This window comes from Elaeis guineensis, chromosome 4 (assembly GCF_000442705.2).
Source record: "Elaeis guineensis isolate ETL-2024a chromosome 4, EG11, whole genome shotgun sequence".
Taxonomy (NCBI): Eukaryota; Viridiplantae; Streptophyta; class Magnoliopsida; order Arecales; family Arecaceae; genus Elaeis; species Elaeis guineensis.
In genome coordinates, this window is record NC_025996.2 from 20,704,133 (window position 1) to 20,765,080 (window position 60,948).

A 60,948-nucleotide genomic window follows, 5' to 3' on the forward strand; every position below is an offset into this window, starting at 1 on the left:
TCGGGCCAAAGGAAGTTCATCGTTGTCGCCATCGACTACTTCACGAAGTGGGTCGAGGCCGAACCCTTGGCGCAGATCACTGAGCGGAAGATGGAGGACTTCATCCAAAAGTCCATCATCTTCAGGTTCAGATTGCCGCACACCATCATCACCGACAACGGACGGCAATTCGACAACCAAGACTTCAGAGACTTCTGCGCCAGGTTCCACATCCGGCATCGATTAACTTCAGTCGGGCACCCACAGTCCAATGGTGAGGTCGAGGTGACCAACCGAACCTTGCTCCATGGACTCAAGACCCGACTCAATGAAGCCAAAGGTCTCTGGGTCGATGAGCTGGGCTCCGTTCTGTGGGCTTACCGAACGACCCCCCGCGTCCCGACCGGGGAGTCGCCGTTCAGTTTGGCCTACGGGACAGAGGCTATGATCCCGCTCGAGATTGGCCTGCCATCTTCAAGGGTCGAGCAGTACCAAGAGCCAGACAACTCCGAGAGTCGGAGGGCCGACCTAGACCTCCTCCCCGAGCTACGAGATGAGGCTCAAATCCGAATGGCTTCATACCGACAGAGGGTCGTCCGGTACTACAACGCCAAGGTCAGACCGAAGCTTTTCAGGCCTGGCGACCTGGTCTTGAGGAAGGCAGAAGTGTCGAAGCCCTTGGACCAAGGGAAGCTGGCTCCCAACTGGGAATGACCTTACAAGGTTGCAGACACCTTCGGGCCGAGGGCCTATCGGCTGGAGACCCTTGAGGGGAAGCCCATTCCCCGGACTTGGAACGCCGACAACTTGAAGCTGTATTACCAGTGAATTTTGTAATTCAAAAGTCGGAATACAAGTTCAGCTTGAAAGTTCAGAGTTTTAACTCTTCAACTAATGATCGGTGCTCAGCCCCGACGTATCGACGTGGACCTAGCATCCGCCTAAAACCGACGACCTCATCGTCGGTAACGCATTGGACCCTTACAAGGACTGATGCATCTACAATGACGGGAGTTAACACTCCTTCGACGATGCGTCGGACCCTCACAAGGGCCGACGGACTCTTATGAACGGGAGTTCCACTCCTTCGACTTTCGGCAACACATCTGCCCCTGACAAAGGCCGATGCATCTGTTGCGACGGGGGTTCATACTCCTTCTACGGTCGAATTTTTGGGCCGAACCATCGGCCGACAAGCCGATCGGGCCCCGACCGAAGAAAGGCTGAAAGCCCACGCGACTGTCGTCGCGACTTCCGACCAGGCTACGGCCGGTCGAGGGATATTCGGCTTACCACCGTCTATCACACGACGCGACCTTAGTCGCATCTACGACTTGCCGACCAACCTGCGGCCGGCTGAACGACATTCGGCTTGCTACCGTATGTCGGAAGACACAGAACCCGACGCAAGAGTATGGGGACCCGACTTGCTATCGTTCCCCCGACACTGCGCCGGATGACGACCGACTAAGCACATCTACGGAAGCCCGACTACCGAACCATTACCAGGTTCGGTCGGCTCCCGACTCAACAGATGCACCCGACTGACGACTTCGACTATCGGAAGCCGACCTAAAGTCGGGACACATTCTACTTTCAGGGCTGCGCAAGTTATCGAAGTCTTACCGACTTACGTGAGTCAGCAACTTACTTAAGTTAGCGACTAAAGTTCGACATCGCAGCAATGATCGGCATTACAAACAAGAAGAAAAAGAAAAAGTTTCATTCATTGATGAAAAGAAATTACAAAGTCGGGTCGAAGCCCGGTTACATGTATTTTCAGAAAACAAAAAAGGCGAAGATAGTCGGCAGGGCCGATCATCCGTCCTAGTCGATCTCTTCGATCGACGGAGGATCGGGGATGATCGGCGTCTCGGCCATGAGCGGCGCTGGGTTGGCGGCCGGAGGATGGGCTTCAGTCGGCAAGGGAACTTCGGTCGGCACCTGCTCCGGGATGGCTTCCTCCACCACGACGACGCCTCCCGACGGCTGGTCGGCCACCTCCTCGGCCCCTTCTCCTTCGGCCCCTTCCTCCTCGGCTAGCGGCGGGACGACGCGGCTGACGTCCAACTCCGGGTACAAGGCATGGACGGCGTCCCGACCATCCTCGAACCCGACCCGGTATGAGGCGAAGCCCGATTCGAGCATCTCCTCCCGGTATTGGTCGGAGGACCGGAAGTCCTCCACCGCCCGATCGGCCGACTCCCTCGTCGACCTTGCCTCGTCCTCAGCACGGGCGAGCTCCTGCCTCGCCGACTCCGCCTCGACCCTCGCCATTTCGGCGTCGATCTGGGCGATGGACAGCTCCTCTTCGGCTTCCGCGAGCTTCTCCAGGCTGGCCCGAAGTTGCTCGCGTTCCCCTTGGAGTTCGGCGGTGGCACCATCTCGTTCACGTCGAAGGCGACGCACGGCCCGACCTTTGTGCTTGGCCTCCTTCTTGGCCGACCGGAGTTCGGACCCAAGCCGGGAGACCTCGTCGACTAACTTGGCCTCCCGGTCGGCCGACTGCTGGAGTTGGTCGGCCAACATTGCCCTCTCAGCCTCGGCCGCTGCCGACTTCTCCTTGAAGGCTGCCCGAACGTTGCCGAACCTCCGGTACCCGGCCTCCAGTTCGGACATTGTGAAGATCAGCTGCCGATGGAAAAAAGCTTCGTCAGAATCGCATAACACGAAAAATTTCTAAGTTAAAGAAAAAAGTGATGCGAAGCTTACCTCAACCATCGTCGGGTAGAACCGCGACAGCATCTCGGTCACCTGCCGAGACCGCAGCGACTCTACGTCGGCTGGGAGGAGGATCCCTTGGCACAACCTCCTCGCAAGGTTGTGGTCGGCCAACGCCGACGCACCCTCGGGGTAGTATGCGCTGGGAGGCATCGAGCGGCTCCCCGACCTATCCTCCTCCGTGGGTTCCATCGGGGCTTTCCCCCGATCAGCTGCCCCGACCGACGGGACTGGCAGCGACGGGACGCTGGAGTTCGACCCGACGCCCCCCGTTGCTCCAACGGACGCCGCCGGATGATGTTCGGTTTCCCGAACACCATCCGGCTCCACTCGCACCGGCAAAGCCGCCGATATTCCTTCGGCCGCCTCCTCAGTCGGCCTCTCCTCAGCTTGGACCGTCGGAGCCGCGAGGGCAATTACCGGCTCCGACTGGTCGGTTGCCGACGCCTCGACGGTCGGTGGGGCTGGGGCTGGTTTCTTTGCAGGGCGCGAAGGGCCGGCCCCCGACGCTGGCCTCTTCCTCGTGGCAAACCGTCGAATCTCGGCGTCCGTCGGCCTCATCCTCGGTGGTGTCCCTGCAATACCGACAAGAACGTTAAAGGCTGGACCAAAAGCTGACCAAAAGATGAACAAAAAGAAAGGCCGGGGGATCGGGCGATACCTATTCGGGGGACCAGACTCAAGCCGGCGTCATAGAGAGCTTGTTCGGTAACAAGCTCCCTCTGCTTCGGTACCGACATATCCTTCAGTCGGTGGAAGTCCTCCCGGTCGTCCGCTTCCACCCGACTGTTGTCGTTGGCCTCGGTTCGGGGTACACCCCAATGAGAAGGAAAGCCCCAAGGAGAAGAGGAGGAAACAAAGAAAAATTGGTTCTTCCACCCATGAATGGACGATGGAAGACCGGTGATGAAAGCAAGACCCTTCCGGGGGTTGAAGAGCCACCACCCTCGGGCTTTAGGGTGGGGTCGGAGCATAAAAAATGCCCGGAAGAGTGAGACGCGGGGGTTGGTCGGCAAAAGCTGACACAACAGCGCGAAAGAAATGATTAAACGAACAGAGTTCGGCGCCAGTTGCGCCGGACAAAGTCCGTAGTAATCAAGTAGATTCCGGACGAACTCCAGAATCGGAAGTCGAAGACCCGCGCGAAGGTCTTCAACGTACAGCGCCAGATCGCCAGGCGGAGGGTTATTGACCCGACCGCCGGCCCCTGGAGCAGAGAGCCGAAACTGCTCCGGGATGCGATAGTGCTCCCGAAGCCGATCGACGTTCGGCCCCGAAAGCGAGGAGGCCTCATCTTCCGGAGTCGATCGGGAGTCGTCGGTCGGGTTTCCCGATCGAGCTCCCTGGGTCGGATTCCTGGTCATTATGCCGGAACCGAAAGAAAAGAAAGAGAAGAAAGGGAAGAAGAAGGAGAAGAGGGGACCACGAACCAGATGGACCCTCCGCAAGCGAAGAAGAGCTCTGCCCGTGACGACTGAGAAATCGCCCGGACAGAGTTTCCCCAGCGAAATGTTGCAAGTGTGGGTCAGGGGTCCGGGAGGTCCTATATATATAGGGCCGACCGACGGCCGAGATGCTTCCGCGCCGATCGAAGACCTGCAGATGCGCGACGCGTGGCGCCCGCCGGTTGGCGGACGAGTCGGCGCGCCCCATCCCGGGACGGCCGCACCGCCCACATTAAATGCCGGAGGGGGCGCCGGCCAACCACCTTGACACGCGGCACGCGGGGAGCGGCTCCGCATTCATGCGCCCGCGTCGATTCGCGTTCCCGATGGGACGCCCGACAGCGGCCCACTCTCCCATGATCGGCACCGAATATCCGGTCGTCTGACGCCGTATCGTCCGGCGCCCGATCTTCTGACACCGACGTAACGTCTGACGACGACAAGACGTGGCGTCTGACACCTGACGCCGACGTGACTTCTGACATCGACTAGACGTCCGGATCGCTTGGCATTCATGAGGCGTCTGACATCAGATCATCCGGCGGTACGGTCGGATCTACACATGCGACAAATCCGCTCCCAGTCGTCCGGGATTGCTGCCCGAATGAAAGCATCGGCCAGCTCACCACCCGACTTAGGAGCGGAGGGGGGCAACTGTTGGGGGATACCCACCGACCGACCGATCGACGGCCCGACCGATCGACCGACGGCCCGACCGACCGACTGGCGGACCGACCGACGCACAGCCCGACCGACCGACTGGCCGACCGACTCCGACTGGGCGAGAACCCGACCGATCGTCGGTCGGGGCGACCAACTGACGGATGCCATCACCGGCCATTCAACAATCCATCGCCGACTGGGGATATGTCGGGCGTATCCATCCCGACCGACTGAACCCAGTGGACTGATGGCCGACTCACATGATGCTCGCCGACCAATGGAGGGGCCCGACACCACTCAGCTGGCTACCGACTTTGGGTCGGTCGGCTCCTCCAACCACCGTACAGCCGCCAGACGTTGTCAGCTCTGACACGGACATGCGGCACGGCTATCTAGGGGCATTGTCCCGCACAGGGCATAGTCAACCCTGGTGATTGGACAGCCACACGGCAACATGACGTTTTCACGGCGACTCTGACAGTCCACAGTGAGTTGACAGTTCCTCACTTGTCCGCGCCATTAATGACGGCGCCATAATGTGCTCCACTATATATACCGGGGGAGGCAACAGTGCAAGGGATCGATCCGTCCGTCTCTCCCACATACGCAGGCTCGCTCCTCTTTCCCTCTCCCTCTCTCAGAGCTTTCTGTCTACATTTCACTGTTGCCCAGTCACCTCTCTGACTTGACCGTCGGAGGGTTCCCGCCGGAGCAGCCTCCGGTCAGTACGGACTTCCTTTTGCAGGTGCACGCTCTCCGGCGATCGGACGACGAAGTAATTGGCCGCAACACAGCCTCTCTTTGGAGCTAAATTCTTTAGAGGGCAATTTTGCACTCCTTGTTGAGTAGTGCAGATGGCCGAACAATTCTATGAACCAAAGTTCCGGCCGTTTTGTTTTATCTTCTTACCCAAAGAACACATACCCTTTTGAAGTCACGCCGGGGCAGATCGACTCTATGAACATCAGTATGCCAGACCCTTTTTTTTTTTTTTGGTCCTCAAGGCATATGCAAGCCCCATTTATAAGCCCATGTAACAGATACTGATGAGAAGGAATCAACTTGACTTTTTTTGAAAATGAACGTTTAACTTTGAGTAAATATTAAAATCCTGCAGTTCTTTCGGATTGCTTTTCCTCTGTCCTTCCGCCTATGCTCAAAGGGTTAAAATAGTGTTGTCCGTCAGGCTACTTAACGAGGGACTTCGCAGCCCTCAAGTTTGTTTGTTGCAACAAAAAATGTAGGTCTGTCTGGTGCCAATTGAGGTCTATTTGATATCTTTGGCGAGAGAGGCTGCTACTTCTTTTGCCAAGATCCTATGTGCCAATTTAAATAAGGTTTCTATCTTCATCTAGCCATTGGATTTGGATCGGTGAGCAAGTTAATTTTTTCCACGTGTCAAGAGTATATTCATAAACCTCCTGACTGCATCCTTCATATCTTTCTTTTTTTTTTTTTTTTCTCTCATCGAAAGTAATTTACCTAGATGCTCTATCCTCGAAGGGCGGTACGTACATGTGCTTGGCTGTTTATAGGGTTCCAAAAGTATAACAAACAAATCTGCATTAGGAAACCATGAAATTTCCAGATTATCTGAAGTTAGTTGTGTTAAAGGCATACGGGGAAATGTTGGTCCGGGCGCTAAAAGAGTGGTGCTTTGTTCATGTAATATTCATAGAGCAACTTCATGTTTTGTCCATGTGAAGTGCTTCCCTTTCATGCTTTCCAGAGATCAGTCATTTGACCATCAGATATCACCACTAAAAAAGTTCAGTAGCCACAGGATGAATGGCCATAGGGGAGTTCAAATCATCTACTAGATGTGCTCCAATTAGACGTTTGTTACCCAAATTACATGGTATGAAAATTTAAGGTTTGGATTTGTACCGTTTCCCGAGTCAATGGTCATAGTTTCACCTCTTCTTTTCCTTTTTTCGAATAGACGGTTTCACTTTTCATGCCGCCTTCCACATGCTTGTAGCAATGTTTACAGAATAAGTGCTCTGTGGAGCATTTTGATGCCACAAGCTCATAACTGATCTTTCTTCAATATAGATTGATGGAGACATCTATCTAGGCTTCTATAAGCCATGAATATATTTCCCCACCTATTGGATGGAATTTGCTATTTGTTTCTGAATTAGAACATGCTCTGGCATAGGTGAACTGAGAAATATAGTCAGAAAATATCCACAGAAGCGTCAAATATGAATGCATAGATTGGATTATTAACTGATGGAACCAATCATGCATGTATACAAACAATAGCCACACAATGATGACATACAGTACTCTTATGTTTCACTATTGGCAACTTCACATTCTAACATGCTTGGCATCAGCACAAGCAGCTTCCAGATCCCCGATAAAGAACAGCATCTTATCAGAGATCTCCAGGCGCTGCTGTTCTAGCTTGCCTTGGAGCAGCCCTCCGTTGTCCCAGCTAGCTTGACGCTTACAAGAGCCTAGGTATCGTTGGATCTCACCTTGATGAATGAGATAGTAGTCGACTCCTTCTCTAATAATCTTCAAACCCCTGAAACAAAGTGGTACAGTAAAGTTATTTTACTTCATTTAAAGACGAGTCAGGGGCATAAATAATATAAAGAATATAGTGCTCAAACAGTTAAAAGGAAAATTCTGAGTCAACTGATTATATTGAGCAGGCATCCATGCATTTTCATATCCAGTTGCTTCATTGAAAGGTCTATGCACTCTTTGTTCACACATTCCGTCCTCCCTTTCTCCTTGCCTTTGAATATATTTTAGAAGCGAATTTTCTCCCTTTTTTTTCCCTCTAAACTGAAAAATTGTTAGGTTTATCTTGAGCTCAAGCTTGGCTCAGCACAGTGGATATTTTCCTTTTATTAAAATTTGGCAAATAGCTTGGCATCTTCAATCAGCATATGTAGATTAAACCTAGACTTACAATTTCAAAGATAAGGCCTGTATATTATGAATAACACCAATTCTTTGTGATTGAAGAAAAATGAGATAGACACAAAATACGGCAACTTTTTTTTTTTTTTTGGAAAGCATTAGCTTAAAATCTTTGATGATATATGGACAACATGTCAGAAAAGCTTCTAGCTATACAGCATTTGATATTTACTCTTGATATTCTGTTAAGATGGATGCTTCTACAAAATCAACACATATACCAACACTAGAACTTCATGAATAATCCTATGTGCAATCCTTCTTTATCAATTTCACTCCTTCAAGGACGAAATCTACTATTAGTCAACATGCAAAATGGCGTGCATATGTTTTATTTCCAGAGAAATATTTAATCTCTACGTCAATTCAATTTCCTAGATCATATCAGTATTTACTCCAGGGAGCAAGCATCTATTAGTATGGTCATATTTGTTTCAGTATGTAGGCATCAGAGAAAATATCAGATATGCATTTGGTTATAATGCAAACCAAGTCAAACATGAAACAGTCAACTCATCCTTGCCCAATTAAGACAAGTTTAGCTTACAAAGCTGTATTTACATTGAAGTTCCAATGAAGTTCATCAAAACATTGGATAGAAGAGCCCCCAAGGAAATTTTATATGGATATGCACTTGATGGCAGTTGCTAGAACCAAGTATGATTATAATCACTACAAGTATCAAAACATAGAAAGTTACTAATAAACAACAATCAGTTGCAACCTAAGCATGCCTTCCTCCTATTTTTCTCACTTGCCTCATTGAATTACAAAACAATTTAGTATCATAGTAGTACACCTAATCTCAGTTAGTATAGAATAAGTTAATAGAAATATAAATAAAGGTTCCTCCTATTTTTCTCACTTTCCTAATGGAATTGCAAAATAATTTAGATTCAGTTTAGTACACTTGATCTTAATGAGCAAAGGTTATGAGAAATGGAAATCCAGTAAGGGTGTGCTGATGACTTACAATCCATATCTGTTGCATCGATCTTGCACTATGTAGACATCTTTCCAAGTTCTGGAATCTTGTGGTGCATAGAATGCAGCACTGTCTTCTCCCCATCGTTTCTTGAATAGGCTGCTCCACAGGGCATTGTCAGAGCCTAATTTCCTCCACTTTCTGCAAACTAGTTAGTACACCAACACAGATGTTAGCATTAACTCAGCTTTGGATATAAACTAAAGGATTAACCAGTATGCTTGACAGTTTAATTTATGAAAGCAAATTGAAGACTCAGTTTCTGTTTTGATTGAACAAAACCTGCAAACATCACTCTGAAAGGGGATGAAAGGTATGTTATTAAGTTGTCTGAGGAGACATGATGTTTGCACAGTAAGCATGTTATCAATCACTTTTCGTGCCACCACTCCATCTATTCCAGCAAGGTCAAGGAATGGACCATAAAGTTTTCTAGAGGAACCAGAAAAGCTCATTCATTTGTCCCTAATGATCCAGTCATGGGCCTTTCCAAGCATCAGTCCATTTGCCATGCACGAAAGCATCAATTTTCCTGATTTCACACATTCTACAGTTCTGCAAAAATTGTGCATTCTGCCCAGTAAAAAAATCCATGCTTACCTTTGTCAATCCAAAAGTTGTTCTTATCTTGAAGAATACTAGATATATAGGTTCTAGGTCAAGTTATAAATGATGCATAGATATAATGATGGGTATCTCCATCCAAGATTCACCTCCAAATATGATTTTTTTCACCAAAACAGAACACTTAAAAATGGACGGTATAGATCCATGATCAGATGAACAAGTGTCATGACCTAGCTGCTTCACCGAAATATTTCACCATGAATACAGGCCTTATACCCAAATTCTTTGATAGACCAGGCAAGAAGTAATGTTTCTCCGCAAGAATGGCAATTTAATCAGCACTAACCCAATGAATGGAAAGGAATATAGTCGATACTGAGATATAATGATTAGGATTTGCGTCAAATTTACTGGATTCATCTCAAGAAATGAGTCACCAAACAAGTGTACCGCCAGCAGAACAGCACGGCACAATTCGGGTTAGATAATTCACCAAGAATTCAGGCGCTACACCCAAATCCTCTGTTTGGATCATGCAAGAAATCGTATTTGTTTACAAGAATGGCAGCTAAATCAGTATCAACCTAATGGCTGGAATTCTATTTCTCAAGTGGGTGAAAAATTGCATATGAGGAAGAGAAGTGATCGAGCAATCCATGTTGCCATGCTCAAGCAAGGCAAAACATGAAGAAAGAGATTGCACCAAAACAGACATTAATGAACAGCTTTGTATACCAGTTCTCTCCTGTTCCTTTCCCATCTCTCAGTCAACAATATGGAAAGATGCTTCCAGATTCACAAGAAGATCCTAAAAGAACTAATTCCAGTACCCAGATCTAAAGGACTGAAAAGAAACAAAGAAATTATAAAAAGCTCAAAACCACATAATTTGCAGTACCATCAAAAAAAAAAAAACCATAATTTGCAGAAAATTGTGGTCGTGATAAGGGAATTCAAAGACAGGAGGCAGTTTTCCTACAGCTGATGCCATAATTACCAGAATTGTGAAGTCAATTAGAAGAAGAAGAAGTCGGAGTGAGGAGGATTGGAGACAGAGCTACCTTGGAGAGTTGTTGCTAGAGTTCGGTGATCCAAGAGGTGGAAGATCCTGAGGCACAGCTCCTCCGGCAATCTCTCCATTCCCTCCTGATTCCACGAAAATTGCTCTCTCGGTTCGAAAGAGGGAAGAATTCTGTTGTCCGAGTCCGATGCAGATCCGGTTCGCGCTCTCTTTCTACCTCCCCATTCTTCTCGTCTTCTGCCACGTGCGCCAAGCCAGATTACTTATATATATATATATATATAATTAAAACTAAATCAGTTTTTGCCCCTAATCTTTTTCGATTTACATCTAGATTTTTTTTTTCTTTTTGGGTAAAGCGAACCTAGAGCTTTTCAAATGCAGACCTCTTTCTGTATTCTTTCCACCCGCGTTCGTTCTTGCCGCCGTGCACCGTGACCCAAATCATTTCCGCTGTCAATTATGTAGCCATCGCTCATGAGCCTTCTTTATCACAAAAAAAAAAAGAAAAAAGAAAGAAAGAAAAATTCAGTTCTGAAGTGTCTTGCTTTGCAACCACGAGATCCCAAGCTAGAGATTCTAAAATTATGGATGATCAAATCGTGTCCTCCTCCTCCTCCAGATTGATTCAAACAAGCTACCCTTTCTCAGGTTCATAAGACTTAGGGCATCCTTTGAAAAATTTTTCACAGCTAAATCCTCGGTCACCACTTTTATTTTCTTTTCTCAAATAATATCTCTCATGTGAGACGGGAATGTGTTATGTGGTTGCAAACAAAGGAAGCATATACGTTAATATAAAATCAAATGATTTAGAACTTAGTTATATCTCTAGTTTGATGGAAATAGCAGGGGTATATTACCTAAGTGAAATTATTTACTTTAGCTTAAGCAACTTCTAATCATTCTTACATAAATCATAATCTGCATTTGTAATTATTTAACTCCGAGAATCATGGAAATGATGCCACAGAGATTTAATGATATTTTCCTTTTTCTCGTTTTACTTCTTTTTTTTTCATTTAAAAAATAATTTGTAATTGTGCAAGGTGGGGTCATATTTGGCTCCAAAAACTGTGGTGTCTCATGAGACATAAAATTACTGATATGAAAAACTGGAAGACAGATTAGGATGCTAAAATAATATTATAATTTATTTACTGGGTGTATATGTAAATAATTTTGTTATATGTCATGTTCCTCTCTCTCTCTCTTTTTGATTTGTACAGTTTTATGGAGGGGAAGTAGATGCCCCACATGCCCCTTAAATTTCTGTTTTTGGGGCCCGGGCCACCCTCAAATAGCAAATGTTCTTACGGCCTGGCCAAGGCACAGAAGACAGCCGTTAACCGCGCGGCGCAACCGCGTGCAGGCGGTGATGCGGGGTTGTCCGCATTCGTATACGAGACCTCCAGTGTCTCCCGGCATCATCGTCGGCTCCATGCTTAGATCTTTAGAAAAACCTAATTTTTAACAAATGGGCACTTAGATGATAAGCTAAACCGGTTCTGTAGAAAAACTTAATTTTTAATAAATGGGTACCTAATGAAAATTTTTATAGATGGCCACACCAACCTGGATTCCAAGCGTAAAAGCTCTATAATCTTATATAATAATTTATAATAAAAAATGTAGATGGCGGTGAGGAGAGATTTTTTCATAGTAAACTTGATATGTTCAATTTTTTATAAATGTCTCTGGAAGTTGCGTGTTAAGAGGCAAAAAGTGTGCGTAAGAAGGTTTCCACCATTTTATGGAAGGTCAATTTCGTCCATTTGAGCCACAACAAGCCATCGGACCATTTGAGCGACGCCAAGTCATTGAGCTAACAGTCTATGATGAAATAAACCTTCATAAAACTATTGCAGTGCATAACATGTTATGCAAGACCACAAGCTACCCAACAAGAAAAATCTTTACGCGATGTTATGGTACATAATTTATTTATTTATTTTTGTCATCAAATTTTATTGGTCCGACATAGTTTTTGGCAAAGAAGTTTAATTTATTTATTTATTTTTGTCATCAAATTTTATTGGTCCGACATAGTTTTTGGCAAAGAAGTTTAATTAAGGTAGAGCGAGAAAAAGCAGGAGATGGTGACCGAACGAACCAACTTTTAGGTCAGACCGATAATTTAGATTATCCCTAAAAATCAGGATAATTTTTCCCAGACTCTCATACTTTCCCCTCAGACGCTTCTCGCTTAACAGATGACCCCTATCGAGGACCACATCAGCCGCTAAATTTAACAACGGAAATAACAGATTCGATTACCATTTGTCCCCCCTTGGAAGTCCAAGTTGGAAGGTAATAACCTGGGGTTGGAAACTGCTCGATCGGTGTGATCCATGTTGAATTAGTTTATAACATGCCTTTGAGTTGAGTACTTTAAGATCATCTATATCTTTGCCATTGATTCAAGGGACGCCAACAAAATCATCTAGAAGCTGAATAAACGACTCAGAGTTCCACCTCATAACATAGGCTCTTCTACATAACATGGAGAAATCTGGGAATTTGTTGATTGCACCGTTTGCAGGCAAGCCCTAAATGATTAGGGTCACAAATCACAACTGTAACACCAGCATCAGCATTAAGAAACAACGAGGAGCCCCACACTCCAGATATGGTTACGACAACCCTTCACATACCCATACTTCCAAACAAATTACCTGAGAAATCATCTTCCAACTCAAGTTTAGGTAACAACCGTCCATCCAGATTCGTTTCTTTGGCTGATATTATCGATCTCCTCATACCACACAAGAATGAGACGCAAAGGAAAAAATTGAACACCACAAGAATATGATAGAACTAAAAGGTAGAGATAATACCTTCCTTAACATTTATTTAAAAAAAAAAAGGGTACATCATCCTTTTCCATAAAAGAGGCACATTACCATTCCCAAGCCAAAAACTGGCACCAAGTAGGTGAGTTTGGCGATCTTGATGAAGTGCGATTTATGTTAGCAGGAGTTCTCATATTCCTAAGCCAAGTGGCACCCACCTAGCCTCAATATCTGCTTACTCGGAACGGTTAAAAGCATAAAGCTAACAAAAGCAGTCAAGTTACTTGTATAATAGAACGTATTTTTCTTTCAAGGGAGAAAAGGGAACGAAAAGATAGGTGCCAAGAAACTTTGGAAGCTAAAAAGGACAGGCAGAATCTTAGAAAGGCTATGCACTTGGTAACTGAATTCCAACATCACAACAATGCAAGCCAGAGCACAATGTTGTTCTATCATTCTATGGTTGCTAGGATTCCTAAAGTGCAGAATACGGATCTAACTTATCTTTTGTATTTAAAGTGCAGATATTCACTTAGATAGCGTAAAGAATATGAAAGTCATAGCAGAGGTTGTCCTTGGATTACATAAAGACACAAATTTCCAAAAGGTTAACTAATGCCTCAAAACACTCGTCTAAAACCAGAAAAGCTTGTACAGAGACCAATAAGCTAGATACAAGGAATGAAACAATAGAAGCAAGAAGCATACTTCATATCAATAATTAATCAGAGTTTCCAACAGAACCAAGAGACAATATTTGAACCACTGTAACGGAATAACAGCAACAATGAGGTAGTCACCAATTACATATCCTCATTAGACACAAAATTATTAAATTAAACCTTCAGTCACACATAACAAGAGTAACCGATGTTCGATCCTGGTCAATATACAGATTATCGAGCAGTGGGACAAAGTACAAACCTTCAAAATATGCAATGTAAATTCAGATGAAAAGAAAGCAAACAAACGAAAATGCAGGTCACTGAAACAAATAATAGAATCTGACTGACTGGAACATAGGAGTAACATAAATGCAATTAAGATAGCCAAAAACTAAGCCACTACATAAATGCAATTGTAGATGGCAAAAACTAAGCCACTTTTTGCATTCCTTTCCATCATACCAAATTACTTTTTCTACAATCAATTTATTACTTTTTTTACAACACTCTGAAAAGATTTGTAAAAAATTTTGATAAAAATATTTACTTAGAAATATGATAGCATTATTTTCTATTTAATGAAACTGAAAGTCACTTTCATGATCACAATCATCACATAAATGAAAAGCACCACTAGGATGCTAAAGATATTTAAAAAGCACAAGATTTCATCACTAGGCTACAAATATGATTCATGCTACAGCTTTGACCCCCTGAAAAGGAAGCAACTGACAGATACTTATGGATGATATGCGTGAACCCAACAAGGTCTTAAAGGTCAAAAATCTGCATGTAAATCCAAATTAAAAATATCGTATAGCAGACTACCTAAAATGTTAAAGGAGATTTCTACAATTATTTTTAAATTAGTTATTTTTTATTGCAACAATTACTTGAGATACAGTACAAACTACTCTTTTGACATAATAAAAAAATGCGAGACTAATGCCCTGTTTGGCTTCACTTTTATTTGTTATCCAAAACCAAGACCAAAAAAAATACATGTCTGGTGCTATTATTTTTATTTTAAAAATTTAATTATGTTACTTCTAGAAAAAAAAAATAAAAAATAAAAAAACAACATGGTATACCAACCTAGCCAAACTTCTTACCTCTTTAACACTATTGGACCTCCCTTTCTTCCTAAGAACCATAGTTTCTCATTTAAAGCAACAGCAACTTTAACATTATCTTTAATGTATGATTTGCATTTCTGATTGTTGGTCATCAGTATAACTGGAAAAGTCAAATAGAAAACCAACTACAGCAACACGCACTTCAACATCAAACCCCATGCCCCTGTCCAATTTCTGTATCACATCCATGCTTCCACTGCTATAGCCTTGCCATGAGTTTCTTTTAGTGTCAAACAATGTTTGACTGCCACCATTTCCTAAGAAACTACTGCCACCATTAGATTAATACAAATTGACGGGATCAACCATCTGCTATCTCATGATCAGCCTACAAAGTCAAGGTTGTGGCAGCTCTTTCGTAGTCAACCTTTGGGTCCAATTAACCATTGGCAGAAAACAAAATGATATATCCATCAAATTAGTAATTAAAGCTAGAAAGCAAACATGGTCATCCATCTTATAGCTTCTTCAGAACTCAAATCTTCTAACCTATAAATAATATTTCAATCTAACTTCAAGAATCCTGATTATTACTTCAATGTCCTTAAGATTCTTAATGACCATATTGCACTTCTGAATTTTCACTACCAAATTCATCGGATTTCTGATGAACATAGTATAAATCATTCTGCTTTATCACATCAAATGTTAGAACAAGCAACTGTAGGGTCCAACAATGTTATCAGAGCTTTACAACATATTAGATGCCCATACTATGCCATAAGAGATCTTGCCATTATAGTACCAAATGGCAAAATCTGATCATATAAATAAAGTCTTTGAAGGATTAAATAGGAAAAAATTTAAATATGTGATTAAATAATCAGACCCAATCCACAACTAAATGGACCAGACTAATACATCAATGAAACACAAACAACTCCATCAAATCAGGGTTTCAGAAATTGCTGAAGCAGGATTGTACAACCATACTGTACCATTCCCAGACAAAAGTAGCACTGGTACCAGCAGTACCATACGTTAAAACAGTTGTACCAATGCATGCCAGTCATACCGGTCTATACCGATCCATACTGGCAAGTACCAGCAGTACCATACTGATTGGCAACGATAGTTTTTTTTTTTTTTTTTGGAATATGTCAACTTAGATATATAGGTGGTACCAGTACCATACCGATACCGTGCCATTTTGATAGGAAATAGTTCAGAGTTTGACACTGATATTTAAAATCTCACATAATCAATATGAGGGTTTTTCATATCAGTAAGCAATGCCAGAACAAGGATTTCTTGAAAAGGCAACGTGCTTAGAAAAACCTAGGCAACCATCTTTCAATCTTATATCTGAGAAATCACCGTGAATTTGTATACATACTGAAATTTCCATAACATATGCATCCATAGACGCATACTTAAATTCAGCTATCAATAGTGCAAAGCAATTAGATAAAAACAATTACATAAATGCACCACGGATCAATTAAACTTCTTGTCATATCCATAAATTACAATAATCTCCTTGATATTCAAACTACTTTTTAAAGATCGGTTAATGGAACTTAAGACCATGAACTTATTCTCTGTCCCCTCGAAATGGCAATTTTCCCATTCAACAATGATCCTTTGTATTTTATCAAATATTACATTAGGAAAAAAAGTTCCTAACAGACAAAGCAGCAACAAGAAAGAGCCAACTAAGGAACCAGAAAAAAGAGACAGACTTGAAACACATATCAAGAACAGAGTCACGTAAGTTAATCCTCAAACCCAAAATACAAACAGTTATACTATCATATAACAAAATTTAAATTAATGAAATTGTTTTTATCGGCTTGTTCCAATAAATTATTTGACCTTTCCGGTCACCACATGGTTGCATGTAAGTGCAAAAATGGACACACATATTTTGGTCCCCTCTAGAATCAAGAAAGGAAAAGAAAACAAACAGATAAAAAGGTTCGGGGCGAGAGGATTCCAAACAAACCCTAGATCGGCACATATCTCTTCAACACCTGCTTCCCAGCGACAGCAGCTCCAACCATCAATCCCCCGATGGCGCCAGCGACAGCCGCCGAACGCGGCCCATTCGCGGCCTTGAACAGGGCCCCGGTGCCGAGCCCAGCAGTCACGCTGTTGATCCAGTCATCCGTGTCCCTGGCAGCGACCATCCCGCTTTCCATCCCTGCATACAGGAGGCCGAGAACGCCGAGGCGGTTCCCGATCCGGCGGCCGTCCTGGCCGGACGAATTGAGGATGCGGTTGACGCGGATCTTGAGAGTATCGCCAGGCTCGGTGGCGCGAAGAGCGCGGTGGACGCCGAGGGAGGCGCCGGCAACGGCGCCGGTGAGGTAGCCGATGCCGGTGTAGTAGGTGAGGTTCTCGCCCCAGGAGCGGCGCTGGGCGACGGATTCCTCCTGGAAAAGGAACTCCGGCGAGGTGGGAACGTCGTAGAGGGTCCGATAGGGGATCTGGAGGTTCTGGTAGGGGTTGTAGAGCCGCCGGCTGGGATCCTGCCGGCGATCGAGGTCGTCGCCACCGTAGATTCTTGGATCAGCCATGAAATCTCCTCTCCTCTGATATCTAGGGTTTGGTGGATTTCGGGGAGGAAGACAGGTGAGGAAGGGGGGATTGGGCGCGGGGTGCGGAAGCTTCCTTTTATACCGTCTCCGACGAAGCTCGCGCGTAGGAGAACGTGAGAACGCGATGGCGGCGAGACCAGAGGGGTTTTCTATTTAGAGGGTTTCTTTTTTCTTTTGGTTTTATACAAAGAAACCCATTCGGTGGTATTCGAGAAGTGCTTGCCAATTTGTAGAATTGTACCTTGGGACGGGTTGATATTATTTCGTACTCCAGGTTCTAGAATTTGACTTGATTATTACTACCGCTTTGCAAGTGTTTTTTTTTTTTTTTTTTCTCTTAGGTATGGTGGCTTTGCAAGGTAACGATAGCTTGATGCGGTCTCTGGAATCCAGAAGACATTCCGTGAGCACAGGTGGGAGCCAGTAGGGCTGCCGCCGCGTGGAACACTGCTGCTGGATCTGACCGTTCATTCGTGGATACGATTTGTGACTCGAGAATCTTCTGTTGAGTTTGGTCTTCTACTGGCCTCTGGTTTAAACGGTTGGACCCCGTAACTTTGGCGCACAAAGTCAGGTAAACAATGGAGGGGGAAAAAAAGAAATGATAGATATGAGAGACTGCGTATATATTCATGCAACCGAACAATTGAAATGTTGAGTCGAATGTGTTTATCAACCTCTATGTTCCTCTTATCTTTTCAGCCACGGTGTCACGTAGAAGTTAAATTGGTATTTTTATTTCTGTTAGAAACTAAACCAATACGTGGCCGATTCCATTGCTACAACTCTACCAGAGGTGTACAGGTTGAACCGCGAACCCAATGAGTACTAGTTTTCTTTCCGTCCAATTTATATCATTTTTTTAAATTCAATTTGATTTTGATTTCAAAAAATTTTAAATCAAAAAAATTCGTTTTGGATTTGATTTGAGTTTTTAGAAAAATGATTCAAACGAGATTGATTCTCTCTCTCTCTCTCTCTCTATATATATATATATATAAAAGGTCGATAGATTTGAAATCAAATTCGGTTAAATCAAAATTTTATAACGAAATCCTTCATTAATATTTTAAGCTATTAGATGTATTTACTATCTCAAAATTATTTACACATAAAAAATTATATTATTTAAAAATTTTTAATCTATATATTAAATAATTAAAAATAAGACAATCTAAATAAAATTAAATTAAATATTTTTTTTGATCAGTTGATACATAGATTAAGAGTTTCTAAATTACATAATTTTTTATGTACAAATAATTTTAAGGTGATAGATTACATCCAATAGATGGGATTATCAATGTAGTAGGACCCCATTGTCCAATTTTGATTTAATCAAATTTAAACCCAAATTCAATCAACCTTATCCAAATCTACCTCAAAATATGTGTATGTACACACACTATGTGTATGTACACACACGACCACTAGATCGATGAAGAATCTCTCAAAAATCCATTTTTTGATCAGTGATTCACCAACCACTACATTCAGGGATCCCACCTTATTCTCAAACCTAGTGGTCTATCAGATTACACTTTCAAATAGCCAAGATTTTAAAAATAATAAGTCATATTTTGATCATGTTCATCATCTTAATCCGATGGTACATTACTCTCCATGCTTAACAATATATATATATATATATATATATATATATATATATATATATATATATATGTGTGTGTGTGTGTGTGTGTGTGTGTGTGTATGTGTGTGTGAGAGAGAGAGAGACTGTAATAAAATTTTTACATTTAGATTTAGTTTAATATATTAGTTTAACATATTTAGTCTTGGCCATCAAATATCAACTCTATATAAAATATAATTTTTTATATTTAAATTTAGCTCAACTGATTACCTACCAACTCAAAAAATTTCATTAATCTGACTAAATATAAGTCTAAATCTAATCGACCTTATCCAACTCTGTCCTATAATATATATATATATATATAAATAAAAATAATATATATATATATATATATATATATATATATAAAAGTGTGTGCACATACATATATGTATGTATGCATGAATTTTTTATTTTTATATAAAATAATTTTTTTATGTTTAGATTTATTCTAACACATTTAGTCTAGGCCATCAAATATCAACTCTATATAAAATGAAAATTTTCATGTTTAAAATTAGCTCAACTGATTGAATATCAACTCGATAAACCAAATTGAATCTATATGTTTGGATCAAATTCAAGTGTTTTTGTACATGGTCATTCTATTATAACTTCTGAATCCGATTTAAATCAGCTTTATTTCGAATTTAACTCTAAACGCATCCGACCCAATCCGTGCACACCTCTGACTGCCACGGGCCAAGTCACTAGTTTAAAGCACTAATTTCAGGATATGAGGCTCGGAACACACCATCCATCGAATCCTTGAACAGATATTTATAGCTAGATGATAAGTTTTTTTAAAGCTCCTACTTGTACAGCTCACGAATAAACACGCCGAACCCGTATCAGACATAAAAGTACCCTTCAATCTTTGAGGTAACAATACCGCCACAAACAAAGCCATTCAGTCAACTGCATTGTTATCCTCTTTATGCAAGAAGTACAGAAAAATAGGAAATCTTAGATGAGTAACACATCACATAAGAGAGCAAATGAGATGCATTTGGATGACAAGCGCACAGAGAGCAAATGATTTGAGCAACAATGCAATCCGCAAACCACACGGGGGACGCATATGGCATTTGAATGCCCAGCTCCCTAGCATCAGCAGTTCAACTAAGATTAACAAGCCGGGAGAGAGAAGCTCGAGTTCAACTTGATTAAAAAATAGAACTAGGCTAAATCAAATAATAAACAAACTTAGTTTCATCTCAATTTTCAAGTTTCATAATTAATTTCGAGCCAACCATGAATACTTTATCATACCCAGACTTGATCAAGCTCAGCAAAATCACAACCTTTCAATCGAACTGATTAAGCTATTATCTTAACCTAAAATATCTTTTGAATTAATCCTGGACACATAAATTAGTGAAGCTAGACATTGACAACATGAGACTGCTTATACAAACCCAAATTTTTCTTATAGCTAAGTGCAGTGAAAACTTAATATATTTAAACCTGTTCATTGCGGTGAAAAGGGAGACATGCCATACTCATGCAGGCAGGTTCTCCCGATGGCAACCATATAATTCCATCTGCGATAGAAAAGGATTACCAAGCCAGAAAAATACTAGACCACTTATTAAACTGGTCATCAGCATCCAGTCACACGTCGCTGGTTCTATGGCAGTTCAGCCAGTAACCCTACTGAGACTTCCGGTTTTCTGGTTTTGGAAACACTGCACCAGACAGCCGATGATAGTAACAGAACTGAGAGTCCCATACTCCCATGAGGGTATCATCATAGGAGATGAACTAGTTTTTTCCTGCCAATAGTTATGTAGTCAGAATCATCAAAACAAAATAATCAGTTTTCAAAAAGCACTGTAAAAACACCTTGAAGAAATGCAAAATAGTCACTATTTGAGCAGATTAACCAAATGATTGATACACTTACCTACATTTGAAGAGATCAGCTTTAAACTTTTCACTAATTGCTTCAAAGGAAAATAATGAACCATAAAAATGTGAAGCTCTACTGCTAAAACTCTTTGCAATGTGACCATGTAGGATACACAAGTGAGCTTCACCCAGAGAAACTGATAAGCTTTCTCCCTGCAGAAAATTCCCCATACACCCAGCTAAAAAAGTGCTGATTACAAGCTAAAAACCCCTTTAGCACTACCAAATGAAAGAAATGTATCTACACTTGTCGCGCCTCAATAACATGAGCAGACTTTAATCCTGAAGCAGGTGCTGCCACCCAATTTGCTAATAAAGTTTGAAGCCCCTCAAAGAGCAGGTAAAGGATTGCAGATATCAATCTGATCTGGCTTGATGGCTGCAGTCATCCAGGTAAAAGCTGAAAACACTTCTTGTAATTTGTTTCCCTGTTAATTGAGAAACTGATGTCAGCACAAAATCCAACATGAAACTATCCAAAGATAATATAGAGTCCTTACATGCTTATCCGAGAGAGAGAGAGAGAGAGAGAGAGAGAGAGAGAGAGAGCACAAAAAATTCAAGTCAATCCAAAGAAGGCACGTGCATAAAAATATAACCGAGGATACAAGTTACATGGTATCACCATTTGACACAAACATAGAATAAGGTCAGGAACATCAACAGGTATTTATTCGAAATATTGAATCTGGGACAAGGTTTACAGTTGACAAGGATTTTTATATGTTTGACTTCAATAAATTGAAACCAGATTACCAGTACGAATAATGTATATTAGATATCAAATGAATCTGGTTTCATGATAGCTCACATAACTCATGCCAAAATACACATCCAACAAATTATTAAATGAAACAGCAATGCAACAGACAAAAGCAAAGTATATTGCATTTCAGTAAATAAGAATTGAAACTTTTATAGTTTACCAGGCCATTGATGAAGTTCTATTGAAAACAGTAATTGCATGTAACCTGGATTAAGTACGTTTATGCTATTATAAACATTTATCGTTGGTTCACAATTTTATATGGGGAATCAATAATTTTTACCCAAAATGAAGAACATCGGTCTAACACCTCTATATCAACTTCAGTGGGATGCGAACACTATTCTCAACAAGTAATGCAGTATTTTGCCTAGAGTACTTCAAGATAGACAGCTTAACTCTAATCTTTTTTGAGGGAAAGAATCAATTATCATTTAGCCCAGTAAGCTAATTAACTATTTCCAAAGCACAAAACCTATAAATATTTCTGTTCGACTTTCTAAACAGCCAATGCCTCTGAACACTCTTTTCAGTTTTTTAACCCCCCTTGTCTCCTACCATTAGATCTCTATTGTTATGTTCTTTCACATGACAGATAATCATCTATATTATGTTAGAAAATGATGGTTTCGAAATTTCAGCATATTGCCCTTTAGATTTTTGCCTATCTTCGAGATTCATAGTACCAGTTTTGATAGCTGACAAAAATGCCCTTAGGCTTTTTTTCCAAAACTACTCTTCGAGATTCATAGTACCAGTTTCGATACCTACACCAAGGAATGCTAGTATAGTGTCTGTATGGGTCACTTTGTGGTATTGAGCTCGGTATGTCCCCCCTGCCCCAAATCAGTTTAGCATCGATACACCTAGTATGGGGCAGTGCAGCACGTCTAGTACAAGATGGTATGGTCCAGTACAGAGAAGCCGGTCTCTTTTCAACAAGGTTTATCAAAAATTGATATCCAGTCAGTCAACAAATGCCTTCCATTCTTTAGAAGGTAAATAGGGTAAATATTAGAGCTCTTACCTTTTCCTATTTTGATTGCTCGAGTCACTCACTCTCCAACCATAAACTATTCTACATGCATCAACATTTAAATTTTAAAATATTGAATTAATAGTTATTAAATTTAGTTCTTTCATCTCTGTATGATAATATTTTCCCTTAAGTCTCTCTCATAGACATCCATTTTAAATATTACCATTTTTAACAAAAATATGTTTTTGTCATATATAATGTCATTCAAAAATCTTATTTTCAGATGTCCATGGAAAATGCATAGTTGTTATAATCGTAAAGAGATAAAGTCTGATCTATAGAGAGAGGCTTTGCAGATCTTGCCTCATCCTGCACTTCTCTTCTTAGGGCCATCAACAGATTCCCAATTCCTCTTTTTTTGCACATACATCGTACTAATTGACTGGATCCATAAACAATTAATGCAACTCTAAATCTTTCTTTCAAACCATGCTACTACCTAGTCCTATTACACATGCACCTAAACATACCCAATTTTCACAAGTCTATTTTGCTAGAAACAACATAACAATACATGAGCATTGCTGGACACAATAAACTTTTGTTGGGTCCTATCTTTCATTTGTGATCATATTACCATAAACACCCAAGTATAAAATTCTATCCAAAAGTTACCATGTTTAAAATACATTAGCATTGCTGAACACAATAATCTTTGGTTGCATCTTATCTTTCATTTGTGATCATATTACAATATAAACCCTCGTATAAAAAATTTATCCAAAAGTTACCATGTCAATGTTAATGATGTGTAGTTGTCTACCCTAAGCACTACCATCCTATAGAAGAATTGAAAAGATAAAGAGATCCATAAGGATTCAAGAAACTTACATCATAGTACTAAAGATGTAGCACAAAGCATTTTCTGGGCTATCCATCAGCAGATGGATATTGACTTCAGATGCATCCTGATTCCATGTGCACAGGCATGCATACGAAGTACCATAAAAAGTCGTACAATCCATTTAGATATACGGTACGTTATAGCAAACTAATATAAATCCAAAATGAATCTTGAAATCTACAGTCAAAAAAACAAATATTGAATCAAAAAACAACATATTCATATTCTTCTAGTTCAGAAAAATCCATTTGAGTGATGGCAGCCAAAATAAGTTAGAATATAATGGAACACAGAAAGGATAAAGAAGGATGGACAAAATGATAGAAAATTATTTACAGCTAGGAACCAAGTTAGAATTAACTAGAACCAAAGACACCTAAGTTAAATGATAGAAATGAATGGAATGGAATGGAATGGAATGAAAGGGTAAAGTAATGCACAACAGATGCCGCAGAAGCTCCTGCAAGACTTGTATCTACACAGAAGGTTGGAAACATGGGAACAAAAAGGCCTATGAACTCTCAGAACAAAACTATAAAGAAAGAACATGCTTAATCCAGCTTAAGCTAAAGATTTAAACCTTAGCATGATAAGATGAATGATGCATCAAGCCAATCATCATAGATGTGACATAGTTTATTTCTGGTTCAGCTAATAGTTAGTCAATCATCATGAGTCCATACAAAAATATGGTAATAATGGAACTAGCACATACTTACACTTAAAAGTAAACCCTCATTTAGTCGGTTGGCTATCTCGATGAAGCATAGTCATTTGGATACCAAGTTTCACAACCTATATTAGTAAAAATTCTCAATAGCTACATTACCTCATATCATACAAATAATACGCCTTTATCTGTGCAAAAATATATCATTCAACATGGGCAAGCACATGGCTCCGGTACCATATAGATGCCCACCCAAACATTCTATCTCATACCTAAAGAATTCAGCACTAATTATCCCTTTAATGAACCCAGCCACAAAAAAGGAAAAAAAATGATATAATCATCAGTTTAAGCACCAAACACCAAATCTAAACAAAGTTTTTGATTATCAATAACACCAATATCTACAAACAATTAACCCTTTCCATTACTGTTATTCATCATTTTAATGATAAAATAACAGCCATTGATTGCACAGAACTGCCTGGATTGGGAAATTTTGGGTAATGACCGTTACAGCTAATGTCTTTTGCATTTACAGTGGTAAATAATGGACCGCAACAGAGCGCATAACTGTCATTGCTCAGTAAATTTTCAAGGGATTGTTTGGGGGAGGGGGGAGCAACCAGCACAGAGTTGCTACTGAAGATGTTAAATTACAGCCATTATTCCCATCACGTAAGACTGATAATGAAATAGCGGTCAGGAAACTGCTGTAATTTAAGTTCCCATTAATAATATATGCAACATTACAGGAGGCCTAAAAAACCATCACAGCAACTATTATAACATTGCAATAGACTTTATCAAACCTTGACCTGAACAAAAGGTCAGTGTGTCCTGTTCTTCAAAAGTCTATCATCAGTTAAACTAGAAAAGTTGATCTGAATTACCAAGTGCAATTAGATATCCTGCATGTTGTAGAAAGAGAGACTTTCCACATATTATTAGCTGAGATAGGCCAATTTTTACATGGTAACAACCCACAATTGAGCAGCCTGAGATGATTGTGAAGAGGTGGAAGGCAAGACAAGAGGCCTCCACACAGTCTTTCAAACCAGTAATCTCAGCTTATAAATCAGAGATCCAGAGCAATTGTATGGACCAAAAGATTCATGATGCATAGCCTGCCAAAACCCAGAAAGTCCATTGAACAAAAATGAAAAAACACACAACTGCCCATCCTGATAGCCAAACCCATAGCCCAGGGTTTGGGTTGCAGGAGCAGAGGCATTCGCACTTAGATCAAGCTTAAGATGAATAAAAAGGATTATGTAATATAATTGTCACCTCGCATGAAAGAGGTTACTGAACTTATGGTCTTAAATGTTCAAGTTTTTAAGCTGAGTAAAAGTAAAATTAATGGAAGCTGGAGTATAGTTTGAAAAGAGACCATGAAACCTGATATACATGTCAATGTATGATCTTGAGTACGGATATCTCTTTTCAATAGTATGATCTATAGGCACCAGTTCCAGAAAAATATCTATTTCCATATTCCCTGCTTGAATACTCCTTTCTATCATAGCCAAGCCGCTCATCTGGCAGGAACCTGCAGAACACCAAATGTACTTAATTATAGGTAAATAAATTAAATATATGCAATTATAAAATGAAAATGTATAATACCTGGAATACCCATCATATGCAGAACCACCCTGGTGAGAATAAGCACCCGCTTCCAAATCTGATCTGCTTCTACCCCAACTTGTCAAGGAGCTTGATGCCAACAAGTAACGATCCTAAACAAGAAAAACCATCAACAAAGATCACAAGCAAAATAAGACAGCTGATGGAAAGCCAGAAAACCTAGGGCACTTACTAACTCAGAGTAGGAACGCTTATATCCAGATACTGCAGGATAATCATAAGTCTCGCGGCATTCAAATCAACAGTCATGGACATTAGCTTCAGCATCCAGTCCCCTAGATTGGGAATAAGCAGTTGGCATATCTTGGTAACTCTCAAGTGCATATCTGCCTGATGAACTGCTCCCTGAATAAAGATCTCTAGAAATTCTGCGGCTGACAGCTGCACCAGACATGACCACTTTGCTATTTAAGAAAGGATGAAAAAACTTGGCAATTAGGACCACGGAATAAATGTCTTCCAAGCTAATTGGACTGTTTTTTTTTTAAATCAATTTAAGTAAATAAGACCAGCTTACCAGATACATCCCTAGCAATTTTCTTCCTATACCAAGGACTGTGTTTCCCTGTGGGTGGAGACAGCTGACCCTTAACACCAACTCCTCTAGAAGAATAACTATCGAGGCCCCTAGACCTGTCACCAAGTCTTCTCCCACCAAGTCCTCTAAAAGAATATCTATTATGTGATTTTGCATGTCTACCAGAAAGAGAATGACCAGATCCATGTGAATGTAAATCCCTGCCAAATCTTTTAAATATGGGTCCTTTCCTAACACCCATTGTTGCAGGTCTCCTTCCCAGCAAAGGCTTTTTCAAAGTAACCTTCACTAAGACCTGCAGTATAAACACAAGGGCATGTCAAACAAGAAAGAAAGAAAAAAAAAAAAGGCGAAACAAAGGCAGAAAAAAGGAAACGGGGCATGTTAATATGCCACAAATTAGCCGGCCCTCAAAACATACCTTCCGATCTCCTTCACCTATACCATCTTTGTTGACCTTCTCCATGCAATCCAGTGCTGCTTGCCTTGTTGTAAAGCTGACAAAACCAAAATCTTTGTGCTTGGATGTGAGCATATTCCAAGCAAGCTGGACACTTTCAATTTCACCAAACTTCTTGAACTGTTGTCGCACTTGGGTTTCATCCCAAGAAGCAGGCAAACCATCAACAAAAACAGACTTTACCTGAAGCAAAATATTCATCACAAATTGTAGTGCAAGGAGTCAAACAAAAGGAAAGAATTCAATCATGTGAAAACATGATTGCAAGGCAAGTTCCTCTAAGTAAAGCAGCAACAGTCCATCAAACTGAACTGAAGAGTGATTATTCACACAAGTATTTTTACCTGGGCCATGACCTCTCCATCTGGCTCTATAGTCTTGGAAAAAGAGACTTCAGCTCTGACATCTGTACCAAAGTAAACATTTCTTTTATGTAATTTAATGCAAGCTGCTACAGCATCCAAATGGGTGCTGAAATCAAGAAATGCATAGCCTCTATTTTTCCCTTCATTATAAGGATCCTCTATCAGATGAACTTCTTCAAGGTTTTCCAGTTTGAAAGTTTTCAATTTCTCAACTAACTGCATAGCATGGTAGATACTGGTGAGACTAACTGATAACAATAAAATAGAGCATGTCAAGAGCATCCAGAACCTAAACACCTGTGGCATACTTTATCTTTTGTCCAAGTAGTGCATATGTTCGCTAGGTGAAGGGTTTCATTGTCATCGCTCTTCCTTACTCCACATGATTTACCTTTTATCTGCAAAAGAATATGTCAAACTTGCAGTTATATGAATGCTTTAAAATATTCGACGTGCTTTCACCTTAAAACAATTTCTGCAATGATAGTAAGAGAAACGATAATATTATAAAAGGCAAGAAAAATAAAGCTTTAGTGAGACCAAAGACAAGTATGAAAAGAAAGTTGCGCACACAAATATGAAACAGAGAATATTCACAGAAGATAAGCATATATCATCCCTGCTGAAACTTCAGTCTTAGAGTTCTTAACATATACAAGACTTGTCCTCAAGATTATTGTCATCAAAGAACAAAATCTAGGGGAAATCATAACATCCAAGAGCCTAATGGTGGAGACCTCATGGAAGTTTGGGCCAAGTAGGTACATGAATTTTTAGTGGCAAAAGCTAGTCACATGACTCAGAGGTAGAAAATGTCTCATAGGTCGCAAGATATTCATTGAATAAACTGTCCACTAAATGAATAACAAAAATATATTAATTGCAGGTCTAACCTGCAATTTCATAAAAAGTGATACAACATTGATTTAATGTTGCCAGGTGCCTTTACTGTTGCCATATAAAACAATGCGCGACAAACAGACAATATAGCTCAAAGCCATCACAATGAAAATTAATATACAGTCTATTGTTTCACAAATAGGTGGTATAAGAGAATATGATCCCTGACATTGTCAAAACAGTTCACAACAAAATGCTTCACTGGCACAAGATGACCTGGAGTCCAAGCAAATCAAGCTCAGCCAAGAAAAAGTATGTTAGGCAGCAATGGACCTCATCAATAGTTAGACATGGATCCAGTCACAGAAATGGAAAGTTATGATTTGAATATAAGAAGCCTATAACTATTTATAAATCATCGCTTTGGCCAAGTGGTTAAGGCATATGCCTACTAAGTATATAGGGTTCCCCTGTGAGAGTTTGTGTCTCTCAGATGACCAACAACAATTTTTTAAGAAGCCAGGCTTTTGCACAACAATAAAGTTGCTCCATTATGACCTCGGTGTCATGGGTAAGACTGCATATATTTGATCTCCCCAAAGCCCACAATAGTCGTAGCTTCATGCACTACGACGCCCTCAATAAGGTTGAGCCTTAGCATAGTGGTAGGCTGCTCCATTGTGACCTGAGTATCATTTGTTGGAAACAAGGAAATAGCCTTTCTATAGGCAGGGAGAAGGCTGTGTACATCTGACCCTCTCCTTGTAGTGACGGGTGCCTTTTGCACCAAGACATCCTCTTTTATAACTATTTATATAGGAGGCGGAAACATCCAAAAAGTAATGTAGTTGACCAGCTGTCATGCAAATAATATATATGAGTCACATTTTATTTTTCATATAATTATACCATTTTAATAAAAAGGCTAGGCACTTGATCAAAACAAAGTAAAGTTGGTTTTTCTTTTCTCTAAGTCCCATTGACAAGAGAACAGTATGGTAACTAGCATAAGCTGAACACTATTGCTAGCTAAACTCACCTCCAGATTGGGAGAACTGGTATCAGAATCTATATCGGTTGTCTGACGATACGGTAAGGTACAATGTCATACCGATTCACAACTTACCAACAAAGGAGAGCCAAAGAGGGAAGCAGGGGGAGAGAGAGAGAGAGGAAAGAGAGGAAAAGAGAGAGAGGGGGGAGACAACAGAGGAGAAGAGAGAGAGAGAGGAAGAGAGGGAGAGGCAGAGGGAGGAAGGGAGGGAGGGCTTTCGAGCCCCTTCTCCTCTGGCTATGGTGTAACGAAAGAGAAGAGAGAGAGAGAGAGGAAGAGAAGGAGAGGCAGAGGGAGGAAGGGAGGGAGGGCTTTCGAGCCCCCTCTCCTCTGGCTATGGCGTAACGAAAGAGAGGAAGAGAGAGAGCGAGGGAGGGAGGAAGGGAGGAGGGAGAGGCTCCTCCAGCATGCGTAATAGGGTGGAGTACTTATTTCGAGAAAAACAAAGGCTTCGCCCCCTTTAATTTTTTTAAAATTTTTCAAGTGAAGTCGGCAACGAAACAAGGGTCAGAAATCCTATCTCATCTTGAAAATAAAGGAGCCAAGGCCCTTGTTTCCTCTCAAAATAGGGGTTCCGCCCCTATTACACAAAGCTGGAGGAGATGGGGCTTAAAAGCCCTTTCTCCCTCTCTCGGCCTCTCCCCCCCCCCTCCCTATCTCTCCCGCCCTTCCTCCCCCTCTCTCTTTTCCTATCTTTCCTTTTGCCTCTGCCCCTCCCTCACCAATGTCACAAATTGAGAGGTGGAACTGTACCAGTCCGCCTCTAGATGGCTCAGTACACCTTGTTCGAAGCAATATAGTGAATCATGCTCATCCCTCTACTAAAGCTATCTCACTACTCGCCATTAGTTTAAGTTCCACTACTATTAAGAACATACTTTGTTTATAAGATAGGATGTGATGATAAGAAATAGGAACATAAAGCTTGCAGTTTAGAGTGAATTTGTTACTTTTTGTGCGAGGATTTACAAGATTTAAATCCGGTCCTCTTTCTCCTTAATCAACTATTGCATGGACATGAAGACAATAATCAGATTCTAATACCTATCCAAGTGTCTAACTTGGCAAGAGAGAAAGATAGAGATACAAGGATATATAGGATAACATATAAATTTAACTAAATTATATATTTGTACATTTAAAGATTATTTGTTTAAACATTAAAAAAATGTTAAAAAGATATTGTTTGTTGAGATCTTTCAATATATATATTTCTCATTCAAAAGGCCCAATTAACTTAAGAATATTAGCAAACTAATATTTGTTTGAATACCTACACCCTTGAAAAATCTTGAAGAAGAATAACTAATCATTCCTAAACAAATTAGAGGATCAAAATTATTGTTGGAAGAATTCAACTAACTCATTGTTGGAAGAGTTCAACTCTCTTCCAATCTTTAAAAGTGGCAACCAACAAACTTCATAAGTATCCAAGTATCCAATATGTGTTTGTATCTGATACGGATTTTTGGAGCTAGATGCAAGTGTCCTAACCAATCTTTTGTTTTCTTTACTATTAATCCTTGACCCAAAATCTCTTCTAAATCAATATTGAATTTAAATATTTCATACAATAGTCCAAAAACCGGTTACCAACAAATTTATTGATATTGGAGCATATTAATAGTTTCATGCTTCTTAGCATAGACGCAAGTGAACACAAATTCAATTCTAATAGCGGTTTCTAGGGAAACTAAATTGGGAAACTAATAAGAAGCACTTTTTAGACAACATGGTATTTGCATTTCCAAGATAATAAACACAAACCCATAATTATGAGGAAACATGTTTCTTGATCAACATGGACCTTCTCAAGAATTACATTTAAGAACCCAACATGATTCACTTCTCTCGGAAAACCCGATAATAAAATTCATACAGAGAGGCCCAGTTATCAACTAGTAAAACCATGTTCTGGACCCTAGAGAGTGAGAGCTGGGGACACTTTGCTACCATCCACCATGCTACTACAATCTAACTTCAAAACTCAAGAAAATTCAAACCTGCCTCCAATCAATGGGAAAGGGAGGGTTGACTAAATAAACACCATCAAAGGTATCATTTAAACTCTCTTTTATCATAAAAAGATGTGAGAGAGTATTAGTTAATAAAAGGAGTTATTTTATCAATCTCTAAGCAAATTCAAAAATTTATAGGACTGCCCCTTTCTATAGAAACCAACAAAAACTATCATTGCTTCTTCATGGATTCTCTATGGTTTCCAACATTTTTCTCATATATCTTTTCATGAATATTTCCCTGATGACCATGGAGTTTCCCGTTTAGCTATTGTTTCCTACTTCTTGCTTTCATATTTTTTCTATACTAGTTTCCTCTTGGCAACCATGCTTCTTAGAGCACATAATTTTGCACAAGGTTTCAAGTGTTGATGTAGGTGGATGAATTGGTCACCAACCAGCATGTTATGTGTCATGCCATGCCAACATGCATCAAACACTATATCCAAGGGCACCGGAAAGTCTTTCAAGTTATCTCTTTCCTTGAAAGTGATCTCATCATTGGTGTGGTAGGAGCTTTCTTTAAGCATGACTTGTCTTGCAATAGACCAACAGATTGAAAAGTCCTTTTTGAACAGATTTGATCCTCTCTGCTCAAGCAAAGCACTAAAGCATGCATCATCACACGACGGCCACGAAGAATTGATTAGGCATTAGGAATCACACTGATAACGAATAGGGGAAGGAAGGAAAGTAGGGTTTCCTTCCTGGACTGGAGAAAATTAAAACTCTTAGTGTGCCGGTTTCGCCTACTCTATGATTTCAAAAGATTGCACCTTCATTATTCAACCAAAATGTTGGAGTTCCAGAACATGAGGTAATGTTTATCATTCCTAGGACTGCCTCATCTTTGTATTCAGTGCCTTCCCCAAATGTTTGAAGATGCATGTACAATACGAAAAAGGAGGAACCAATGAAAAGCTAGGGCAAAGCTTCGGAGTCAGCCCAAGCAAAGATTGGCACTCAAAGGCCTTGAAAGAAGAAGAAGAAGAAGAAGAAAATTTCGAAGAAGAAGAAGACGATGATGATGATCATCCTTACACTGCAATTAGGATCCAAGATCAGTGTATCTAGCAGTAAAGGAGGGGGCAGATAGTAAAAAAACATGGAAGTCATCATTGAGATCAAGAGCTTTTCATAGAGAAGGAACCATTTAGTTACTTTTTTGAGCAATAATGGGTTCATTAATAGCTGGACAGAATGGCATTTGTTCAAGTTGCATAGATGTGTTTTGAGCTGGAATAGCTAAAATGGTAACACTTCTTGCTGTCTTGCAGCCTTGCAACAGTTTAGTTAATGAGAAGAGTCTCATATAGCATTTTCTGGAAATTATTTGAGGAAACTTTTGGGTTAACAAACAACCACTAACTTCTTTTAACATTCTCTTATTTGGTAAAGTACTTTTGTCTTCTTTCTTAAGCGCCCTAGTCAGAAACTTGCAATCGAATAAGAAAGCAGGGCTCAAAGATGATATGAGGTCAAAACAACCACAAAACTTCTTTTAACATTTTCTTACTCAGTAATGTCTATTTCTTTCTTTGTTACTATGAGAGCCCTAGTAGGAAACATGGAATCTAATAGGGCTCAAAGATGATAAGTCTGATGCCAGTTGCAGTTTAGATTTTCTTTTACAACATGGAAAGGATATGCGAAAACGGCAGGTTTAACCAACCCTTTTGTCTCATTTTCTTCTTGTCCCTCCTCCCTCTTATTCTTGTTCCTTCACTTTTAAGCTTTCTTATAATCTGTCTTTCTGTCTTATTTCAGCTAATCATATCTGCCAGGATGTAGTTTAAAACCTGTTGTATACCATCATTAGCTTGTTTACAGTAGCCACATAGTTGATATAGAATCCTAGCTTCACTCTCAGACACTGGTAAACTCTATAAATCTAATCATCCTTTTTCCATAAAGAAAGTCCAACAAATTCTGCAAAAATGGTCCCATTCTAAAACACTTGAAAGCCTTTAACATCCCTCTCCGGCTCTGCTGTTTTTGAACCCTATCTTCTGGTTCTTAACATCAAATCAGATGCCAAGAACCTCTGAAAACCATCCTCATCTCTTCATTTTTTTCCCCCAAAATAGAAACTCTGTGATAATGTGTCCCTAACTAGTTTTCTGGATAGCAAAGCAATAAAACCCCTTAAGCCTCCTAATAACATACCATATCAACTTCACCATTGCTTTAAAGTCACACAGCCTATTGGACAATGCATCATCTAAGTTGTTCATTTTCCTTCTTGTTTTATTTTTATTTTTAGGTTTCTACAAATGGGCTTAGTAGTCATACTTTATCAATCATGATATGAAGAGTTTGCAGAAGTTTCTCGATCTGGATGGGTTTATGGATTGAGGATCCTTTTGAACAGAAAGTGGTCAAATCAAATCTTCCATAGGTTATCTAAAGCCTCTCCATATCCACAGCCAAACTACCTCAGTTTTTGACATTGAACTTGTCTATGCTGAGTAGAATTTTCCAGAGCCACAATTTTCTTGATTTCTTGTCTTACAAAATTTCATTTTATTTCCAGTTGCTCAGTGGGGCATCTTAAGACCTTCCTATATACGCCAATGCCATATCAGTCAGTTTTACCACTTTGTCCTTTACAGTGCACCTCATATCTCAGTGTTGTCATTTCTTTCACGTTCATCTTATTTGCGTAAACCATTTTAGTTACTGGTATTAAGATTGTGGAAAATATGGTCATTTGGTAGTGTTAGCCCCTAGCCTGCCAAAACATGCATTGATCACATCACACCTAGAAGCAACTCGAGACTTACTATATTCATTTCTATATCTATTGGAATTCTCCATTTATATCTCCATCTTAAAACAAAATCCACAAATTGAATCCAATCACGCTATGGTGTAGCCGTCATTTTCAATGGGATGCCATGTTTTATTTTTGATTCTACTGAAATTGCGTATTATATACATTCCCTTTTCTAAATCTCAAGCACCTGACCTCCAGAATTTCTTGATTTCAACTTAGCATTTAACCATGTTTACATCCCATTAAATATCACTTCAAGTATCAAATACCTACATATATTTTACCAGATATCAATAGTAGGTTCATCTACAACAATACAAGACATATGAACTTAGTATAACATGTAACTTTGTAGTAGTTCACAAAATGATTTCTATCACGAAAGCTCAATTGGTATTTCATACTACATAAATGTGTAGCTTACATCCTTTGCCAAGGTACATATTTCACTTTTTTTATATTCTCCCATCATACACTAGCACTCTCCCCCTTACAATTATAGCAAGTGATTGACTTTAGTAGAATTTTCATCCAACAATTTCTCGAAAAATTTTGTTTCCTTAGTCATCTAGTGTCCTATTTTACCTTCTTCTAAGTTCTACTTATCAATCCAACTCGATGCACACTTAGTGCACCCAACTTGGTCAGTGTTTCTAGTTATCCTTTACGTTAGCAATTTGTCTATTCTTTCTGACCTTCTTCTGAGTCCGGCTTGTCACATCAATCACATAAGCAGCACACCAAGTTGTACTGGTCTCTCTTCCGCCTATATCTTTTCGAAGCACCAAATTCCATTTCAGTTATGTCATTCCTTAGGTGGACTATCTATTCATCAGGATGTTACTGGGCCCAGCATGATCAAGCCTAGGTCTGATCAAGACCAGATTGAAGTTGATATAGGGCTAGAAATTCGGTTTCAAGCATTATTCTTTCCTACTTGATTGAGCCTAACATCAAGTCCAATGATCCTGTTTCAAATGGCTGGAAATCCTCAAACAAGCTAGACTTAAAGCAAACTCAAATCAAGTTTAAATTAAGCTCCATTAGATGTAAGCTCAAGTTTAAAATTCAATTCTTTATTTAGACATATGAAGCCAATAACCCACTAAAACATCAACTTGTCGAAGTATATATGCATGCAACCAACACTTCGTGTTATGGTGATCCAATAAGCCCATCAAATTGTCGATATTCAATCACTGGATTGATTTCCTTGGTTCATTTAGAATATATTACTATAAGTATTTTTTGCATTTATTAATATATATTTCAGAAGTATATATTAGGTATATAAATTTAACACTCAAATATACATACATATTTATAGACAAACACACACACACACATAGATATGTGTGCGTATTCAAGCCTTAGGAGCCAAGCCTGATCAAGCAGGGTCTGCTCGGGATAAGCTTGAAACTAATAGCAAGCCTAAAAGCTACCATCAAGTTTTCTCATTTAGATATCAAGCTGGATCAAACCTAGAATCAAGCCAAACATGAGCTGTTTGTAGGCAGCTTGAACCAATTGGCAGTTCTACTTTCCATAGATCTCATTCTGCCCTTCAAAACATTGCCTGATGAAATTTATGTATGGGCTCAAAAAACTTCATTAACAACTCTTTTAGTGCATATAGTCATCCAATACCACATCCTATTGAAACAAAATTTCGGGCATCCAATCTCCTCCAGTATTGTCTCTAAAATATGTCATGTTTTCATTTTTAAGTTCTGCAACTATTTGTTACATTCACAAATTTCCATAAATACAAAGAGATATCACAGTGCCATCGTAAATGTGCAACAAAAATTGCAGCTATTTAGTATACATCAAACAACTTGGATATGAAATATATAATCAACTAGATTCAACATCAATCAATTCTACCTGTATGTGCTTAAGCTCATTGGCAGCCTTCTTTGCCTGATCGATAGTTGCAAACCTCACAAAACCGAAACCTTTGTTCTTATTCGTGCGGCGTATCTTCGCTAGCCTTACCTCAATGACTTCTCCTGCCTTCTTTAAAGCCTCCTGCAAATCCCCCTCTGTCGCATCCCTCGGCAGACCCCCCACGAAAACCTCAAATTCCTTCTGCTTCTTCTTCTGTTTAATCGGCTCAGGAACCTCTTTAACCACCTCCTCTTCCAGATCATCAAGTTGCTCCATTATTTTCTCTCCTCCATATTCCTCTCCTCCCTCCTCTTCATCCTCCTCCTCCTCTTCAACTTCCTCCAACTCATTTTCCTCTTCCTCTTCTTCGAATTCCTCCAACTCTTCTTCCTCTACCTCTTCCTCTTCTTCGACTTCCTCCAGTGCTTCTTCCCCTACCTCCTCTACCTCTTCCTCTTCTTCTACTTCCTCCTCTACCTCCTTTAACTTTTGTGAAAGCTCCTGCACTTCTTGTGGTTCTTCTTCAAAAGATTCTTCTTCAGGGTCTTCCATTTCTTCCTCGGGGGCCTCTTCCTCCGAAGTATCTCCCTCTTCCATTTCCATTACGGAATCTTTCTCTGCTAACATATCAAAAAGATCAAAACTTCATAAAAAATTATATATATATATATATATATATATATATCCTCGAGAGAGCAAGAATGGAAGGAAGAAGCCAAACAAGAGGTCAGCACTGGATCCTTCTCTGCTAATATATCAAAAAGATTAACACTCTATTAAAAAAATCCTTGAGAAAGAGAATGGAGGGAAGAAACCAAATAAGAGATTACAATTTGTTGGGATGTACTGGCTGATCCCCATACGTCGATTTATCCTCAGATCGATTCGATCGACACTCGATTCTACCCACCAAACTGACGGACGACTCCGACAATAACTCCGATAATGACTGCCGACAATATCCGACCGAAAATACGTTGGTCGAACAGATTTATACTATTTCCGACCGGTCGAGCGGTCGAACCCATATCACCGACTCACTGTCGGATGTGGCAGCCGACGTCCGACTTTCATAAGGCACCAGATCAACCGACGGTGTCTTCAAATCACCACCGGACGACCCGACAGTCGAATACCGACATATAGTCGGCCAGCCCGCCCAAACGCCGTACAACCGCTATGGGCTGTTCTCCTGCCAAAGACATACTGTACAACCACTGCGGGGCGCTGTCCTGCGAAGGACATGGGTTAGTGACCTGACAACCCACGCCGATTTGACAGTCCCCGACGATTTGACAACTCCCCAGTTGTCTGCACCATTAATGGCGGGACCATACCGCATTTTACTATAAAATGGGGTAAGGCAACATTTTGGTAAGTTTGGAGCAAGCCTCTTCAAGCTCTCTGAAGCGCCTTTAAGCTCTTGAGCTCTCTAGCTCTCTCCCTCTCGCTGAGTTCCATTGTTGCCTAGTCTCCTCTTTGACTTAACCGTCGGAGGGTTCCCGCCGGAGGCATCTCCAGTCAGTGAGGACTTTTCTTGCAGGTGCGCGACCCCGGCGATCGGACGACGGGGGGATTGGCCGCAACAGATTTGGTGCGCCAGAAAGGGGTTGACAGAGGTAAGACAGCGAGCTCTACAGAGCTTGAAAAATCTCTCGACATGACGAAAACTAGAGCTCAGCGATTGAGAGCTATCGGGTCGGCGAGGCACTCTTCCCGTTGGAAAGAGGCCCCTCCTTTACCCTCCGTGGCGGAACCCAGCTCTCCGCATTCAATGGTGACCATGGAGGCACAGATCACGGCGATCGTGCAGCAAATGAACGTTCTGACGGATGCGATCAAAAACCTCCAACAGCAACTGACCCAGTTGCCGCAACCACTGGTGGAACAACCGGCGGCGCACCCGATGCCGTCCAGAAGCAGCTGCCGATGCCCGCGTCAACTTTCGTCTCCTCCTCAAGAGCAGCCGTCTCAGCACTCTCATCGAGAAGGAGCGAGGCGGCCACGGTGCGACATCCACCGATCTCGGCGTCCCTCTCCTTCCCAGCTGGAGCGAGCAAGGAAAGAGAAGCGGCTGCGGACACCGTCCGTCTCACTTTCAAATTCGTCGGGAGGTTCGACCTCTGGGGTTTCTCAACACCGACGGTTAGACGACTACGAACGTAAGTTCGAAGAAATCGACCGTCGGCTTGTCCAGCTCCAAGCGGATGGTCAGAAATCTTTAAACGACGTCGACTTTCAGACCATCCAATCTCTCTCTTGATTTATCCTTGACGAACCGATCCCTAATCGGTTCAAGATGCCTCATGTGGAGCCTTACGATGGCTCCACCGATCCAGTTGACCATCTGGAGAGCTACAAGGCTCTCATGATAATTCAAGGGGCAACCGATGCCCTCCTCTACATCGGCTTCCCCGCCACGCTTCGTAAAGCTGCCAGGGCCTAGTACTCCGGCCTTCGCTTAGGATGTATCCACTCATTCGGGCAGCTCGAGCATTCTTTCGTTGCCCATTTCAGCACCAGCCGAAAATCGCCACGAACCTCGGACAGTCTTTTCTTTCTCAAACAGGGGAAAAACGAGACACTCCGATATTTTGTGGCCCGATTCAATGCGGCCACACTTGAGGTCCGGGACCTCAACGAAGACATGGCTATCTCGGCCATGAAGAGGGGGCTAAGGGGGTCCTGGTTCACATATTCTTTGGACAAGATCCTCCCTCGGACGTACGCCGAATTGCTGGAGCGCGTGTACAAATACATGCATGCGGATGAAGCAGCTTCCGACCGGCGCCTGATTGAGGGTACGGGCCAGAAGGAGAAGTGGAAGAAAAATCGGGCTCCTGCTGAACCCAGCAGGCCCCACCACCGATAGACGGGTCTCACCCCGACGACGGAGTCTGAGACCGACGCATCGCAGGTATGACTCCTACACCCCTCTCTCCACTCCTCGTGCGCAGATCCTGATGGAGATCGAAGGAGCGAAATATCTACGACGGCCTCGACCTCTGAAGGCAAAGGGCCTCGACCAATGCGGCCCAATCGTCGAACCGACGGCTCGATCGTCGAATCTACGGCTCGATCGTCGATCGTCGAATCGATGGCTCGATCGCCGAATCTATAGCTCGATCACCGAATCTATGTCGAATCTATACCTCGATCACCGATCGTCAAACCAATGGCTCGATCGTCGAATCTATGCCTCGATTGTCGATCGCCAAACCAACAGCTCGATCGTCGATCACCGAACCAATGGCTCGATCGTCAAACCAACGGCTCGATCGTCGAATCTATGTCTCGATCGTCGAATCTATGTCGAGTCTACGGCTCGATCGTCGAACCGACGGCCTCCGCCTCTGAAGGCAAAGGGCTTCGACCGACACGGCTGGCTAACTTGCCGACTTAGCTTCGACTAAGAAGGGCAAAACGCCAAGACGACCGCAGTTCAACTTACGACATACCGACTTGGTCACGACCAGTCGAAGGATATTCGGCTTGCCACCGTTTATCATACGTCCTGACATGCTGTATCCGACCAAGGGCCGGACAATGGATATTCGACTTGTCATCATTATCCTATTCAAATACGTCGGATACTACTCAACTATCGGATTCTACGACAAAGATCGAAGAGGTAGAATATCTACGACGGTCCCCGCCTCTGAAGGCAAAGGGCATCGACCAACGCGGCTGGCTAATTTGCCGACTTAGCTTCGACTAAGAAGGGCAAAACGCCAAGACGACCGCAGTCACGCTCGTGACATACCGACTTGGTCACGACCAGTCGAAGGATATTCTGCTTGCCACCGTTTATCATACGTCCCGACGTGCTACGTCCGACCAAGGACCGGACAATGGATATTCGACTTGTTATCGTTATCCTATCCGAATACGTTGGACGCTACTCGACTATCAGACTCTACGGAATGATCGTGTCGACAAGCTACGTTCAGGGATTGACCGACACCCGACCCGACGTGCACGCCCGACCAAGGTTCGGGCGACGGACGCTCGACCTACAGTCGGGACGACTCTCGACCATCGGATCCTATGCAGCCTGTACGACAGTCAGGACACCGAACTACGATTAGGGCTTTTTCTGCCCTTAGCGGGGCGCACGCTACTGACTACTTTGATTGGCTATGTTGGATCCTACCGAACGTCCTAACGAGATATGTCGGGGCTACGACCTATACACTCGGGGATGTCTCAGCAAGGGGCATGACATGATGGAAAACTATTCCTTTAGCCCGAGGCCATCGCCCACGTGTTCACGCGGGCCAACACAACATCAGACTCAGGAGTGGGGGGGCAACTGTTGGGATATACCGACTAACCCCCATACGCCGACCTATCCTCGGATCGGTTCGACCGACGCCCGACTCTACCTACCGAACCGACGGACGACTCCGACAATGACTGCCGACAATGGCTGCCGATAATATCCGATCGAAAGTACATCGGCCGAATAGACCCATACTATTTTCGACCGGTCAAACGGCCGAACCCATATCACCGACTCACTGTCGGGGGTGGCAGCCGACGTCTGACTTTCATAAGGCACCAGATCAGCCGACGGTGTCTTCAAATCACCACCCGACGACCCGGCAGTCGAATACCGACATATAGTCGGCCAGCCCGTCCAAACGTCGTACAATCGCTATGGGCTGTTCTCCTGCCAAGGATATGCTGTACGACCGCCGCGGGGTGCTGTCCTGCCAAGGACATAGGTTAGTGACCAGACAACCCACGTCGATTTGACAGTCTTCGATGATTTGACAACTCTCCAGTTGTCTGCACCATTAATGGCGGGATCATACCGCATTCTACTATAAAACGGGGTAAAACAACAGTTTTGGTAAGTTTGGAGCAAGCCTCCTCAAGCTCTCTGAAGCGCCTTTAAGCTCTTGAGCTCTCTAGCTCTCTCCCTCTCGCTGAGTTCCACTGTTTTCTAGTCTCCTCTCTGACTTGACCGTCGGAGGGTCCCCGCCGGAGGCATCTTCGGTTAGTGAGGATTTTTCTTGCAGGTGCGTGACTCCGGCGATCGAGCGACGGGGGGATTGGCCGCAACACGATTGATTCTGAGAGGAAGTTCCTCCAATGCCGTATCCAGGACAAGTTGTTTCTCGATGTCCATGGACTCGGGACGATTCGAGGGCTTCGGAGAGGATTTGGCCGATGGTCTCCTCAAAGCCGGTCGCGAAGGTATTTTATCGGTGAAAATTCTCTGATCTTTTTTGATATCGGAGAAGGATTCGAGGCGCTGCAAGGTGTAGGGTTTTGGTACGAGATTTGCAGCGCAATGCGAAGGAGTGGAGCGGTATTTATGGGGCGAGTCTCGGGAGGAGGGCATAATGGTAAGTACGAGAACGAAAGAACGTGGGCGGGTTTTAACGTGGGCCCCTGGTTTGACGGCTGCACGACCGCGGTGCCTGCTTATAGGAGAAATTCTTCGTGCACGACGGGCGGTGCGAAAAATCCGAATCCATATAGTTATTATTTTTTAATATATATTTATTTTTTATAATTTTATTTTTTATTTAAATTTTTAAATAATAAAAATATTTTTATTTAAAAAAAATTATGACATATTATGTCTGTATTATAATATTCTACATTCAAAAAATAATAATTTTTACTAATAAAAAATTATAATATAATATAGAATATTATAATATGTACATGATATCATAATTTTTTTCAAAAAATAAAAATATTTTTATCATTCAAAATTTTTAAATAAAAAAATAAAACTACAGATATTAAATGTACATTGAAAAGTGGTTGGATAAAAATATCTCTTTCATATTATGACATCTTGGACTATATTATGATATCCTACATGCATGATATCATGATATATGCAGGATGTCAAAATTTCTTAGGCCATATTATTGCATCCTACGTATAAGAAGTTATAATATACCATAAGATATCATAATTTTTTCTAAAGAATAGAAATATTTTTGTCATATAAAATTTTTAAATGAAAAATAGAATTATAGGTATTAAATACGCGTTAGAAAGTGATGGCTACGTGAACCATTTATATAAAGCGGTATGCTTCACGTCGGATTTTCTACACCACCTGCAGTGCACAAAAAATTTCTCCTATTTGCAGATATCTGGCAGCCTCGGCCGCATCGCTGGATGTGGGCCTAACAAGAAAATTAATATACATATATAGATATATTTCTTAGAAATGAAATTCATAGACTGCGGTTTACCTAAAAAAAATTCGTGATGCTTTTTTTTAATAAATTATATTTCTATTCTCTAACTAAATCAGATTTTTTTAAATGATCCCTAAACTACAAAACTCTAAACTTTAGTCTCCCAACTATCTAAACTAGTTTAATGGTGCCCTCAGATGTGATTTCGACGATTGTTTCTCATCATAAATCTAACGTGGCAACCTCTAGTGTTTATGTGGAGGCATATCATTTTCTTCTTCCCTAGATGCTGAAATCTCTAACATTCATCTCTCCAAATCTTCATTTTCTTTCCAAAATCTTCATCTTCTTTCTCAAATCTCTCATCTCCCATCTCTCTTCTTCTTATTCTCAAAATTTCAATAGAAAAATAAAAACCCTTCCCTCCATGGCCCAATTCTCCTCCTCCCTCATAACTTTTTCTTTTTTATTTCTTACCATTTTATCTCACCGAACTCTCTCCACCCACCCCTTTTCAAGTCTCTAATTTTTCATTTCTCTTTTTCTCATCTCCAAAATCCTAATGAAAAATGAAGAAAAAAGAAAAATTTCCTTCCCTCCATGGCCCAATCTTCCTTCTTTGCTCGGTTCTTTTTTTTCGCTCATCTCCCATTGCCTCCTCCTAATGCTTCACCGAACTGACGTCGGGTCTTCTCCTCCTATTCCAAACTTCTTTCCCTATGTGACACCATCATTTTCAAAGAAGAGAGACCGGAGGAAAAAAAAAAAATAAGGTGAGAAAAAAAAAAATACCATATAAGCACCACATCAATTGCCATATAAGCATCAAATGAGCACCGGATGTTATCACATTGGACTCCAATGAGAGAAAACTGTCTGAATGGTGTCTGAGGGCAATATTAAAGTGGTTCAAATAGTTAGTAGATTAAAGTTTAGGATTTTGTAGTTCAGAGATCATTTAAAAAAATTCGACTTAGTTCATAGATCGATAATATAATTTATCTTTTTTTTTTTCTATTGGGATATAATGCATTATATATTAGCACCATCCCAATCACCTTGTGCCACGTCATATGCCAGAAAGATTTTTCTTTTTTGGGCAGAATATGCCAGAAATATTTTTTTTTTTTGACAGAATATGCCAGAAAGATTTTGGTATGGTGTTTCATGTATTGCTCCTTCCATTGGATTTTGCACAGATAATTGATCCTGGTTTTGCAATTCTATATACGCAAACTTTTTGAAAGTGCTAGGACATATCAGTGCACTCTTCTCTCTCCCTGCTGTACCAATTTATCTACTTGCCTATTCCTTTTGAGAGCATGCTCTTCTATTTTATATTTCAAAAGTGAAGGCTCTTTCCATTTATTATATGAATAATGATATTCATAACATCGACATTAATATATGCAATCAATATTAAGCTCATTACTTAATATACAAATAGATATTAATAATATTGGTATTAATATGCTCAGTCTTTAATAAAATTTAATATTTAATATACAACATAATTTTGCCTATCAAAATTTCCTATGTGTTGTAATTTATTATATTATGGTATTGTATTTTAAAAATAAATAGAAAAAAGAGAAAAAATCATATTCGATACATTGCACGGGCAACTACTAATGATGCTGGTATTAATGATAAAGTTTGGATATGGAGGTTTGTATGAGATCAATGTTAATCATGCATGCATTAATGATAGAGTTTATACATGGAGATGTATATACTAGTATTAATGATACCGATTTATACTCGATGATAATTAAAGTTTATTGATTAATACACTACAAAAATTTTACTATTAAATTTTTTTATTTATAATTATAATTTATTGACTTACTATATTACATTTCAAAAATGATTATAAATATAAGAAAAAAATTGTACTCGCTGGATTCCATCAATTATATTCAATTTTCTTCATGTTTCTTCAATGCTCCCAATTTTGCACTCTAATCTAGTCCTTACATTGTCTTTATAATAGATGTAATTGTTGGTCTTATCCTTCTCTAAATATTCTTCGGTTCTCCATCTAATTCAAAATATTGTCACTATAAATTATTGGTAATAGGGTCACTATTTTCTATTTTCAGATATTATGAGAGGCTAGTTCTGCCATTCTGCCCTTATTTCCAGCCTAACCCTTAAGGATGACTTCAACCGAAACGGGAACCACATCCTCTTGCCTAAGTAGCAAGAGGTAGTACCATCCAAACTAACATCCAGTGGTATTAAAATCACCATTTCTTGTTATTGTTCCATTTCATATTATGCTCTCATCTGATAAAGAGATGATAGGCAGAAATTTTCTTATAAACAAGATAAGTGTCCTAACTTTTTATTATTTTGCTAACAGAATCAGTTCCCTTCCCATACCTTCACCAAGCTCACTTTGAAATCAAATAATGACTATTGATAAACGAAAGTTTGTTAGATGAATGAATCCATTGGAGGAGGGATGGCTTTGACAGAAAGAAGAGAAAATTATTCTAAAACATCAAAATCAACCAATCCAAGTTAATTTACCTATTTTAAAAATAAGAATAATTAAAAATGATATATATATATATATATATATATATATATATATATATATATATGAATAATAAAAAATTATATGTAAGCATATAATCTCCTACAAATCAATGCTCATGGACTTTTTACATAAAGGCCAATGTATAATTAGATGACATGGTGAAACTAAATATAAAACTGACAAGGTTCCTTAAATATGCTAGCCATTACGAACATATTGAAAGAAACACGAGCGGTGGCAATGTTTTCACCAAGGGATGACTAACTAATAAAATGGCAGGATTGATTCAAAACAAAGTATCAAGTGGCACTTGAGTGCTATGTTCCCTGACCAACCTCTTATAGAGACTTAAAAAAGAGATATGCTCTCAAGATAATATTTTCACTAGAAAACAACCTGGTCCAGTCGATGTTGATCATGCCAATCGATGAGAAGAGTGGTAGATTTTTTTCATGTGTCGAACATAATTTATAATCTACCATGCAAACTTGAAATTGGATTTGTTGTATAGCAGAGATGCATTAAGGTAGTTCCTCCTCCAACATTTGCAAATTATCTAATGCCCTGTTGGAGTTATTATTCATATCCGTACGTCCACCACTAGAATAAGAGTAAGCATCACTCGAATATATTAAAATACTCTTCATCTGTGATAGCCATCATCCGCATGAAGAACATAACTGACACGGTAGCAAGGAGATACATGATGCATTTTATCCATTATATGGGAGGATTGCAAAAAAATTGCAATACAAAAAAATTGAGTAACTGAGACAAATGATTGAGAGTACCATGAAATGCCCTAAAGTTAGATAGTTGTTATGGTTTTAATAATATGGAGGACATCAATAGTCTCACATTGATCGTGAGTCAAGAGAGACTTACGCTTATAAGGAGAAAAAAATCTTTCCATGTGAGGCGCCTTTTAAAGGGCAAAATTGTGAGGCCCATGAACCAGAGCGGACAATACCTCACGGACGAGCCGATCCTTTGTCCGCAATAATAGCGCACCAGGTAGGAATCGAGTTTTCACGTGAGGCATTTTTTGAAGGACACATAACTTTGGTAATCAGATTTCATGACTAAATACAATTCTGTTGTTTTTAGCAAAAGCGAGAGAGATCCTAAATGAAATCTCTTTCTTTCTTACAACGCATATTTGTAGTTACTTCAAGTATAACTGCCATTTTGGATGGTTTCTTGCAATACTGACTTCTCCTAGGTGGTTGATGGTGGTTCTCCTGAACAAATACCTTTTATCATCTAAATAACTCCCTTTAGATAGTTAACTCCCATAATAAACTTCCTGTTGGAAGAGTGAACCATTCTCTCACCTAGTTCGGCTCGACCTTGGGATGAGAAGGTATATCACTACTTTTGTATGACTATTGCGCGAGCAGCTAAGGAGCTTAACCATGGGGTTATGTTGTTAAAGAAAAATAGGAGAAGCTATCGAAATCGAGAGAACTTTTATTGACATCGAAGACCCTACTACAAAGCTCGTGCATGGAAAACTCTAAATGACTAAATAGTTCTTCTGTCAAGCCGACCTCTCGACGTCGGATATAGATAGATCTTAGACACGAACATAGACCGACTTTGAGCTCAGACATAGACCAATCTCGAGATGGTTGATCCTGGATACATTCGACACCTTGGAATTGACTAAGGTCCCACCTCGAAATCTTATCAACAACCGATTTGCTTGACTAACAACTCAGCCCTATGAAATTTCCTAAAGACCTAAGACAATTTCCTTCCACTAGCACATGTGAGCTAGATTATTGCACACAATGCTCATAAATAATGCATGTAATCGATGCCCTCGATCATATGCTTGCCATTAATATGTGTAATGGGTGTTCATATTCTTTAGTTAAGTGGACGGAGATTCTCCGATTTTGTTATTGGACTTGGCAATAATGATTGACTACTCCCCCTATATAAAGAGGATGAAAAAGGATCTTCAGATAAGTATTTTTTTTTCAGAGAAAAGAGCTCTCTCTCTTCTTCTCGCATTTTTTACTATTCGAAAGTTCTGGCTAACTTAAACATCGGAGGATCCTCTATTGAAAAATCTCCGAAAGTATTAACTTCCTTTTCAGATGCTCCAAGGAGAAGGCACTTTAGTCCATCATCAAATCTCTCATTAGGAGACCAACCTTAGCTACACCGACCTAGAGCTTCACAGCAACATTTCTCCTGTATGGTATAATATATAAATGACTGATGGCGAACCATGATTCCTTCGGACATGATCAATTAATTAAATATTGATCTAATGTTTTCAACCATTTCATTATAATTAGTCAATGATTAATTAAGTTTTGGATGAAAATAGATGAAAAAATAGATGATTATCTATACTACTTTAATTTGTTTTTTTACAAATAGACACAAGAGTTCACTATAGCTTTAATCTATTTTCACAAGAAGATGTGATATCATATACTTTTAGATTGTTTCCTTGACCAACATCCCAATCTTTGTCTCCTTTCTACTAACATTAATTAATTTATTTTGAATCACATAGGTAAATGGTGAGTTAATGATCATTTTTATGTTGCTTAAAGAAATTGTTATGTTATGTATGCTTATCTAATTTTTAATAATTTTATACTACTAGTATTAATTATTAGTCACCTTGGCTTCTTTATTTTAAATATTTTTATTTATACAAATATTTCACTAATTGTAGGTTAGCCAAGTTTAGGAGTTATCGGCATGCTTGGTGCTTTATTATTGTAGGTGGTAGTAATAAGGATTTCTTTGTTCCAGAGTTTTAAATCAACGTAACAGTTATTTACAGCACATCTTATGAAGTTCTTTTGTTTGTATTGCATGACAAAATTGTTGTAGTATGAATGATTATCTTTTTTTTTTTGTATATTTTGACATGATTGAATTTAGTTCTAATTACTTTAGCTTGCCTATTGGATTGGTGGACTTAGGGGTTGATGTAATACGTAATGCCCATTTTTTTTGGGGGTGAGGAGTGGTTGGGACAAAAAGTATATTTTTTAAAGCATAGTTGTATCTATTTATTGGGTAATAATAGTTTGTAATGATATCTCATGTAGTTATCTTCTTTCTTTTGATGTTGTATATTCGTTGCAAGTCAGACTATCAAGTTGCGAAAGTTCTTAATACATATGTTGAAGATTCATTGTGAATTATATTTTATTATTATAATAAAATAAATATTAAATTTAATGAAATATTTTTGATTATTATTATATCTATATTTAGATTTTGAAATTATAAATACATATGAGTTTGAACTTGAATCTCAATTATGCATAACTATTATATAGTGGTCCGACCAAAACCAATTTCATTTAGAAGTATGGTTGAAGACTGACCTACAAAATTTTGACTAAATTTAAGCCCTTTTAAATCCAAGTAGCTCATTTTGCTAAAATAAATAGGTCTACTCTAGCTTCATTTTGCAAACTCAAAACCAATTTTGGTTTGATTAGGATCAAGTTTAACAAGACTTAAGAGAATTGAAGTGAATATATTCTTGTACCTGTTGTTAAAATTAATATTTAATCTAGCATTTCAATATATTTAAACATATGATTATTAGCAAAAAAAAGAAAAAGAAAAAAAAGAAAAAGAAAAAAAAGAAATATATTAGCTAAATATAGATGGGATTATTTTGCGCGCGTTGCATGTCCAACATACTAGTTAAATAAATATATCAAGAACACCTCGCCCCGCGCAACCAAGCCCCATCAAGGACTTTATAGTAATTTTGCTTTCACCATTAGATAAATATATGTTAATAAAATTTCCCCCGTCGGGCACGAAACCCTTGGAAGTTTCTCGTTCGCAACCTCCACAACCCTCGGCCCTGAAGCAAGACTCCGCCCACCGCCGATCTCAATCGGTCGGAGAAATCGTCGCAATTCGATCAATTCTCCAATCCCTTTTTTTTCTCGCTGGACGGTGAGAAGGGTCATCGATTTTTTGCTTCGGTTCTTTCCTCTGTTCCGATTTACCAGATTTTGCTTGCAGTAAGTGGAAACCCTATTTTTCTAGGATGATTTTTCAAATTTTCTTTTTTTTCTTCGATTTATCCTTATTTTTTTTACCTAGTATTTAACTTCCATTATTTGTAGTTTTTTGATGCATTTGTAGCCATCTCCTTCTCTGTACTAAGTTGGAATGCTTGTAGTTAGTTTGACATTCGTACTCCTTTAGCATGAATCTTTTCTTGTCATGAAAACTTAGGTCTGGAGCTATGGGATCGCCAACCATGGAGGGAGTTGCTTCATTGCAGGTACTCATAAATTGACAAGCTGATTTCGTTTTTAATACTTTTCCTCGTGTTTCTGTTATGATTGATCTCAACATTGTTCCTTATTTTGCTTCCAATTTGCCTGATAGCGAGGAGAAAAGTTCCTAAAGAAGTTTCTTTCCTTTATGTTGGATTGTGACAGGGAAGTTGATTGGCTGTTTAGTTCACGAGACACTACTGGAATATGTTTAACACTTGACAGAAGTACCTTTAAAATTTAAACGTTGAGCCAATGAGCACTTTCTCAGATGTATCAACCTGGGAAGGGTGCAGGGATTTGATTCTGGTTGGAGTCAGGGGTGCAGTGGGTATAGGGAGAAAGAGTTGGGGGGGTCAAGAGGGGATAAGCCCATCCTTTTTTTCCAAAAAGGGAAATTTTGAAGCCTGGGCTCTAGGATGTAAAGGATAAATTGGTTGTTTTTAGTAGGTGTTTTTTGGGGTCTGTTGATGATTTTGTATATAATACTGTTGGTTTTGTGGAGATGTCAGTTATGAATGAAGGCATAGAATAGTTTTTTTTTTTTAGGACTATATGAGAGCATGAGATGGTGAATTCCCTGCTTGATAATTAAACGTTTAGAAACAATAGTTTTAGGATATCCGAGTAGTTTCTGTAGCAATAGTTGTTTGATGATTGATAATTGGTGGCAACTGTTCCTCCTTGGCCATTTTTTGGGTATACAACTTTCCATGCATGAGTTGAAGATTATGAAGAAGAAGAGGATGAACATGAAAAAACAATGATTAGAAAAAAGGTACTTTGGAAGGGTTGGAAACTGAAATCTGAACTAGATTGAGGTATTGCATCCACATCTAACAAAAAACAGTTTGCTAATGGATTTTGAGATGTGCATGGGGCAGTGTTGTGGGGTGGACTGGGAGATTTTTTGAGAGGTGGCAGCAGAAAATGCACTTATATATGCTCTGGTGCAGAATGATAGAAAGGAGTCGTCCATTGGATGGTGGTATTAAGATGGAGAAAGTGACAAACATAGTAAGTTAACTCAGAGTAATTGGATTATCTTGCTCCCGATTTACTTTACAGTAGTACCAACTTGTTGAAATATCCACTTCATCCTTAGAAAAATATGGTTTCTTTTCTATCCTGTGAGTCTGATGCTAGAGATATATTAACTGCCCATGTTCAGATATCTGATAAATTACCCATTTATGATGATATATCAATATTGATATCTCCATCCATTTCACAACTCACATGTACAAAAAAGAAGTGCTTTCATAAAATTCTAAGGTCCATCTATCAGTCTTCTCGGTATATTAGTGAATGTTACATGCAATGCATGTCTGAGGATAAAAGAAAAGGACTTAGAAACCATTGAGATAAGTTACATCTAAACAGTTTAAATACAAAATGTAAATAAAAACAAAGAAATGCAGCAAAAAAGGAAAGAGTAGCAATATATATAAAATATATTAAACCAAAACTTAAAACAGGAAAAAAAGAGAAACTAAAGACTAAAATTAGAAAACAACAAATATGTAAAACGAAAAACATAAAACATAATATGCAAACAAAAATGACTAGCAAAATAAAACACACTTTAAAAAAATAGCGCGAACATAATTTATAAAATAAGAAAATGGATACCATGTGAGCAAGTACATCTTAAAGAAGTAAAATCAACCAAAATATAAACAGAAAACTAAAAGAAATGCATAAACAATATATGTAAAACTAAAAGTATGAATACCACGTGCATTTTCTTTGCTTATTCTAGACATCATTTTCACATGTCAAACTTATTTGGAAGGAGACGCTTAATTTTTGTAAAAGACAAATTGACATATCTTACTCAGTTCTTGTTCTTTTTCCATTAGTGGAATTGGTAGAGATTTGAATTGCCATACCTCCGCTTATTATGCTTTCACGTGAGAGTCTGCTGTTTCTAGCTATAGGATGGGGGACAGGGGGTCGCAGCATAGCACTTTCACTGAAGTGTTGAAGTGACTGTATGGTGGTCTATAAATGGAAGTGCCAGGAGAGGAATGTTGATTTTATGTATTGAATGTCACTTTAGATGCAAGGGTGGATTTTTCTTCTTTTCTTATAACTGAAGGTGTTTCTGGAATGCTCAAGACCTTGGTGCAGAGGAGATTTGATTATTTTCTTTCATCTTCTGATGTCTGATTATTTATTTAATTATCCATGCTCTTCTTTGTAAAAGCCTTCTGAAATAAGAGTTATATTTCCAAACTGATTTTTGTTTATTGCTTTGGGGTTTGGGGATGCAATCTTGCTTGTCCATCAAAAACAACTTGCACTATTACCGTGAATCTTCCTTGTGGTTTGGTTGAAGTGTTTGCTCTTGATAGAGTTATTGCACTGCTGTGGCAATCTTTTGAAAAAGAGATAGACATTGGTCTGTTTATGGTGTGTTTTTTTAATGATTTGTAGAAATATGCTCTAATATGAATCCTTGAGATCTTCTGTTTCTTCTTTTTTTCTTTTTTTGTTTCACAGAATTCCAAGTAAATGGTTATTTTTTTACCAGGAAATCATGTTGGAGTTTCGTGCTGGCAAGATGTTTCTTGATGGAACACGAGTGGTTCCAGATGCTCGCAAAGGACTTTTCCGCATAGGAAGGGTAAGCATTATTGTTAGAACAAGTTTTTTGTGGCAAATTTATACTGTCTTGGAATATCTTGAGTTTTGAGTTATTTTTTCACTTTCTAATCTTTCTGAACTCCAACTATATTTCTGTGGACTTGTATGGTTAGGGCGAGGAAGGCTTGGTCCATTTTCAGTGGCTTGATCGGAGTCAGAATATAGTTGAAGAAGTATCCCTGTCCATTTCATGTAATTCATGTTTGTACAACGACATCTTCATAAACTACAGTGTCTGATACCACCACTGGTGCCAACTTTTTGTGACAGAACATTTTCTTTCCCCTCCTTTTGAGTTAACTCTGTTCTTTTATTAAAATGTTTAAAGAAATTCATGCATCCACTGGGTGGATTTCTTTGTAAGTGCACAAATCTTGCTCATGTTAAATGGTCTTGGGTACATGGCGCTTCTATGTTCCCTAATTAGTTTCATCTATTGACTGATCCCTTTTTCTTTTTCCTGATTCCAATTCTTTCCATCATGGACCTGAACCTTGCAAGGTCCTAGTATTAGCTTTCTTTTCAGTTATCAGAGATTGCTATTTCAGGTTTCTTTTTCTTGATAGACACTTCATCTCAGAACTTTCAAGCTTTGCCTTTCTTGACTCTAAATATCACAGGATCAGATCGTCTTCCCAGATGAAGCTGTTTTTGTGAAGGTTTCGTATTATATTAGACCATTGGTGCTTTTGGTTTTGATATACATTTTGATTATGCATTCCTGATGCATCTACTCTTTTTTTGCCCTTATTCAGGTGACTCAATCTTCTGAAAGAGTGTACATCTTAAAGTTTAACTCCGATGATAGGAAGTTCTTTTTCTGGATGCAGGTCTGCACTGTGTTCATCCTTTTTTTTTCATTTATGTGTAAGAGCTTATTTAACATTTACTGCACATTTTTGGATATTTGACTTTTATATTCTGTTGTACTTCAGGAGCCAAGAGCTGATGGAGACACACAGATATGCAACTCTGTGAATAGCTACATTAATCGGCCTTTAGGTATTTTTAAATCATTCATGTGACAGTTTGTGATAATACTGTCTTTAATATAAACTGTATTTTTCAATCAACAAGATGTAATTGGTGAAGATGAGGCTGAAGCTTCGGTTCCTCTGCAAATGTCTGTGATGTCAGAAGATACTGCTGAGGATGATGTCTCATCCAGGTATGCACAAAGTATCAGCAAGCTAGTGGAAGTTGCAATCAGTTTGATGTTTAATTCTGTGTTAGATAAATATTGATCAGGCCAGAATATGCTTATGCATCCTAATTGAGTTTCTTGGCTAGTTAGGAGCTGTTTTATTCTTTTTTGTGCAGGGAACTATATCTTTCTCAGCAACTATTAAATTGCACATTGTACTCATTTACTTGCTTTATTCATAATTAGCCACAAGAATTAGTCAAAGGAATGAAACTTGTATTAGAATTCTTCTATTTTTACTTATGAACTTGCATTAGTTTATTCTATCTTGTTTATTTATTATTATATTGAGCAAAAAAATGGATTGCAGAAGAAGTAGTAATTTGAAGAATGGCATATAGTTTACACTAAGTGGCATATAATTAGTTAATGATTTTGCTTTTCCTAAATATGTCTATTTAACTTGATGAACCTTGTATATAAGGGAGGGATTGTTTGAGAGTTGCAACTTGCATGTTCATAGTGAATCCACTATCTAGGGAAGCTTCCTTGGAAAATAAGTAAGATGAAGAAAAGAGTTGAAAATGTTGGGGTCAGCTTTATGGATCCTCATTTGTCCAATATTCCTATTAAGGGTTACCTCTGAAATAAAGAGTTGAAAGTGCAAGCTAGTATCAGTGTTCATGAAGAACTTTGTGAGCTGCTAGGTAAATCCAGTGTAAGAAAGAGATATGCATATAAATATCAGACAACAGTGCTCAATCTTGTCATCCTTTGCTCACTTATGTGTAAATTTGAAAAGTTGAGTGCAGCTTTGTGTGCACCTGGGGAAGTGAGATTTGCAGTTGCAACATTAATGCTGAAGAGAAGATGACAAAGCTTAATAACTAGTCAATGATATGAATCATGATATAATTCATTGACTCAAGGTTGGTGCACGAACCAATACATATTTTTTTTGCATTTGTGATGAGTAGGAGAAAAATAATGCAAAACCTAGTGATTGAATGCTATCTGTTAGCACGAGTAATGGCATTTTTATCTGATGGAGAGGCTAATTTTAGAAATGAGAAAGTGGTGGTCCCCATGGAGATATTATTGGAACCAGATTTAAGCATGTGCGATGTACATGTGGTGGAAAGGATGTTGGAGATGTTTTAGAGGTACAGCTGCAACATGAGTCCTTGTGTCACGGTAATTAAATTGTGCACTTGCAAATGACTCTTTGGTTTTACCATTATGGGCATTTAAGATTGTATACATTAAACTCAAAAACTTTCTCATTGATGATGATATGCTTGAAGGATTATGATATAGCTTACTTTTTATTATGAAAATGAAATAGAAGACAGACTGCATATAACATATTGTTTCTTGTAAAGTTCTTTGTGAAGACACTTTCTTCCGGCCTACCACATTTTTATAAGTACTTCTAGAATTGTTTCTTTTAGCATTAAATATTTGAATTATTACTAATAAAACAAGAATAGTGGAGGAAATTTTGGAAGCATTATTGGAGGATTGAGGAAAGAAGGGAAAGATTTTTTAGCAAGAACGTTTTTTGGAGCTAGAAGTCTGGGTCAAATTACTAGTTAATATTTGTTGTGTTGTAATTGGATAAGAATTACATAGAAATTTTGTTATAATATTTGTCAAGTATGAGTAGGAGAAGGGGAAGTTAGAAAAACTAAAACTGCTGTTTTTTTTTTTTTTTTGTAAAAAAAAAAAATCTTTTGGGCCTTCCACCCTTGGCAACTAAAGAATTAGTCTTTGTTGGCATAGGCTCTACTCTTTTATTTCTTTAAAATATAGAGCAATTTATCAATCTTAGATGTATCATAATATATAAATCTGGATGTCAAATTTAATATTTCACAACAATGACTTGGATTAGGCACCCTATAAGCTCGGCTTGCTCCAATTTGCTTCCCCCCTCCCCCTTTTTTTTTTTTTGTGGTTTTTGGGGTTGGGAGTGGGGGAGGAGGAGGGCGGAGGGTGCTGGCTCAAAATATGCATGGTTTGATTTGATTTGACACTGAACCAAGCTTGAGTTCCCTCAAAACTTTAATCTGCAAAACCAGGGGGAGAAGTGGAAGGGGCCTTTTTTCTTTCTTGGGTTGGGTTTGGGGATGTGGAGACTATTGCTAGAGTCTGCCTGGGCACCTCAATTGAAGCCTAGCCTGTAGCTATCCAACCACTAGCAGCCCTTTGATACTAAAAGGCTTCTTTTGTTTCCATTTTGATTCCCCCTTTTTTGGATACTTCTTTCCTTTTCTTCCCTCTTTTTTCCTTCCTTTTATTTTCTCTCATTCCTGTTTCCTCTTGTTTGCAAAATTCTTCCTTTTTTATTGTCCTTATTCTTCTTCCCTTTTCTTTTCCTTTCCATCTTCTTTCCCCTGTTTTGCTTTTTATGTTCTTTATTCTCTTTTTTTATCTTCCCTGTTTTCTGTATTTCCTATTTTCACCTTATTGTGATCTTTGGGATGAGATTACATGATTATTGTTAAGTATGTGGCTTAGGTTTTTTTTTTATAATAATTATAAATAATGAAAACTTGTAAAAAATTTGTATTGTAACAATTTTCTTTTGTGTTCATTTATCACTCTTATATTTAAGCTTGAGGATTGTTGAATGATGAGAGCATTCCTTGGTTTGGCTAGCCTATGCTCCTATTATGGTATTTTTTTTGTATGATTTGGAAAGAATTAGGTTGATTATGTTATTTTTTAATGTATTTTCTGCCTTTTTTTTTTTTTGAAAAATGAAGCACTTGAGTCAGTTGCCAATTCATCTAGGTACCTAGGTGGTGCGAAGGCGGTCTGAGGGTCCCTTACCAATTAGGGCTGCCTCATTGCCTTGACATGCTTGGGTGGAGGAGAGGAGAGGTGTGATACCGTGCATGTGGTGGTTGGTTAGAAATGACGTGGATGATGATAGATTCATCGGCAATATGATGAATGTCTGCTTATGTGAAGAAGAGAGCAAGGAGAGAGGAATCCCGAACAGGGGAGGAATTGATCTATCATGTAAGCAACAATAGATAGCATACGGCGGTTGGGTATGGAGGGGTTGAAGAGGTATAGGGAACATGAAAGATGATGGGGTCAACCGGTGGAAGGGTTAGGTGAAGCGAAGTCTTCTACTTGCCTTTAATCTAGTCATCCATCTTGGAGGGGTGGTCCAGATCAATGATATTTTATAAACAAATAATTATAATAGTCAGGTTGAATAGGAGTGGAGCTCATTTAGGCTGTGTTAGCTCATCTTCCTTGAATTCCACTTGGGTTTGATTTGGGCCTTAGTCCTTCCTGAACACTTGTTTTCCTATAGCCCAAATCCACCTAGATTTTGGCTCGTCGGATAGGCCTTGGACCATGGGCCCAGAACCAACATCACTTCATTGAATCCTTTACCAGCACTAATTATGGGCATGTAAATTACAATATGGCAAGTGAGGACAAATTCATGTTGAAAGGCTATTATTTCAGCATAAATGCCACATTTGGTTGACAGAATGAGGGTTAGCATAAAATATGTATTCCCACTTAGGCCCTCTTCTGATGTTTAGGTTGTGGCATAGGTATCAGAATCACATTTCACCGTTCCTTTGAAGATAGGAATTGTGATTTCATTCTTAGATAGGAGATATGGTCATTCTTATCCATATGTGAATGAATATTGTTTCCACTATGAGTTATTTTGCTGTATTTGTGATATCAAACAAGAATGATGATTTCTTTGTTGCAGATTAATAGTGGCATTTATGATTTAAAATGGCAAAGAATATTAAAATTTGATTTTAAAAGAGATTAACTATGGTTTTGTTTCTTAGTCAAGTGTATATTCTAAAAATTGTAACAAAATATTCCATCTGGCTTATAACTGGAAGTTACTGGAATAGAATTGCCACTTCTTTCCTTTGCATTCTTTCATTTTGTAGCTGAAAAATGTGATAGAAATGCTCATTCTGATTCCTTGTTTTGCTTTTCCATTTAATTCAAATTTCCACTCTGGTTCTTTTGATTCTTGCACACCAGAGAAGTTTAAGAACTTCCATGTTTCCAATACTACCGTATCCCTTGAAATTCTTGAACGAAGCAATTTAGCTATATCTACTGGTAACTGGAGGGGTATTTTACCAGTGCATGGCTTTCTCATTCAGTGAAAAATTTGAACTCATACCAGTGATGTTAAATGTTAAGCTTATCAATCTTTGTAGCATTAGCCATCCTTTTGTTTTGGAATGGATTTAGCATTATTAATCATATAAACTTTAAAGGAGTGTGTGTGTAAGGTGTTTGATGGTGTCGATTGCTAAAGGGGTAGATTCATCTTCCCTTGGATTAATTTTCTATTGCCTTTTTATATTTGACACTCCCAATGCAATATATGCATTTTTCCTTAAATGCCTCCCACTATTATCTTGTTTGCTTTTTGTGTAACTGAACTGCCAAGATCACAATCATCAGCACCAAAGATATGCTGTCTATTTTCCCTTTATAGGCCTTCTTTTTTTCCTTTCTTTCACTCCTCTTATCTTTAATACAAGATTTCTTTTTTATTTTTCGCTCCTCTGAACGCTCTTCTACCAATTGGCATTCGGGTAAAACATATAGCCAACAGCTAACCAGTTGATAGCTTCTTTGTAATGTGAAAAGGGGGGCCAGTGAAGTTCTTCCGCATGGACCTACTCTTGGTGAATAATAGGAATTACTATATTCATCTATTTTGGTGGTAAATCATTTTCTGTTTTTCATCCAGTTAGAGCTGCTGATGACTAGTTCATATAATTCTTTTTGGAGCTTTGTCCTTGGAAACCAGCACCTGATGGCTGTCTAAGACATTTCCTTCTCATGCATTTACACTCCTAATGAAGCAGTCTTTGTGATCAGTTTCTTTTGATCTCGATAATATGGATGTTGAGTAATTTTTTTTCCTTGCCTTTTCTGTGAGTTTATTGAGTCTTTTATTGATTTTCCCACTTTTTTCGTATCTTATCTGAAAGCTTCTGATATTTTCTTCGGCTTTTCATATACTTAGAGCTGGAAACTTGGTTGGTCAAAGCATGTCTGTCGAGTTGGCTGGTGAAGTAACCTCGTCTGCTGGACCTGTACAATTGGCAGATTTACAAAGGATTTTGCGAAGCATTCAACCATCAGGTATCGTTTTCTTTCCTATTCATAGAGGTATCATTTACTTTGATTCTGTGAGCTTCTGAAATTTATTTCATTGCTGCTGTAGATGCTGTTGAAGATCCTGATGCAGGTAAACCCTAATTGAATTTTGAGGTTTTAATTGTATGATTTTGTGTGAGTGCATGACCTCCTTTTTTTGGCAACTTATGATCTTGTTTTGGTTATCAGGATTAGGATTAGGAGATATTTTGAAGCCTGATTTAGTCATGCCATTGATCGAAACTTTGCCACTTGAACAACAATTGGCATCATATTTACCAGAGGTATCTGCCAATTGCAAACACTTAGTGGAGATATGGTGACCGTCATTGCAGTCTTTGATTATTCTGCTGTTTCAGGGTTCATGGACTCCTGCTGATCTCATGGAATTGTTGCAGTCTCCACTGTTCCGCCAGCAAGTAGATGCATTTACTCATGTAAGAATTTTACTTTATCGTTGATTAAAGATGATAGTATCTTTCCAAGTTTTGGGTAACCTGACTATTCTTTGGATATCTGGTAGGTGCTTCGGACCGGACAGATAGACCTGTCCCAGTTTGGAATCAACCCAAGTAAATGTAAGTGTTACTTATTAGTTCAAGAAACCAAGTTTGTTGCTCTATGATTGGCTTCATAATCTATGCCTAGCATAGTATTCACCACAGAAATGTGAAGATGTTGGTTGAGAAATTTCAAAACTGAGGCTGCCAAAGAAATCAGCTGTTTACAAGAAGCTAATAGACCTGGCTGGCTTTTTTAAGCAGTGGAGCCAAGCTAAAGCCAATAGGCCTGGCTGGCTTCAGCTCTGCTTGGTTAAGATTGAAATATAAACAAATACATGAGTGACACACACACACACACACACATATTAGTTCTTGTTCATAAATTAGACAATTTTAATTTACATCAAAAAGAATGTTTTGATTATAAGATCAAAACATATCTCTGGTAATTTGGTCGCGGGACTAGTTGTTTGGGAGCGGCTTGAACTTGGCTTGAAGTAGAATCAGCTGGCTTGAGTTCAGCTCAATTACAAAATGAACTGACTTGAGCAAGGCCTGGTTCACTTGAGCTTAGCTCGTTTGCACCCCTGGCTACACCATGCTCGGCAACCTGTGTTGCATGAAATGGCTAGCACAGATTCATATATATACGGTAAACCGGCCACACCCCCCTTGTCGGCATGGTGTTTGTGGTACGGACCGTCAAAGTTTAATGTTTCCCTTGACTCGTTCCCAATTCCCAATCCTTTGTAAACTAGTGCAAGAAATGGACCATGGTAACTTGGCCAACTGAGGTGCTTCCCACGATACCTGGGAAACTCCAGTTAGCATGAGGTAAAATGTAACCAAGGATCCTGTCCTGAGTGAATCCTTTTTTTTCTTTTTTTAAAAAAAACTTCAAAAATACCATGGACCTCCTATAAGAGCCCTAGGCAATGGATGGGCAAATCTTCCAGTCATAAACAATAAGACAGAGCCAAAACAAAACAATGATTTGGTGTTGGTACTATTCTTAATTGATACTTTTGGAATTGTTTGGCTACCTGAAGTTACTGCAGTACCTAAAGTGTCTTTTCTGCAGATAAATTCACTGTTCTCTCTTTTCTTGAGGCTCTAGAAGACTCGGTGTTGAAATCATCAGAACCTGAAGGCGCACAGTCAAAGCAAGATGAGAACAAGGATGCTCAGTCACAGAGATGTGGTGGAAGCGATGCCATGGATGAAAGCTGACTGCACTGTAACATTATTTTCTTATCATTTTATTCCCCATCTGAGGGGAAGCAAAGGTGAGAGTGTTTGGGGAGCTTACCTCTCATGGATGATCTGTATGCTTTACCAGCGAGAAAGGCATGCGAGAATTGGATGGTCAGCATGATCGTGACATTCATTTGGATTACAGATATTGATTGATGCACACACATAGATCAATAAACTGCTCATTATTTTCGAATCTAACCTTATCCTGCCGTTAATTTTCTTACATTCAAGGCTTTTATGGAATCCGATCCAAGCTAGTTCCAAGGCACAATTAATTGACATCCGCAATGACAACCGGGGACGGAGACTACTTTGGGATACCATTATTATTATTTTTATTTTTTGGTTGTTGTTGTTGTGTGTGTGTGTGTTGTCACGAATCTTTTTAGGTGATCATTCTGGTTCTATTAGGAAGGATTCTTTAATTGCATAAATGGAGAACCGTGAGGTGCTTCAGTGGAATGTTGTTGGAATGACCGGTGATGTGCGACCTTGTGCCAAATATTTCTACACAATCGCATGCAACCGGCGACGAGAGGGAAAGTGGGTTAGGCTATCGTCCAGCAGCAGTCTGTTTTGGGATTTACAGAGGTATTTGATCCATTTCTTCGGATGATGAAACCCGTTCTGTTTGTTTGTTACACCGTCGAACTAGAGAGCAGTACTATGGCCACGTGCCTAAACTTATGACCTGACACGATGGTGTGGGATTCGCGGAATCAATATGGGCGGGCCATTCACGAGCCTCGTGGTCATGTCACGTGGTCACTCTTTCTTTTGGTTTTGTGCATGCTGGATAAAAAAAAATATCCTTTTCAATAGATTCACTCATTCTCTCTCTATCTATCTCTCTCCCCCCCATCGTAGGCATGTTGCCTTAAAACGAGTGCACCTGCTAAAATTATTGGAAATGCATGCATCAACATCTTAGGTATTTAGATCGGTACGCTAATCTTGGTGCATGGATCTCCAATCTAATGCATGTAAAAGGATATCGACTGTTGCAGTTCCTTGCTCTCTGATACTGCAGGACACGTGATGGCCTTAACTTCAGCGAATGGAATCTCCTTCTGGGAGAGTAATGGGAGCAGCATTCCTTTGAAGATGATGCAGACACATGTTGCGCATGAAAGTATCAAGGGTGAACCACCGACCCAAAGTTAGTGCTCATAGAATAGGTCAACGACGTGGGCACCATACCATTATCTTCCATTGCACCAGAAAAGAATACCATTATCTTCTATGGTGGTTTCCTCAGATGGCATCGAATCTATTCCCCTTGTCTCCATTTCCATTTACATTGTTTCACTGTAG

The 60,948-nt window shown here is 39.7% G+C and overlaps 4 protein-coding genes across 12 annotated transcripts; 1 reads left to right on the top strand and 3 right to left on the bottom strand.

The window, feature by feature from the left end:
• Positions 1–6,966: 6,966 nt before the first annotated feature.
• LOC105043464 (uncharacterized) lies at positions 6,967–10,828 on the bottom strand. The gene is made up of 4 exons (XM_010921019.4): positions 10,708–10,828; positions 10,362–10,558; positions 8,722–8,881; positions 6,967–7,344 (listed from the first exon to the last, which is right to left on the bottom strand). Exons 1-4 carry the CDS (start codon positions 10,767–10,769, stop codon positions 7,125–7,127), a joined length of 639 nt encoding a protein of 212 aa, XP_010919321.1. The 5' UTR covers positions 10,770–10,828; the 3' UTR covers positions 6,967–7,124.
• A 5,808-nt stretch (positions 10,829–16,636) lies between these two features.
• LOC105043463 (mitochondrial import inner membrane translocase subunit TIM23-1) lies at positions 16,637–17,688 on the bottom strand. The gene has a single exon (XM_010921018.4). It carries the CDS (start codon positions 17,431–17,433, stop codon positions 16,861–16,863), a length of 573 nt encoding a protein of 190 aa, XP_010919320.1. The 5' UTR covers positions 17,434–17,688; the 3' UTR covers positions 16,637–16,860.
• Positions 17,689–20,378: 2,690 nt separating this feature from the next.
• On the bottom strand, positions 20,379–36,564 carry LOC105043462 (uncharacterized). Of its 7 annotated transcripts, none has more exons than XM_073255808.1 (11): positions 35,909–36,564; positions 27,642–27,731; positions 27,313–27,549; positions 26,930–27,151; positions 26,520–26,803; positions 26,143–26,351; positions 25,950–26,062; positions 25,722–25,872; positions 23,638–23,827; positions 20,997–21,429; positions 20,379–20,865 (listed from the first exon to the last, which is right to left on the bottom strand). In XM_073255808.1, exons 1-6 carry the CDS (start codon positions 36,536–36,538, stop codon positions 26,330–26,332), a joined length of 1,485 nt encoding a protein of 494 aa, XP_073111909.1. In that variant the 5' UTR covers positions 36,539–36,564; the 3' UTR covers positions 20,379–20,865; positions 20,997–21,429; positions 23,638–23,827; positions 25,722–25,872; positions 25,950–26,062; positions 26,143–26,329. The 7 variants fall into 7 exon arrangements, with proteins under 7 accessions (XP_073111909.1, XP_073111908.1, XP_073111903.1 ...); XM_073255807.1 differs by having other exon boundaries at positions 26,488–26,803; positions 35,909–36,562; XM_073255802.1 differs by having other exon boundaries at positions 26,143–26,374; positions 26,488–26,803; positions 35,909–36,562.
• Positions 36,565–48,413: 11,849 nt separating this feature from the next.
• LOC105043461 (26S proteasome regulatory subunit RPN13) lies at positions 48,414–59,832 on the top strand. Of its 3 annotated transcripts, none has more exons than XM_010921015.4 (14): positions 48,414–48,645; positions 48,863–48,911; positions 51,443–51,535; positions 51,669–51,728; positions 52,176–52,214; positions 52,311–52,385; positions 52,491–52,557; positions 52,633–52,723; positions 57,741–57,859; positions 57,942–57,965; positions 58,064–58,158; positions 58,234–58,311; positions 58,398–58,452; positions 59,459–59,832. In XM_010921015.4, the coding sequence occupies exons 2-14, from the start codon at positions 48,873–48,875 to the stop codon at positions 59,605–59,607; spliced, it is 984 nt and encodes a 327-aa protein (XP_010919317.1). In that variant the 5' UTR covers positions 48,414–48,645; positions 48,863–48,872; the 3' UTR covers positions 59,608–59,832. The 3 variants fall into 3 exon arrangements, with proteins under 3 accessions (XP_010919317.1, XP_073111911.1, XP_010919318.1); XM_073255810.1 differs by having other exon boundaries at positions 48,428–48,577; positions 59,495–59,746; XM_010921016.4 differs by having other exon boundaries at positions 48,429–48,577.
• Positions 59,833–60,948: the final 1,116 nt, after the last annotated feature.

Bases quoted from the DNA above. Each gene is read 5' to 3' on its own strand.
- LOC105043464 (XM_010921019.4), bottom strand. From the start codon at position 10,769: ATGATTTGGGTCACGGTGCACGGCGGCAAGAACGAACGCGGGTGGAAA. The intron at 10,559-10,707 runs GTCTGCATTTGA...CGCACGTGGCAG, and splicing joins TGGAAAGAATACAGAAAGAG to AAGACGAGAAGAATGGGGAG. The intron at 8,882-10,361 runs GTAGCTCTGTCT...TGTACTAACTAG, and splicing joins TCTAGCAACAACTCTCCAAG to TTTGCAGAAAGTGGAGGAAA.
- LOC105043463 (XM_010921018.4), bottom strand. From the start codon at position 17,433: ATGGCTGATCCAAGAATCTACGGTGGCGACGACCTCGATCGCCGGCAG.
- LOC105043462 (XM_073255804.1), bottom strand. From the start codon at position 36,538: ATGTTAGCAGAGAAAGATTCCGTAATGGAAATGGAAGAGGGAGATACT. The intron at 27,732-35,908 runs GTAGAATTGATT...ATTCTTTTGCAG, and splicing joins ATGAGCTTAAGCACATACAG to ATAAAAGGTAAATCATGTGG. The intron at 26,804-26,929 runs GTATGTTTTGAG...TTTATACTGCAG, and splicing joins TAGGTGAAGGAGATCGGAAG to GTCTTAGTGAAGGTTACTTT.
- LOC105043461 (XM_010921015.4), top strand. From the start codon at position 48,873: ATGGGATCGCCAACCATGGAGGGAGTTGCTTCATTGCAG. The intron at 57,966-58,063 runs GTAAACCCTAAT...TTTGGTTATCAG, and splicing joins TGTTGAAGATCCTGATGCAG to GATTAGGATTAGGAGATATT. The intron at 58,312-58,397 runs GTAAGAATTTTA...GATATCTGGTAG, and splicing joins AAGTAGATGCATTTACTCAT to GTGCTTCGGACCGGACAGAT.